The following is a 59,742-nucleotide window of genomic DNA, read 5'->3' on the forward strand; positions in this document are numbered from 1 at the left end:
TGAAAAGAACAAAAGGCAGAGGAAAGAGGAATTTGCCCTTCCCCCTCACCCCCGGTCTCACTGCTTGAGCTGGGACATCTCATCTCATCTTCTCCTGATCTCAGACTAGGATTTATAACCATTGGTTCCTCTGGTTCTCAGGCCTTTGGATTTGGACTGAATTATACCACTGCCTTTCCTGGGTCTCCAGCTTGCATGGCATATTGTGGGATTTCTCAGCTTACATAAACATAAGACAATCTCTCACAATTACAAGAAAATTTGTATCTCCCTCCCTACCAATCTATCTCCTATTGGTTGTTTCTCTGGAAACTCTAATACAGTTGACCTTTGAACAACACAGGTTTGAAATGCATGGGTCCATTTATATGCAGATTTTTTCAATAAGAACATACTACAGTTCCACATAATACAAAGTTATTTGAATCCATGGATTTGGGATCATGAAGGGCCAAATACAAAGATATACTCAGATTTTCAACCACACAAGGGGTGGTACCCCAACCCCTGTGTTTGTTCAAGGGTCAGTTGTAAATGGTCTCACAACTACTGTAGATACCTGAAACTTCCCTCAATATTCCCTATCAAATACCAAAAGAAAACATATATTGTTGAAATATCCATTACTGCCATAATATAAAAAGTTGAAATTTATTGCACATTTCTGAAATCCTTCAAAAATAAACAATTATTTGATTAAACTGGAAATTTTTGTTGGCAAATACAGTTTCTGTACATTAGTATCAGAGCAATTCACATAACTGTATTCAAACAGAAGATCAGTTTAGATTATCTTCAGATCACAATTACATAACTTATTTTCAAAATCTCACCGGTTCCCTCTAAACAGTCTGATAAGAGCTGTACCTGATATACTTCAATGGTAAGTTCTCTAGTTCTGCTAAAAAAATCATGCAAAACTAAATGAAAGTCAAACAGTGGTGTTGTTTTGATATGCACTGCAGCTATTTAACTGTGTTAATCTGAAGATTTATAAATAAATACACTACTAGGGATTAGCACTACAGAAACTATCAGCTATCACTGAACCTTTCCATGAATTTCTCTGGTTAACTAGCATCATTTTGATTCCTTCTTGTTGTCATAGTGGGTAAAGGTAAAGGCATGCTAAGGAAATACAAAGGGAAGTGATTTTTTTGTATAGTATCTCATTTTTTATTACCAATTTCCAATGTTTTCCTCATTATATGAGTAGCTATTAACAGAAGTGTTTTCTCTTTATATTTCCACATAAAGCTTCAATTAAACAACAAAAATATCACCTGTATTCAGTACCTACCTCTCCATGAGAAAAGGCTTACATAAACATTAATTAAAATATTTGGGATCTTCATTACGTCAAGACTTCTGTAACTGAAGTCTTGTAAACGAAGTTTTTTTTTTAATTGTTTTATTTACCTAGGATTCTAAGACATATAAGAAACCAAGAAATCATAGCTTTCCTTCAAATTATACTTTACACACATATTGTAAAAATACTGAAAATTAAATAAAATTAAAAATTGAGTTAAATACATGACTATATATATAATAAGTTTAGGAATTGAAAGCATTGATAGAATACAAAAAAAACTGCTCAAATAAAATTCTAGATTTTTTAAAACAAAGTCTGTTACTTAGCCTCTAAAAGCCTATACACTTACTTCTTTGGTAGCTATTAAAATGGTTATATTTGCAGAGGATTTTTAGGGCAGTGAAAACTACTCTGTATGATACTAGAGTGGCAGATACATGTCATTTGTGCATTTATCAAAACTCATAGAATGTAAAATATCAAAAATGAATCCTAATATAAACTATGGACTTTGGGTGATGATGATGTGTCAAAGAAGGTTCACTGATTTTTAACAAATGTATCCTTAGGGTGCAAGATGTTGATAGTGAGGGAGACTGTGCAAATGTGTGGGTAGAGGGTATGTGGGAACTCTCTGTAACTTCCTTTCAATTTTGCTGTGAACCTAAAACAGCTCTTAAAGTCTATTTTTAAAAAATCTTTAAAAGTAGTTGCCATTTATCTCAAAAATTCAAAACATTACCACACAGGGTGATTTCTCTTAAAAGTCCATGTGAGTACTCACCAATAGGCCATTTTTCACACATCTAAAAAAAAAAAAATTTCAAAATGCACAGTGTCAGAGAGTACCTGTCAACATCACCAGTATACCATAAATTCTAGGCTACAGAAGAAAAGGGTATATAAAATATGTACAATTTGTAGCTTGAGGAGGTGGTACCTAGGCAAAGAGGAATTAGTGTTTTATTGAGAAAATCTTAATGGGATACAGAGAAATTAAGAATTAAAATGAAAAGGGCAGACTTAAGTTACAGCAAAGTATATACTTCTATCCTAAAATATCACCATCTATCTCTTGGCATGTGTGGGACAAGGTAAGAGAAAAAGAAAAATGGAAGACCATGAACACAAAAAACTTAGTCTACCCATCAGCAAAAATAAAGTCATGGTTTCCAAGATCAGGGATGGTGTTATCTGTTTCTCCAAACAACTGTGCTTTTCGGCCATGGCTTGTATAACCAACTAAACTGAAATTATTCTTATATATTGAGTTGTAATAATTACCTGAGAGAAACTGCAACAGAAAATATTTATTTGCTACATAGTGTTATCATGTATGGTTATTTCAAAAATATAGGAAAATATTCTAATGTCCTAATGTTGCAGATTATAGAACAAGTAATTTATATTCTAAGAACTAAAAACAAGGAAGTAATCATAAAACTCTCAATTTGCCACTTAAGCTCATTTAATTCTGCTAATTAGGATGGGCCATATATGGACGATAATCTTATTTCATGTCCAACTAAAACAAAGAGGCCGTGAAGGAGGAAAACATAGCAAAATGTATGTATACTGGGTTTCCAATTTAACTTCAATCTTCTGGTGTTTTCATTTATTCCTGCCAAAATGTAGTTTTCTATGCCTGAAGTTTCTTGGCAATAAATAGCTTACAATGTGATAACTTATGGGTAAGAAATGACAAACACAGCGCACAAACTTTCCCCCAAATACAGAAGAGTTGAAGAGGTTCAATTCAATTTTGCTTTCTGAGAGAAACTATCTAGCAAGAAGCAAACAATGGAGTTAAGACCTAACAACAATGACTAGCACTGAAATAGTGCTAAAAGTCTTCTAAATGCCTAAAGTATAACAAAGACTTGATATACCGGATTTTGACTATCTAGGTAAAGCTTAAAAAACCCCCAAAACATAGCAGTAACTATCTATGGCTGATATTTTCATTGATTTTATAATTTATTTAGTTGCCTTAGTAATACTACCCATTTATTCTATTGTCTATTTCAGCACAGTTTTAAAATATTTCCTTTACTTTGGAAAACTGATATAATTCATCCCATTTTTTCATCAAGTTTAATTTTCTGTTAGATCCATTCATTATATGCTATAATTAAGACCTCCATAAATAAACTGACAAATGTACTGATTTATCTCTTCTCATTGGTAGCAAACTGAAATTATGAGTCTTTTAAAAGAATGTCAGGTTCTTCACCAAATTAATATGCGAGGTCTTCAAGATGGATTTAATTTGTGCCACTTGATAACAACCTTTTCTGGATTTGTAATTGTCTCCTTCCACTGGTTCGCTGCTTCAATGTTATTACTATCTTCACTTATCCAAATCTGTAAAGGAATAGTACAATCATTTAATCTAAAAGAATGATGGTAAATGAGTTCAAACAATTAATTACTCTTATTAATGAAAGACAACTGGAAGTTTGGTTTACACATTTTCAATTAAGCATCTTTCCATTTTCATAAGACCTTGTTTATCTATCTGAAACTCAAATGTTAAAATATTTAATCTATTTAGTCACTCTGAAGACTATTTTATGTGATGCAATTCAATTAAAACATTCAACTTGAGATATTACAAAATCATTTCCTCCAAAATAATTATTAGTATCCTTTCTTATCCACTAAATCTAGGAGCTCAACTTAAACTGATCCTAATCACTCAAAAACATTTTGTAAAGATTAACTAAGATTAATCATGATTTAAGTTGATTGGTAAGGAATGTGTTTTTAAAGTAACTTTTATATTAAATAAAACTGTAATTTAATTGAAATCTAATAAATAGTCATACTTGATCCATAGTAAACAATTTCATAGACTCTATTATTTATGTAACTTTAGATGTGAATGAATCTGGGAAAACTGTAAAGCATTATGCAAATATAAGATATCACAATGGTGACAAACCATGGAGGCAAGGTGAACAAGGAAACAAAAAAAATCTGAATTCTCAACTTAGCTATAGAACTAACAAATGCTGTTATTTTGGGGTTAACTTCTCTGAGACTCAGCTTCTAATTCTTTCAAATAAAGAAATTGGAACAGGCCACTCCAAAAAAGTTTGGTTTTCTAATTTTTTCTCTTAATTTCTTGATCTGAAGAAATTTTTCTTCAAATAAAAAATCTTACCATGAATCCCAATATATAAAACAGATAACACTAGGGTGCTTTGGCTGATATAGAAGTGGGAGACCTTGATTTCACATTTGGCTCCTGAAGCAACCAGAGAAGCCAGAAGGAAGAGATGACCAACAAGAACCTTTCCAGAATTATTACTCTTAACTGAAATCTCAACCAAGAAAGTGATCCTGAAAATCATCTGTCAAGTATATCTCCAATTCCATTCATACATGGCGGGTGAGGCTTGATATGGGAAAACTTTAACTGAATCCATTTCTAAGGCCTCATGACTTTGAAAACTATGTTAGCTTTATGAATTCTTGAGTTCAAACTCTTTTCCAAATAAGAGTAAATGAAGAACAACAAAACTATATTTTTGACAAATATTTTTGGTAAAATATAGGAAGAAAGGAATCAAAGTTAGTATCAATCTTTGAAAATTCACATATAATTTAAGGATGTAGTAGACTGCTAGTAACATCTTGTTTTGAAGTAGAAGTTTTTAAAGCAATAACATAGATTTTGGAATTTAAATGTGACTAAACAATTGTAATTAAGATAAAAAATAATGGACAGTTACTACTAACTCACTAAGAGTAAAGAAAGAAATTACAAAAGGAAACAAGTTACTGTAGAATTGGCAAGCAATAAGCAAATGTTATGTTATGCAAATTACCAAGAATTTTTAAATAGATTAATCCAGACACCATTATTGACAATTGTAACAACCACTTAAAATTGATGTCTTCTAGGAATTCAAATCTAACACAATTCAATTAGCAGCATACAGAGTTAAACATTAAATTTAACATGACACAGAATTTCTTTGTTAACATATAACAATAAACATTTACTGCTTGTATATCTGCAGCCTTAAGAAATATAATTGAAATAGCACTCCCTTATTCACAAGGAACAAGTCAGGAGTACTGAAAACTTGATCTTTCTTATCACTTTAAAAGTTGAAAAGTTCGGAAAAAACTTAAGAAGTCTGATTGCTCAGAAATTCCAACTATTTGTACTAAAGCAAAAAGTCTGACAAGATTCGATTTTTGTGGTAACACTGAATTTTAACTTATGATACTGAAGAATTTTACTCTATTCAACTTTAGTTTTATCCTGTATTCCTAACTGTATAGAAATGCATAGAAAAGTGTAAATAAAGAATTCAAGATAAAAACTCCCTACTAACCTGCCCCACGAAATGTCGTCTTCTTACAGAGCTTCGACTATAAAGTTTAACATGAAAAATAATTTCTTTTTCATTCTGTATAAGTGGAAAAATCATAGTCTCTCCCCACTTTACTCTCCCATTGGAGGCCTTCAGTAAGCGTGTCTTCTTCTTATAAATCAACTCTCCTGCACTCAACATTGCCACCTTCACAAAAAAACCTGAAAAAATAAGAAATTTTTACTATATAAAAAATTTTTAATTCCATATGAAGATATATAACCATATGTTCTAAAAATATACTTTTTTAAAGATCTGATGAGCTATATCATCTAGTAAACTTTATTTTTATCACACTTTCAAATAACTACTGTAACCTCAAATGAATTTTAATCTTTCTCTAACCTGAATGCTATTAAAGACAGAAATCATAGGCATAAATAACAATCAGCAGCACAAGAGAACATATTGAAAAGGATTACAAAAAAGAGAGGTGCCAACTCTTTGGAAAGCTGGAGGAATTCATTCCACAAATCTATATAGGTAAAATTCTTTGCTTGAGACTCCAGAAGTTGAACATAAGCCCACTAGAGAAATCTATTCTTTAAATAAATTTGAGGTGTAGCGCTTCCAGTAATGGTAGAATAGCTTCTACAAAATAACCTTCCCATAGATGTCAATTATAAACTCTGGGGGAAATAGTAAAAACAACTGTTCAAGATACTAAACATTGACCAAAAGCAAGAAGAAACTGGAGGAGAGTCTATTCTTAAAAGATGGAAACTGCACTAAGTAAAATTCAGGTTTGTACAGCTTTTCACCTAAGCCTACTCCCCAGTCTGACACACGGTGCTTATAGCTCAAGGAGAAAGTGCAGTCTGACTAATTTGAGAAGTCATGGTAGAGATGGGGCTACCAGACAGCAAGAAGGTGAGGAGAGACCTTCCAGAAACAAGGCAGCCACAAAGTGAGGACTGAGACTGACCATCGTTTTTAAAATGGAGATCACTGGTAAACCTGATTGGCAGTTTTGATTAAAGGAAGACATCTATTAATCTACATCTGTAAATTTCTACTTTTGTCCTTGTTTCCTGGAATTAACCCTAGATAGTCCTGGTAATTTAATTTATTCTTTTAGTGCCAAGTTGGACTTTATTTGCTTTTTATTTTATGATTATTCCATCTATCCATAGCTACTTTTTGTGTAAGCTATCCTTTCTGCTTTGATATCAAGAATATGCTGACCTCATAAAGTTAACTTTTTCTATTTATTTTTCATATTGTGGAACAGCTTATATAGAATAGGAATTACATGTTCCTTGAAAGTTTGGTAGAATCTGCCAGTAAAATCATCTTGGCCTCTGCTTTTATTAGAGGCAATTCTTCAACTACTTTTACGTGGTTATTGTTCTATTCAGACTTATCACTCTTTTGGAGTGAATTTCAACAATTTTCTTCTTAGAAAATCATTTATTTTATATAGATGTTCAAATGAATTGGCACAGTTATAAATGGATTGTCTTACTTATTTTTGAATCTCTTCTGAATTTGAAATTATATCCTTTTCCGCGTTCATGTTTTTATTCTTTGCTTGATCTAGCTTACTATAGGTTTGCCTACTTTAATATTCTTTTCAAGGAAAAATCTACTGGTTTCATTTTGTGTTTTGCTGTTGTCTCCATATTTGTCAACTTCAACTTTAGCTTTAATTCCTACTTCTACTTCCCTTCGTGTTTGCTGCTAATTTTCTAGCTTCTTGAATTGAGTGCTAAGTTGTATTTATTTTCAGTCTTTACAGTTACAGTGGACATCCATTGCTTCTGCCTGCCTCCAGATATTTTCTCTTTACGTAGTAGGAAAAAGGAACACCCTTACCCAACTCTTACCCTAAAGGTAGGACTGACCTCAAACCTCAGCTCTAGGGGCAGTCTAGACATGTGAACCAGGCCTAGACAATCAAAATATCAGAATCCCTGGCTGGACTCAAAGGCTCAGGGCAGGAAAAGTGTTTCAAGGTTTGTGTTTGATACTTTCAGTGTTTTTAAATTAAGTTTCTAGTTAACAGAGTATACAAAACAGGGCATAGACCTACAGAGAGGATAAATTAACTAGGCTGGTGAAACATAACTGACAATCCTCTGGATATTCAACCTATATTAACTAATGAGCTAAATAAGGAATAGCATCAAATGCAGAGACATCACAATTGGATAAGAATCAAGAGACCGGTGGATTAAGGTAGATACAATGCCTAAATTTGAAACCCAATAAAGTAATTTTAAGCCACAAGGTAAGTGTTTAAGTTAAATAATAAAAGTAACTAAGATTTTTATCTCCATCGTAAGGAATACATACACACACACACACACACACATATATATAAATGGATCACTATGCTGTACACCAGAAATTAACACATTGTAAATCAACCACACTTCAATAAAAAATACATATATAAAATCTCCATTGTAAGAAGTGTAGGAAAAAACTATCTTTTACAAATACTTTCTGAAGATTCTACTTTGAACCATTAACATACTTACTCAAAGCCAGGGGTGTCGATGAGCTTGGAAGGTACTGTGCCTCAAGAATCTGTACCTGAATTCTGCTATTTACCGCTTGAAAACAAGTCCCTAATTCAAGTTCTGCATGGCAAACCTGCATATTTAAAAAGCGTCATTTGTAATCAAGAATGAAGTTTTTGGATATTTCAAAAATACAAAAGTAAAGAGCTAAGGTTAGAAATTTTGAAAGCACTACCTTTTATTGACACGCAAACCTAAGTGTTATAAAAGAAGGTTAAGATAAATGTCATAAATTCTGTCAATATTAGGTACTTATTCACTTTCATGGATTCTGATAATAAAAGTTACATGTACATACTGATCCCTCGAAATCAGGGAGAACAAAAGACAATTCAAATTAAAAATAAATTACATTCCTAAGCAGTTTTACTAGTGAAAATGTCAGTGAAATAAATACCAAAAAAAGCACATTTTCAAAAGATTTAAATGTAGTTGCTTGAATTATTTTCTCAGAATATATGAAATGTGATTTTAAAAATGTTATATATGGAAAGCATCATTATTTTTTCTATTGTAGAAATCAGAAGTGGTGCTCCCAAAATCAGAAGACAAAGGATTACTACATTACTAGATTTGTGGGTTAAGAAGTGACTTACTATGCTAAATGGAAGTAAGCCAAAGTTGAAAGTTGGCAAGGAAGCTAGTGAAAGTGATGAGGCAGTAAATAAAGAAAAGGTCAAAGAAAACCTGAGGCAAACAATAAAATGAAGGAGGCTTAGAAAGGGGGAAAAGTTAAAATGTGCTCTTCAGTACTGCTGACTAACAGCAGAAGAAAATTAATCATTTGTTTTACACAAGCCAATCTACTTACATGGATTCCAGGGTCCTTGGAGTGAAAAATAAAAAAGAGAAACATAAAGTCTTCTAAACACAAAAGCATTACTGCTCATATGTTGAAAAGAGTGTAAGTATGGGATTAAAGAAAGAACATAATGTTAACAGATCTCACCAGGGCGCAGAATAGACAGTGCAGTCTTTGCTGGTATTGATTCCAACACAGCTGAAGAACAGCTGACTGACACTTCATGAAGGGGTTTATACTGGATAATCACCCAGTGTTCTCCAAAACTGGCTCATAGATCATTAAAAAAGAACCTTTCTACATCCATACCATAGACTGAACCTTGGGTATTTTCTTAATACATGATTCTGTGTTTTAAAATTGGTCATGCCGTAAGAAGTCAAAAGAGTGAAAAGTAAACCACCTAAAAGCATAAACTCAACTGCTGAGATTAGACTCCCTTTTGAAAAGTCCAAAATGATAATAAAAGTTGTCTATTTTGGCAATAAACGATGAATTCTAATAAACAGGTCAATGTACTGCTTTTGCTTTTAGTCAGAATAAGAATGGATTAATAAATCTTTTTACATGAACTAATTCAGTAGCCATATATAACACTTTGGCTGATTTAAAAAAAAAAAGCATCCTGTCCATAGCACTTAAAAAATACAGTTACTTATTGCTTACAAAACTCAAAGGAAACCATGGATAAAATTTTTTTTCACTAATTATTTTCAATATGGTTGTAAAGGTGGCAAAACTTCTCCAAGTGTTAAAGAGTTGTGGAGTTCACTCTCATAAAACAGAGCAGCATTTGGCAGTGGGTTTACCATTTCTTACTTGCCAAAGTTATTTCACAAATTCAATTTAGATTACAAGATATTAATTCAGATCATGAAAAACTATTCAAAGTGGTTTTCAATCTCAACCAAAAAATTAAAATTCCAATCAACGAGTAAGTGTATATACAGTGCATTTTTAATGAGCACAAAACTGTGGAATATAAAAATACGATCTCCATTTCTGAATAAGGTATTATTTTTTTAAAGAAAAGGAAACTTTTTTGGCCTTCCTGGAATTGCTGAAAGTGAAATGTTAAGAATAATTAAGAAATCTATCATCTGGTGATACGTGAGAATATCTTCTTAGGGGGAAAATACATGGCTGAAAAAAGATATTTTTACATATGGTATGGGGAAGTCATTCAGGCTTATACATGAGTTAACTTAAATTTTACGCTGACTAAAATAGCCTGTTTGTGGCCTAGCATACATACATTGTACATGTGCTATTGAGGAAAAGGGTGCACTGATCATAAGTAAAGAATGTCCATATGTTAAAAATAAAGATTAAATGCCTCTCTTCCTGGGACACCCATGTCGGTACTCATTCAATGATAATACTCCCTTCCCAGGTGCCAAGGCCATACTGACATACTGTGTACAAGCTGATCTTTTTTTTATTATTATTATTTTGAAAACTTGAAGAAATATAACCCTGACTTGTTTGATGTTCTTTGTTTTCACAAGACATAAAACTATGCTGAAAACTATGCTTCTCTGGAACAGTTCCTCAGTTGTCTAAGGTTGTCTTCCAGCCTACAGTCCTAAGTTTGGCTCAAATAACTCTTTTCTATTTCTATTATAGACTGTTTGTTGATTATTTTCAGGGACATGGTAGAGTTAAGAGAGCTGGCTCTAGAATCAGAATGCCTCCATTCAAATCCTGATTCCCCAACTTCTGGATGCATGAACTCAGGCAAGTGCTTCGAGGTCTTGGTCTCCACAAGAGGAGCAAGCTCTAAGTCTGATGTGAGCATTACATCACTTAGGACCAAGTCAGTTATATGGTAAGTTTCTTTAAATGTCAGCTATTTCTTCAGGCAAAATTTGTCTCTTCCACATTATTCAACACAGAAATGAGTTGTCAAGTAAATATTTACATAACTATTTGTTAAGGTCAAGAACTCTGTACTGAGGAAATTATTAGCTCTACGTGAAAGTTCTGCTGTTCATGATGAAACAGCTGTCAGTGTGAAAGATGGATATGTAAGCCTGGCTCTTTCCATGTCACAATTAGAGTATCAGTTCTCCTCCACAACACAAGAAACAAAGCATATTATTCTTGCTTTTAGCCAATACTATGAAACATTCACACTCAGTAATAGAAATTCACTGGTTAAATATAATACAGCCTGAAAGCCCTTCTTTTAAGCCGTCCATCTTTGTATCCATACCACCTGGCATACAACAGGAAGGTGAATGTTTGTAAGCCCTTTGATATGTAAAATGTAATTTTGTAGAAACTTTGTCATAATCATTCATTCAGATTCTTCAAGGAAGATAAGATTATAACGTCTCAATTCTCAGACAATAACTTGGGGAGTTATCTTCTAATATACTCTACTAATCTTTAAAGTTTTAATCAATGAATTAGCCATTTAAAATAGTAGATACGTGCCTTCTATAAAATATGGTTGCAGATTACTGTCTACTAAGCTAGTTTGAAAGATGTAAATGACAAACTCCTGTCATAGTTACAAAACAAATTTGCTGTTTTTTAAGAGAAAATAATCTAATTTAGCATGCTTTCATTCATCATTTATTCTTTCATATCAGCCTACATACAAATATTCAATGCTAAGAATAAGACAGGCCCTTACTAAGGGCACAGCAAAATATGAAGAAAATAGATGGAAGCTCAAGCCTTGTTTTGTTTTGTTTTAAAACAAGTAACTGAAATAATTCTAAGTTGTAATAAATGCTATAAAGAAAACATATTGGGTATGGAGACAGAAAACAATAAAATAACAAGATGTTTCAGTTCTTCTTCCTTATAGTAATCCTTTGTTCTTTATTTTTTAATCCCTAATTTCCCCTCAGTTCAGTGGTTCTAAGCCAGGCTACACATTAGACCACCGGAGTAGCTTCTGAAAATTATAGATGCCTCTGGCTCACTCCCCTCAAAATTCTGATTTAATGGTTTAATTGTGGGCATTTTTTAAAGCTCCCCAGGTAATTCTAATGTGTAACCAGGTTAAGAACCACTACAAGTCACCTTAAATATTTGTAAAAGTAGGTAAAATATAAATCCTATGTAAATTTTAAATCACATATAGGTTTGAACTTATAAATGGTTATGATTGATTTCTATATATGTTATTCTGACATAGAAACTACATAAAATTATCAGGAATTTCTAAACAACTTAAAAGAGTATTTAGCTAGGCCAACTGAAAGAAGCAAATATCAGGTCTCAAAAATCAATCAGCGCTACAGATAATCAAGTTCTTCACAAAATACACTAACTGTAAGATCCTCAGTTCTACTCAATTTATGGACAGATATAGAACTTACTCATGATTAAAACTTTCCTAATCTATTTCAAGGCAATCTCTGATTGAGTTTGGAGTTTATGATTCTTGCTTTTCCTAAATTATCAGTTACTTAAAAAAAAAAAAGCCAACATAAAAATAATTATTTGAAATTATTCATACTTAGGGTTATTTTCCCCTGAAGTATAAAACATTAAACATGTACTACAAAAAGGCAACCCTAAGATTATTTTCCAATAGAGAAAAAGGGTCTCCATTAGCATTTTATCCATTTTTTAAAAAATTATTCAACAATAACATTACCGCTACTTTTTTACATTATATTTATATTATTATCATTATTGCTCCCTGATCCTTTAATATATTCTGAGTGTTCAAGTTATACTCTGAAAAACAAAAATTCATCCATTAAATAATTCTAAAAGTGTGAAATACTTTAACATTACATATTATATCACTTACAGAAATTTTTGAAGGTGGTGATATATCCAAAGAGTAATCCATTTCCTGCGTGCTAAGAGTTCTGAGTGATAGTGAGCATTCGCCAATGGTTTTCTTCCTAGGGGTTTGGGTTTGAATCTTAAATACAAGTCTTACAGTTTGTAGACTTTGGAGTTTAATAGCAAATACAAAAGTTTCCATAAATTCAATAGTCTAAAATAAAAATCAAGAAAAACATAAAATATGAAAACAGAATAAAAAAGGGTCCATATAGAATAAACAAAAATAACTTTATAATCTAGGAAAGACAAATTAAATATTTTTACAATAATGAAAGATATTTTTTAATGAAAATGAGAATGGCTATGACTTGTTTTCCCAGAATTTATTCTGGATACTGCCCTTCCTAATTTCACAATTCCTTTTAATTACTTAGTCAAGAATTCAGTCAATATCAACAACAAGTTCACCAGAATATAACTTTTTCCCTTTATGAAAATTAGATTTTCTCCATCTTTGGTTCCGGGGCATCATTCCTGCTATTTACCACAGTTCTTCAATGGTTAATGAGAGTGCTTCAAGAATCTCATGTGAGATCTCTCAGTACCCAAAATCTAACTTGTTCCCGTTAAAATACTTGAATTATTTCTCAATAATAAGAAAGATTCTTTGTCTAATGTTCTTTCCATCTAATTTGAGGTTCAATTTCTCCCTTAGTGAAAATGTCTGCTCCACTCTTTCCAATCTGAAAATCAATCTCTTTGATAAGGGCAAAGAGAAATATAAGTTTAAATAAAGTTCTACCTTCTCTCATAATCTTCCACTCCAGGCAGCAAGTCAGTGTTCTCATGCCCAGACTATTTTCAAATGTTCTGTTACTTTTAATATTTTTAAAACATTGGCTTACCATGGGCTAACATCCTTGACACTAGACTATTTTTTTGCTTATAAACCTCCTTCTTTCCATCTTTTGTGCATCCTTTTGAAAAGGAGCTTTTTTTTTTTGCTTTTGAAAAGACAAACTGGGCAACTAATGTCAATATTTTAGATACTATGCCCAAATGTTCACTTTTATTGTAATCATTTATGTCTGTGTAGACAGAATTGTGTTTCTGAGAGCTTCCCAGCCATATGAGCTATCTTTTTCTTCCAGTCTCAAGCCATAGGATCACACTAATAATATAGTATACATACAATGTTTAATTTTTAAACTCAGATGCAATGAGCTTACAAATGAAGCAAGTGTGCTGGTTTACTTCACATTTTGCCATAATAGGGGTCTCCTAAACAACTTGATAAATATTAAATTTTAAAAGATTCCATGCAAGTTTTAATATGAGAACACTTTCCCATAATTTTCCCTAAGTTAACTTAGTCTTATTTGAATATCAAAAAGTGAAATTGTTTAATTCAGGGAGTATTCACCTGTGAATGTCAAAACTATAACTAGAGTTAAGATTTATTTACATCTAGACCATCTACAATGCACATTTTTTCCTAATATTTATATATCAGTTTTGGCTACTGCCTTTTCACTTATTAAGAACATTTTTCCATATCCTTATAAACTTTCCCTAAATAATATTTTTCATGGCTGCCTAGTATTCTATCATATGGTGTTATGGTTTGAAATGTGTCCCCCAAATAAGATGTGTTGAAGTCCTAACCTCCAGTAACTCAGATGTGGCCTTATTTGGAAATTGGGTTATTGAAGATGTAATTTGTGAAGTTAAGAGGAGGTTCAACTGGAGTAGGTAGACCCCTATAATGACTGGCATCCTTATAAGAAGATAGCCATGTGAAGACACAGACACACATTGAGAATGCTATGTGAAGATGAAAGCCAATGAGTAGAGTGAAGCCAAAGAATGCCAAGGATTGCTGGCCATCACCAGAGCTAGGAGAGAAGCCTGGAAGAGATGGAACAGATTCTCCCTCAGAGAAGGAACCAACATTGCTGACACCTTGATTTCAGGCTTCCTCCAAAACTGTGAGAGAGGAATATTAGTTGTTCTAAGCTACCCAGTTTATGGTAGTTTGTTATAGTAATCATAGGAAACAAATACACATGGTATACTATGAGTTTTCGAAACCATTCCCCTATGGGAACCATTTAGATCGTTTCCAACTTTTCCCCTATGAACAAAACTGCTAAGAATACTTGATATATATTTTGTTTGCATTTTAGATTATTTCTACAAAACAGATTCCAAGTAGAAACACTGTGTTAAAAAGTATAAATACTTCAAGGTTTTAACGTGTATTGTCAAAATAATTTCTAGAAAGTTTTATGTGCTAGGGTGCTTATAAAATTTTCCTAATTAAAATAAGCAAAAAAAAAAAGAGAAAGCAATATGTAATTTAAATTTGTATATCTATAAATACTAGTGAGAGTAAATTTTTTCATGTTTATTAGCATTTGAATTACCTTATTTTTTAACCATTTTTATCAAAGTATAGTTAATTTACACTGCTGTGTTAGTTTCAGGTGTACAGCAAAGTGATTCAGTTTTATGTTATGTGCATGTGTGTGTGTGTGTATATATATACATATATGTATGTGTGTGTGTATTCTTTTTCAGATTATTTTCCAATATAGGTTATTATAAGATAATGAATATAGTTCCCTATGCTATACAGTAGGTCTTTGTTGTTTATCTATTTTATATATATTAGTGTACATATGTTAATCCCAAACTCCTAATTTATCCCTCCCCCCTTCTTTCCCCTTTATAAACTGTCTTATTTTTAAATGATACATTCTTGTAGAAGGTATCTTTTATTTGCATGGAAAACTACTAACCTTTTACCCTTATCAGAAGATAAAAGTGAAGATATATTTAAATTAACGTGAAACTATAAAACCAAATTCAGGATCATATGTCTTTCAGTTATAATAATTGAAGGTATTTAAAAGAAGATTGCAATCATGCAATTATTTCTCAAAGCCAAAGTAGGGTGGGAGGAGAGAAGATGAAAATATAGGCACTTACTTTCCTTATACACAAGGAGAGTAAATAGTCTTCTTAAATATTACTCATCTTCTATACATTTCAGTGATTAAGATTTTCTTTTTAAATGTATTTCAATTTTGGACAATGAAATCACAAGTATTTTGAGGCCCAAAATTGTCTTTAAAAAAGCAAAGGGTGCATAATTTGTAGTTTCCCCAAAATAAAACACTATCTTATTCCAATTCTTTATGTGAGTTAAAATGACAAATAAGAGAAAAATATAAAAGATATTCAAACAAAAACACTTACATTCGAGCCTTCCTTGACTGAAGATTTGAAATGCACTGGTTTGGGAAATGTTAGTATTCCTTTTATAGAAATAGTAGGAGTATCTCCACAACTAGAGGGCCAACTTAAATCTTTGCACTAAAAAATTAAAAATACAGTTTGAGTATTACACATAACACTAACAATACAAATATTTGATGTATTTCTTGAGTTATTAACTTAAATAAAAACTATAAAGTAAACTTCAGTCTACTGAGACCTCTTATTTCATTTACATTATAATAATTTGACATTTAATGTTTTAGACATCATACCAATTTCCTTCTTGAGGTTAAAAACAAACATACTTCCATCATACCTACAGATTTATTTTCTTTAGATTCTTTATTAAATACTATGTTCTGCAAAATACTATACAACCCCTAAATTCCAAAGAAGGTACTGGCCCATTCCCCAGAAGAGAGCAGCAGTACTTGTGTATAATTCACAGTCTAAATATTCAATTTTGTAAGAAAAGTTGGTATTAACTATATTAACTTACCTGTAAAACTGTGATCCAGATCTGCTCAACTGAAGAATTATAAAACAATTTCACATTTAATCTCCCAAAATCTCTTTCATCTCCTGATAGAGTAATTGTATCTGAATTGTAGAAGGGCAAAGATGTTTGAGTTAGTATGCAATCCTTCCAACTCAATTGAGCTTTGATACAATCAAAAAGCACAACTGAAAAGTGTTAATTATTTTTTAATGTTGCCAATTTATTAAGACAAAAATCACACTTCAATGCTATTATTAAAATGCTAGGGAATAGATATACTATAAAAAGTACATGACTTAAAAACTTAACCCAATTATAACCTGAGAGATTTAAGTTAAAACTAAGAAAAACTTTGCCAAATAACATTGATATGGCCCTAATATTGAATGCTTCTGGAAATCCCCTCATTAATATATTTTAAAACAAATGAAAGATACATAATTTAAAAGACATATTTGTACCTGAACACTAAAAAATGGACCATCTGATCTGAGTATTCATATGCAGGTAACACTGCCATCATGGATATAATCACCTAGAGTTTTTTTTTTAAACCTTATCATAAATTCATTCAAATTACTATGGTAAGAATGACTCCCTTAAGAATATAAAAGTAAGATACTTCATTCCTTACCTAGGCTTCTGTTACTCCCTTGAGAATTTTTCCTTGAAGAAGAACTACTGGGCACACTGGACAATGAATCATGTCTCTACAAATAAAATTCTTCTTTAGTCATATGTTGCAGATCAGACATTAAGGATTCTGAAACTTATTTCCCAATACCCACCACCCTAGCAAATTGAGTGCTATTCATTCTGAAGTGTTACTGGTCAGAATTTTCCACTTTTAGATAGTAAAGGGGGAAAAAGCTTTTTGTGTGTGTTATTAGGAAAATCTTAAATATCTTACTAGATAATATATGGGAAAGCCTTTGCTGTTTTTGGTTTGGTTTTACAATAAGGAAGAAGAGATTATTACTTATATTTCAAACTTGGAAGTACTAATGAAAATCAGAATATATTTGGAAGTATCCTGTTACCTAAAAATCTGTAAAGCAGCAGTTACCAAAGTGTGGGCCCTGGACCAGCAGTAGCAGTATCACCTGGGAACTTGTTAGAAATACAAACTCAGGTCCCTCCCAACACAGAGCTACTGAATCAAAAGCTCTGGTGGTGAGGCCTGGCAATCTGTATTTTAATGAGCTCTTCAAACAATTCTGATGCACATTAAAAAACTGGTGCTATAAAGAACTAATTCTGCAAAAACTTAACTGAAGATTATTTAGAATACACATCCATTTTAATATATGTATATACATTCACATGGAAAAAAGTCCACAAGTATATATAACAATATTTTCATAGCACTTTTATTCTCAGTTATAGGGATAGAGGTAATTTATCTTTTTACCTTGCTTAATTCTATTTTCTAATTTTTAAATAATAATCACAAAACTCAACAGAAGAACTAATTTTTACTAACTAGGTAGTTACTTTCAATAAGGAAAGTTAAATCAATAAGCACTTTTAAATATACCATTTTAAATTCCAACTGTCTCAAGACTGCCTCAGTGCATGCCAACTGAGAAGATTCATAAAAAAAAAAAAAAAGAAAAGAAAAGAAAAGAAAAATTATTGCCTTCTAATATTCAACTGAAGAGTTTCCTAAAATATTGCACATGGGAAATGCCAAGTGTTTATTCTTTAGATATTAGAATAAATATATCTACAAAAGATACATAACATGTTGTTCCTAAAATAATTCACACATTTCTGAATTTTTAGCTTGAAAATAAATTATTGCATATAATTAAATTTATATGAATAATTTACCTGGATGAACCGCTGAGATGAATTCGTAAGATCAAACATAGACTTGCTTAGCACCGGGGAATTGGGAAGTCTATTGGTCCTTAAATCACAAACTACAAAGGAACATTAAAAAATTACTTAATTTTACAGTAAAGTAGAAGAAACACTGAAATTCTACCTAATTACCATGAACTAAATCTTTATAGGAAACATATCATGACTATTATACACAAATCTGCTTAAGAGATAAAAAGCCTTCTAATGAAGTTAAAAAAACTGCTCTTCAATTATTTTACTTTTGTTTGAAACAGAAATCAAAACAAATCAAACAACATATCTTTCAGGAAAGATATCACATCAAATATCAAGCATCAAATATCAAGCAGGAAAAATTCATTCCCTTTGCTTACATTATCCAATCCTTCATCCTGGAAGAATAATCTAAGAGGATGTATGTCCTCTGTGCTAAACGCAATTCAACTATTTAATGGTCATTTATTACATTAGAAAAATCAATATTGAATTCCATGTGCTGTTATATTTCTAGTCTCCCTCCTAAACTAAAACATACTTTAAAAATGGAATTTTGTATAAGACTTGTGTAGTCTAGCACAGTGCTGATATAAATATTTAAATAAGTACTTCTACTTTATTTTCAGTGCCTCACCCTGAATTCAGTGATTGAGATAATTATATTATCTAGTAAGATAATTTTCACTGAAAAACACTGAAAATTTTGTGAATCAGATATATGTACAAGATAGTCTATAACTGATACAGTCTCAAACATTAAACTAATAAAGTATTTAGGAATTTTCTTTTTTCTCTGTTTACGTTTTAATTTCATCATTTCTAAATTCACCATTTTCACTAAATAGAGTGAAAATAAATAGAATGAGTAAATACCTGTTGTAGAATGTATGAGTGGATAGATGTTAAATAAAGTAGATACAAAATCTAAAACTAAAATTTCTTTCAAAAAAGGTCAAATAAAATGGAACTCGGAACTACCAATATATATAACTCATTAATCTTTCAATTTTTACGTTTGCTATAATACCACAGAGAAGTTATGATGTTTACCACATCACTCTGAAGCCTGCTTCTCTCTTTATTTTTAAATTGTTTTTCATAAGAAGAATCATTACTTTCAGGATCTTAGATTTAATTTGATTTCTAAATTTGTTAAAGCAAAAGACAAAGAAGAAAAACAAATTTTTTCCATACCTGATCCATATAGTCTCGTTGCTTCTGAAGGAGGAGGAATGCGCCGACTCAAATCAGGTGACATGTGCTGATACATATAGAATGGGTTATATACATCATAGCTAGGTCCATGCTGGGATGAACTGGAAAGTTCTACCTTTCGATCTCCAAAAGATGCTCTGGCAGATCCTGAAAGCAAGCATTTCTAAAGTTTTACAACACCCTTTACTTGGAGTCATTAGCCAAAAGCTGGTGCACCCAAGGCAAAGGAAAAAAAAACTGTCTCAGGTAATACTAAATCACATGCAATTGATATCTTAAAAAATCAGCACATGTTTACTGAGCTCCAACTGTGTGGAGTATTCTCCCAGGAATCAGCCATGAACTCCGCTCTCAAGACATTCTAATAAATTTTTGGCATTCTTTGCCCCATAGACAATTCTATATTTTGTGACCTGAGTTTCCTTTTATTTGTCTACTTGCATAAAGAACATCTTTTAAGTAAAAAGATAATCATTTTTTGGGAGATGTACCCTTTTCACAAAGACAGAACATTTATAAAAATTGACTACATGCTGAGATACAAAGAGCAAGTCCCAATAAATTTGAAAGGATGGAAGTTATACAGAGTATGTTCTATAACCACAATGCAGTAATGTCAGAAGTCAAATAACAAAAAGATGATTTAAAAATATTATATGAAAACAAGAAGAATCAAGAATAACCAAAAAAAAATTAAGAAGAACAAGATGGAAAGATTTGCTCTATTTGGTAGTAAGTGTAGAATATTAGCACAATAATAAGATCAATGGAACAGAATTGAAGGCCCAGAAAGAGACACCTATTTTGTGGACACTTGAATTATAATCAATGTGGCACTGCATAACAGTGGGGAAAGAATGGTTTTTCATTAAAACGTGGTAAGACAACTGGATACTGATACAGAAAAAAACCCTTTTCAACCCAACCAAACATACTCAAAACATAAAGTCCATGTGGATTGTAGATCTAAATTAAAATGTTAAAGGCAAACCAGTAAAACTATATTTAAGTAAATTTATAAGAAAATTCTCACAGCCTTTAAGCAGGAAAGCACTTCTTAAATGGAACACAGCATGAATCATAAAAACAATTTTAATAAACTTAACTACATTAAAATTGAAATTTTCCATTTGTCAGAAGACTAAGAGTAAAAAGGCAACCCACAGAGTAGGAAAAGATATGTGCAACAAATATTAACTGACAAAGGGCTCATATCCAGAATATATAAGGAACTTCCATAAATCAGTAAGAAAAAGACAGGCAAACCCAAATATAAACTGGCTTAAGACTTAGCAGGTACTTCAGAAGAGAGGCTATCCAAATAGCCAGAAAATATGACCTGGTAATCAACCTCAATAACAATCAGGGAAATGCAAGTTAAAACTCCAATGAGATACCACTACACACTCAGAGAATGGTTAAAATTTAAAAGCCTAACAACAACAAGTATTGACAAGAAAGTAGAGCAATCTGAACTATTATATTAAACTCTGCTGGTAAGAATGTATAACATCAATACTGTGGAAAAGTTTGGCAATTTCTAATAAAGCTGAACATATTTGTGCTCTATGACCCAACAATTTCATACGGGGACATACACATGACTAAAATGCTTGCATATGTGCACCAAGAGACAAGTACAGGAATGTTCATAAGCATCATTATTTGTAAGAGCCCAAAGGAAGAAAAAATAATTAAATGTTCATCAACAATAAAATAAACTGTAGTGTATACTTACTACATAAAAATAATCTTACAGTATGCTATAAAGAAACACTACTGTATATCATGCCATTTAGAATACAAAAGAATACACATACTGAAAACTAACTGAAGCTACTAACAACAATTTGAGCAAAACTCACAAACACAACGTTGAATGAAAGAACCCATGACTAAAGAATATATATAGGTCAGAACAGAAAAAAATAAATAAATAAACCACAACATTCAGGGATATGTGCTTAAGTGGTAAAAAGAAAGAATAGCAAGAAAGTGATGATTGTAACAACTGAGATTCTGATTAGAGTGACTGAAAACGGGGAAGATGGAAGCTTCTGGTTTGCTGGTAATACTCTCTTTACCTGAGTGGTGACCATACATGTATTTTACTTTGCAATAAATCACTGAGTTGAATATTTCTATTTTGTTCCTTTTTTTCTATGTATATTATACCTCACAATTTTAAATGGGTAAAGCAATAGATCAAATTCCTTTCACAGTTAACAATCACACTGGAAATAATATATAGACAAAGTTTTTTAAATGTTTAAATGATTATCATCTCTCAATTCTTTTTATCCCATTTGAAATAGAAACTACAGTATAAACTAATATTTTCTGAATTAAGGTAAACAATGAAACAGGTAGCTTCACACTGAGTTCAGAAAAGAAAAATAAAATATGTGGTTATGAAGTGAGAGCTTATTCTCACACAATGGTTCAAATACCTATGTGTACAATCTAAACACTGTACATAGGCAGAGAGGTGCCACAAGGGAAGTCTGATGCCAGAGAGCCTTATAAGGAGCCTGTATACCTTATAAGCTAACATTTATATCATTCAGACCATAAACACTGCTACAAAAGTCTGTTTATGGTAACAAGAGTAGTAATGTCAAGCGTAGTAGCATCAAAGATGACTCACTACCTTTATAGGTTATCCCTAAAAAAAGAATATCCCGATTTCATTTTTCCTTTACAAGTAAGCCACCAAAGAATTCCAATTTTCCCCTTAAACAACATACAGTGATATCATTTTTAAAGTTCAAGAGGAATTTCCCTCAATTTACAAAACCACAATCCTATAAAAACTAAATGTAAAGTAGCACAATCGCTTATACCTCTCAGAAGCCCAATTAGATATTTCAATATTTATTCAAAATGCATTCTCTTAATGAATAGGTAGCTAGATATGTGATAAAGGAAGCCCAGTCAAATGTTAATAATACATTCTCTGTTATCAAAGCAGTAAGCTGCAGCTGTAATCAGACCTATCAGCAAGTAAGGAACGGAACATAACAAATTTCAAATACCTGAGACATAACTTTAGTTATTATTGATAGTCTTCTGCCCTATCTTCTCAGAATCTCCATGTCAGCCAATCATTCACACATTCATATGTACATACAACATACACATATTTGACTTCTATAATTAGATACTAAGAATACTTTCTTGACTTTAATGAAATATAGTAATCTTCTCTCCAATTTGCTAAAAATCAGATGGTTTTACCACATCTTCAGTGTGCCTATAACTTAGGTGTAAATCAATCTCTCACTTATTCAACTCAACAAGTACTGTTTCCTAGTGACACAATGAAAAAAAAGAAAAAAAGAAAAATTATCATATATTGCCAGGTAGGTATTTCTTATTTATTTCCTGATAATGAAAATAATACATAAAATATCCTATATGTCTAAGAATAGAGAATTCATTAAATAAATTATGGTGCATCCATATGATTTAGTACCATGGAGCCATTAAAAAGCTCCATATATGATATGAATAAAACAGATTACAAGGTCATTTATATGGTTTAATTCCAATATTGTTAACAAGTACAAAAGAGAAAGATCAGTTGATCAGGGTATCCTGTGAGCCAGAACTTTTAAAAACTGTTTTTGAGAGACATTGCTTATATGTGCAAAACAATGTGGTAAGCCAGGCACAGGATTTATCTTTGTTTCTTAAAAAAAATATATATATATATATCATTCCTACCAGACCCAACTCTCTGGAAGATAACAATAAACCCGAGACCAAAACCAAAACAAACAAACAAAATACCCTGAAGGCACTGGAGAGTGAACAAAAGTAGTGAGGGTTCTGAACAGCACTTGACTCTGGGAAAAAAGGGAATGGCTACCAGTTTTTAATGACTTTTAGCCTGAGGGCTGGCCAAAATTGGCACTGTGCATGATGGATAAAATTCCAATAGAAAATCTACAATCTTTCTGGCCTGAAGAACCAGAGGGCAGAATCAGAGCAACCAGAGCAGCTAGAAAGCAAGGTGGGAATCCTCAATGGGAGAAAACCCCAAAGTTTGTGATAAAAGTCTACTCAAATATCTGGCTGATCCCTGAACCACACATGTATGGGACAACTAAAGATAAAAGAACTAAACTTAGATAGCAGCTGCCACCAAAGATAGAATATGCACGACAGTCCAACCAAGTTAACGTGCCTGGTGAAAGAAGAAAGGAAGAAAGGAAGGAAGGAAGGAAGGAAGGAAGGAAGGAAGGAAGGAAGGAAGGAAGGAAGGAAGGAACCCTCTCAGAGTAATATAACAGATTCCAGAGTCTTCACAACATAACATCCAAAATCCAGAATACAATCCAAAATTACTCCACATACAAAGAAATGGGAAAATGTGACTCATATTCAAAAAAAGGGGTAATCTACAGAGTCCAAATCTGGATGATCCAGACGTTAGAATAGTAGACAAATATGTTAAAACTAAAAGACATAAAAGAAAATAGGCTTATGATAATGGTGGGAAAAAAGAAATCACAGCAAAGAAAAGAAACTATAAAAAAAAAAAACCCAATGTAAATATTACAACTGAAAAAACACACCTGGAATAAAAAACTCACTGGATGGGCTTATAGCTGAATGGAGATAATGGAGGAAAGAGACAGTGAACTTGAAAATAGATCATTATATCCAATCTTAAGAATAGAGAGGAGGAAAAAGTTGAGGGGGAAAAAAAAAGAAGTCTCAGAGACACATAAAACAACATCAAGAGGTCCAACATATGTATAACTGGCATCCCAGAAGACAAGAGAGAGGATGGGCAGAAAAAAATGTTTAAAGAAATATTGTAGATCTTGATAGAAGTTTGGAATACACTATGTTATATCCATTTGTCAAAACTCAACAAACACACACTTAAAACTTGGACAGTTCACTGTGTGTAAAGGTTTATGTCAAAAGAAGAAAACTGTGCACAACTGAACTCTAGTAAATGATACATATATGCTTCAGTATTTACAGGGAAGTGTACTGATGCCTGCAGTTTACTCTGAAATGCGTTCTCATCCTACCCCTAAAAGAATTAAAAATGGTTCGAAGAATGGATAGATATGTGATAAACTATGTATAGTAAAATGTTAATGATAGAATCTATGTGATGGATATACAGGTGTTCACCATTAAGTTCTCTATTATAGTTCAACTATTCTGTACGTCTGAAATTTTTCATAATAAAATTTTGAGGGGAATAAACCATTGTGACTGACAGTGTTTCAATGAACTAAAACAAATTATTTCTAAAATACACAAGTACATGTTATTTCCTCTTATCTTCATTATTCCACTGGCTTCTACAACATCAGCCAAAATTCAGCCAATGAATCTACCTCATTCAAATGGTTACTTAGACTGGGAAGTGTATTTAGACTGAGAAGTAAAACAGTGAAGAAAGAAGGGAAGGAAGAAAAGACAACTTCATTGTTTCCTTATTGCTTTTAACACTAAATTTTAGAAAATAATAAATAAGAATATTTCCTATATTTACTCATCAAATACAGAATAATTCCTCTATTTTTTTCTAGATGTGTAAAAGATAACTGACATACCACAATTATGTTATTTTTTAGAAAGAGGCCAAATCTACACACAAATGTGTTGATTATGATCAGATTTCATAGTGGGACCTTTCAAAAACACTGTACATTAAGTTCCTCTACAGAAAGAGCAAAACACAAAAAAATGAAATGTAAAATTTGTATACAAAATATTTCATGTTTATATATGTAAATGAGCAAAATAAGAGCAATAACAGTATTTAAATACTGCATGTTGATTTTTAAATCCTGCCATCTTACTGTTTACCTTGAAGTTCTTCCAGATGTGAAGGAGTTCCTTGCATCTTGGGCTGAATATATGATAACTTAAACTTGGGCACCACAAATGGTACTTCTTTGCCATCAGATGGTAATTTGGAAAGTAAATAATCCTCAGTACAGCCAACCTGAGGCTTTACAGAAACGGAAGTCAATGGAGGTATACAGATAGTAGTATTTTGACTATTTGATACTTTAAAGTCTCTTTCCGTGTATACTGCATATAAAAGAAGAGAAAAAAGAAAAAGAAAAAATTTCAAATATGCGTGTAGATTTATATATAATAATCTAAACCTAACATGCTTTGGTATTTATTTATTTTAAAAGAAACTGCTAACACATTAACTACTCTTGGGTCCTATTAAGCATTCTGCAATCTACATTAATTCTGTTCAGCCAATATCTGAGAAGTTAATATATTATTGCCAAAGTATATTAACTTATAATGGTAAAAGCCGTTTTTAAAGAGTCTCATTTCCACAAAAGAGTTCACAGATGAAAAACAAGTTTATTTTGTAGTTAATTTCACAATGCTTTTAAGTAATAATCTAGTCATTTAAAAATGTTGTCAACACAGCAATTCTAGTTGTCAATACTAATGGTTAATTTCAGTCTTAAGTATCAAAGCAATTCTGAAAAGAAGCTAAAGGTCTCCAAGTCTACAAAAATCTTCATCAAATCACAAAATAAAATGTACTCTGACCCTAATATAATATCAACTCTCCCTATGCTAGCTTTTATGATCTATTTTGTTCATTATCCTGAATGATACATGATTCCTAAACTGCATGACTTCAGATGGGGAGGTAAGGGACACCCAGAGGGAATCTTTATGTACAATTAGTACCATCTGTAGACTGAATGAAAGTACAACTACTATCGTGTTGGAATTTATGACATGTTTTATTGCAAAAAAAAAAGAAGCCTTCATACTCAAATATCCTAGGAAGCTAATGCTTTAGATTAAGAAATATAAGAAAAAGCCAGAAAAAAAAAAGTTCCAGTCATATCTGTGAAGAGATGCAACAGAAAGGGAAATCTCCAGGTGTCCTTGATAAACGTGGGTCTTGATAAAGTTATAGGTCTCTTCTCCATTGGTCATTCAGTAATTAAAGGCACTTTTTAATGAATTGTTTGTAAATTGGGAATTATCTTTACTTAAACTAAAATATTTGCCAGAATATGTTATCCTCCAAACACACCAAAAACTTCTCTCCCTACTTTTGCTTAGACTATTTCATCCACCTGTAATACTCATGTCCAGTCCTCACCTTCTCTTACTTCCTTCTTCCCACTCAGCTTGCTAAAATCCTTTTCAGACTTCCATACCACATGCCATCTCCTTTGTGGTGATGTGTTAGAGCGTCTCCTGGGTTGAATTAATCTTTCTCCCCTATGCTCCAGGGTACTTTCATACTTACCTACTGTGCCTTATATTTATGTTTCTGCCTCCCCCATGAAGTTAGGAAATATGTCTCATTTATATTTATATTATACAATGCCACAAATAAAGATATTAAATAAATGTTTGCTGAAATCAGAACAAAGCAAAACTCACAGTTGTGCTTTTCTGTTTCACCATAGAAACATCCTCTACAGCAACTCTTTATAAATTCCGTTGCCATTACATTCAATTTCCAATATCCAGTAAAAGATACAAACTTCCAATTTTAATATTAATCTGTTGGTAGAATAGAAAACAAGTTAACATGAACATGTTTAATGTCATTTGGTATTACTAAATAAATCATATTATCTGTCTTTCTAAGACATAATGAGGGCTCCAAAGCAAAAACATTTAGAGGAAGATAGATTTTTGTTCCTTTACATAATTTTATATAACCTAGGCTCCTTATAAGTTATTAAAATTCTTAAATATTACTAAATGAACAATCTCAATGTTAAATCTGAAGAAAAGAAAAATTCCACTCTCAATTTTCTTTCAACTGGTATACCTAAATCAATGTCCAAATAAAATTTACAAGAAAATACAGCACTCATTAAAAATGTGACAAAAATTGCACGTCCTCCAAATCAATTCTTTTGGTAATCCAAAGGCCCTATAATGAGGTCCAATAAACAAATAGCTTCATACTTTATGAATTAGTTTAATGCTGAGAATTACATTAACAGAAAAATATATTTTAAACTCTGTCTCTCTCTCTCTCTCTCACACACACACACATACACACACACACAAAGATACCAGCTAACTAAACCACAAATAAGATATAGCAGAAATAAAGAGTCTGTTTTAAATTTACTAGGAACATAATTGTATAAGAAGCCAACTGTCCACCTTGGCTTCAATGACTTTTTTCCAAATGCACTCTCTTCATTTATGCCTATTTAAACTGTACATTTTTCATGGAAAATTTCAAATGTATACAAAAGAAGAAAGAATAGTGTAACAAAACCCCTATCACCCAAACTAAACAGTGATGAACTCACAGCAAGTCTTAATTCATCTTTACCTCTCTACTTACTCTGTCCTTTGGGTTATTTTGAAAAAAATTCCAACAATTTCACCCATAAATATTTAAGTAATTATCCCTAAAAGATGTAGCAGAAGGACTCTGGAGTTAACTTTAAGGGGTTCTACTGGCTAAACATGGATCAAGTTGAATATAAAGACAAACAGTAACTGTAATGGACTGTAACATATTAAATATTTCTAAAAGGTACTCCACTTTTTTTTAACATAACCATAATATATCTATACAATAGATAAACAAGATGATACTGTATAGTACAGGGAAATATATACAAGATATTGTGGTAGCTCACGGTGAAAAAGTATGTGACAATGACTATATGTATGTTCATGTATAACTGAAAAATTGTGTTCCACACTAGAAATTGACACATTGTAAACTGACTATAACTCAATAAAATAAAATTTAAAAAAACATAACCATAATAGCATTATCACATCTAAAAAATTTAAGATAATTAACTACACAATGTTCAAACTTCCTCTGAAAATATGGTGAAATTTCTTACAGTTGTTTTCTTCAAATCAAGATCAAAGTTTGGATTGTTTCCAGTCTTCTATTATTAGAAATAGTGACACAATAACTTTGTGCACACATATTTTCAGATATTTCCAGTATATATCTGTAAGACAGATTCCTAGGATGTTGATTCTTCCTATCCAGAATATTTGTTTAAGTTTATGTTTGTATCTTGGGGAGTTTTTTTTATAGTTTTCCTCATAAATTTTGAATTTTCTTGTTAAGTGTATGCCTATAAAATTTGTTTGGCTAAATGGCAACTTTTCTTCCATTATATTTTGCAATTAATTTGTTTTTTTTAATTTATACCTTTAAAAAAGCCCTTTTCAGTCTCAGTTTAGAGGATCTATTCCCTGACCACCCAGATCACACTAATTTCTCACATTTCTAAATATCTAGTGAATTAAAAAAAAAGTTTTTCACTTTTCTTGACATTTCATGACCCCTGTTCTATCTCTCCTGCTACAATTTTTCAGAAACAATATTTTACTCACTTTCTACTGAACACTCAGCACCCTGTATGATGCTGGGACTATAGCAGGAGCTCAGCAAATATGGAGTTGATAGATAAGGAAGCAAAGTACAATAACTACCTTATATAAAAACTCCTAACATACTCATCAAACCGCTTTTCTGACCCTAGTCAGCTTGCAAATACTTTATATTAATCATGAGGGGAATGTGAGAGAACTGGTTAAAAATTTTCTGGGGGAAAAGTCTTCAAAGTTGATGGCCTTGGGTCATCAAAAATGAACTGGAAAAGATAGGAGAGGGACACAGAAAAGGAAAACAGTTCATATGAATAAGAATAGGCAGCTAGAGTTTGTATGACAGACTATTGGAGAGTAGAGAGGTGTACACACAGAGAAGCACAGACATCAGCAGAGGCTCCCACTCAAGTATTAAGCAGAGTATTGATGAGAGCATGCTTGTGAGGAAACTACACAAGACTAGGGGGAAGACCACCAGAAAAGGTTACAGAAACCATAACCAACACTCATCAAGGTTAGTAACAATGCCTGCCCCCACCAACCAAACTGGGAAAACCTCACATATGTTATTGAGTAGAGTACTCAGAGGGTCTTGCCTCAGTGATGGAGAATAAATAACCCCAAACTGAACACTAGTCCATTGCCTAACAAACCTTAAGAGCAAGACTGAAGAGGATAAAGCTATTTCCAAGAAACCTATGCCCCAAAGCAAAATAATAATCATAAAAATATAAAAATATATATCATACAAGGTAAAATTCACAATGACTGGTAGCATCTAATAAAAAATTATCAGACATGCAAAGAAGAGGAAAAAAATAATGAAGAGAAAAATCAATCAATTGGAACCAACACAAATGAAATGGACAATTAAGGCCATCAAACAGTTATAAGCGATTCTATGTGTTCAAAAAGTTAAGCAGAAACAACTTTTGTATCTTGGAAGATACAAGAAAAAAGACACATACCCAACTTCTAAAGATGAAACTGTAATATCAGAGATGGAAAATACACTACATGGGATTAATAACAGATTAGATATTGCAAAAGAAACAATAAAGGACATTAACAAGAGAAGCTATCCCAAATGAAACACAGAGAGAAAAAAGAAAAAAAAAAAACGAAAAGAGCATCTGTGAACCATGGGACAATTTCAAGCAGCCTAACATATATGTAATTGAAGTCCATGAAGAAGATGGGGGGAGGCAGAAAAAATATTTGAAGAAATAATAATAACATTTTCCAAATATGATACCTACAAATTTCAGGTCTAAGAACCTCCACAAACACTAAACTCAGGAAATAGGAAGAAAACCATGCCAAGGCACATCATATTAACATGGCTCAAAATCATGATGAAGAGGAAATTTTAAAAGCAGCTGGAAAAAAAAAAGGCATGTTATATACATAGGAACAATGATAACAGCAGCAGCATGGTTCTCACTGGGAACAATACAGGTAGGAAAAGGATGGAACAAAATCTTCAAAGCAGTAAAAGAAAAAAAACCTGTCAACATTGAATCTGACACCTGCAGAAAATCCTTCAAAAACGGAAGCAATAAAAAGACTTTTTCAGACATAAAAAAACTAAAAAAAGTACCACCATCAGATACACATTACAAGAAGTATTCAAGGACATCCTTCAGATAGAAGAGTGATACCAGATGAATTACAAATCTACACACAAGAAATTAAGAGTACCATTGATATAAATACATAAGATTTATTATAAGAGATTGTTGATGCTTAGACAAAAATAACAACATGGTGATATGGGGTTTATAGCATTACAGCAATAGCACAAAGGCCAGCAGGGAGAAATAGAGTATTCTATTGTAAGGTCCTTGTAGTAGATGTGATGTGGTATATATGTAACACCATTTGAAGGTAGACTATGCAAAGTTAAAAATATGTACTATAAACCCTAAAGTAATCACTAAAATAAGAAAACAGAGGTACAGTTAATAAGCCAATAAAGGAGATCAAATGGAATCACATCCAAAAATACTCAATTAATATAAAAGCATAAAAAGAAGAAAGAGAAAACAAAGAACAGATGGGATGAATAAAAAACAAATAACAAGATGGCAGACAAGGAGGAACAAAGAAGTGGGATGAATAGAAAAGAGCAAGATGATTGATTTAAACCTAACCGTATCAATAACCACATTAATTGGAAATGCTCTACCCATGCCAACTAAAAGGCAGAGATTGTGAGACTGGATGAAAAAGCATGACCCAAGTATATACAGCTTAGAAGAAACATACTTTAAATATAAAGATACAAATAAGTTAAAAGTAAAACGATGAATATCCCTCATGGATATAGATACAAAAATCTTCAACAAAATAAGAGCAAACTGAATCCAGCAAATTATAAAAAGAATTATAAATCATATTCAAGTGAGATTTATCCCAGGATTGCAAGGTTGGTTTAACATCAGAAAATCAATTCACATTATATCATACAATAAAGTACGAAAACTACATAACATAATGAAGAGTATCTATGAAAAATCTACTGTTAACATCATAACAGCTAAAAGACCTGAAAAAATGCACATAAAAACATGTTCAGTACCATTATTTGTTAAGGAAATGCAAATTAAAACTACAATGACATAATACTATACACTCATTAGAAAAGATGAAATTGCAAAGACTGACCATTCCAAGTATTTATAAGCATATGGAACAAGTAAAACTCTCATATTCATCTGGTGGGAAAATAGTTTGGCAATTTAAGTTGAACATGTATCTGCATATGATCCAGACATTTCATTCTGAGTATTTACTCAAGGAAAAAGGAATCTTACGTTCATACAAAGCATGGTGCACCAGTATTCATAGCATCTCTATTTGAAACAGACAAAAACCAGAAACTATCAACTGTCCATCAACAAGCAGATGAACAAATTTTGGTATACCTGTACAATAAGATACTAATCAGCAATAAAGGAATAAGTAATCTATGGATTGGTGTCTTCCCATCACTACTGGCAGATTTTCCGGTATGAAAAATTCTCATTATTTCTTCTAATTGTTTATTGCTTCTGCTGATTCTCGTTCAGGTGGTCTTATTTCCTTGTGCACTTGGTTTTCTTTGACAAATTAACCACTGACCTCAAAACTTTACTAGTTGGACTTTTTTAGGCCAAAGATTAAAGTATATTTCTACAGAGAATATTTACATTTTTTCACTGTATCACTTTAAATTCGTGCCTTGACATATAACCCAATTTTAAAATGAGCAAAGAATATGAACAGACATCTCTCCAAAGAAAATAGACAAATGGCCAATAAACACACAAAAAGGTACTCAACACCATCAGTTATTAGGGAAATGCAAATCAAAATCTCAATGAGATACCACTTCACACACACTAGGATAGCTATAATCAAAGACAGACAAGTGTTGGTGAGGATGTAGAGAAACTAGAGCCCTCAAACATCGTTGGTAGGAATGAAAACTGGTGCAACTGCTTTGGAAAACAGTATGGTAGTTCCTCAAAACCTTAAACAGAGAATGCAGGACCCAGGAATTCCACTCCTAGGTAAATGAAGAATGGAAATATATTTCCTATGAGAATGGAAAATACATTTCTACAAAAAAACTTGCACACAAATGTTCATAGCAGCATTATTCATAATAGCCAAAAAAGTGGATCATCAACTAATGAACAGGAAAACAAAACATGATATTATCCATACAACGGATTATTATTCATCATTAAAAGGAATGAAGTCCTAATTCATGCTACAGCATGAATAATTCTTGAAAAGATTATGCTAAATGAAAGAAGCAAGACACAAAAGACTTATTGTCTGATTTCATTCACATGAAATGCCCAGAATAAGCAAATCATAGAGACAAAAAGTAGATTAGGGATTGCCAGGGGTTGAGAGAAAAGGCGAAAATGAGGAATGACTGCTAATGGGTATAAGGCTTTTTTCTGGGGGTAATAAGAATGTTCTGGAATTAGTGATGGTGGTTGCAAAACTTTGTAAATATATGAAAATTCACTGAATTATTCACTTTGAAGGATGAATTTTATAGTATGTAAATTATATCTAAAGAAAAAAAAGATTTAAAAAATTAACATCTTGAAATTTTTTTAGATCACCAAGGTGATGTGTACTTCCCCCATGATCTGGTAGTTACGACTGCCCAAGGACAGGTTTCTTTCCCTTCCGTTTTACTTGGCATCAAGACAGCTTTCCTTGCAGATCCTTGAAGGAGGCAGAGTGAGTTTTCATCCTTTCCATGACATCACAGGCCTCTGGGATCCCAGAATAATGGGCAGAAAGCCTCTTGTTAGCTAACCTTGAATGAACCCTGGGCTGACTTCTAACTATGCCTTCTGTTCTGCAAATCTACCAAGTTCTTATTCAAATCTAATCAAGTTTCCCCAGTTTAGCAAATACCTTCAAAACAAATAAGGCTTAGAGGCTTCTACAGTCTCTCAGATTTTCAGCTTTCTCTTAGATTTTGGCATATTAAATCCTAAGTACCTTAAATTTTTTTTAATATAGCTATTCTTAGCTATTTTCAGTGGGAAGGTTTTTCCAAATGTCTTAACTATATTCCCAAAATGAAAATCCAATATTTATTTGTCAAGTTAAAATTAACTCTAGTGAGTTAGGACAGGATTTGCAAAAAACTAAGACAGCCTAAAAAAGTCTACAACAAAGTAGCTTCAGTAGTACTTGTGACCTCAGGTGACTACAGTAGATATTTAAGACATATATTTCTGTATACTCCAACAAAAAGTTTACTTTAGGAAAAAAAACATTAATTTGAGTTTTAAAAGAAGCATATATGCGTGACCTGTCTCTCAGATATAGAGACTCTTTATACAAGTAAAGTAAGACAGTAACAAGGATACACAAAGAGACCAACGAAAGGATAGCCCAGAAACATTTGAACATCTGTATGTAAACTTGATATATGATACTTATAGATCACTGAGAGGAAAAACAGAATATTCAATAAATGATGTGAGGAAAAACTGATTACCCATATGGAAAAAGAATGAAACTGGAACCCCACTTCATACCACACAAAAGTCAATTTCACATGGACTAAGGACACAAATATGAAAAGAAACATTTTAAAGCTTTTAGAAGAAAATATCAGGCTATATCTTTATGACTTCAGGGAAGGGAAGAATTTGTTAAACAAGATGCCAAAAGAAAAGCTGACGTATTCAACTATATCAGACTATCGACACTATAGAATGTGTCTATCAAAAACCACTATAAAGAAAGTAAAAGGCAATCTATTTACTGGGAGAAAGATATTTGCCGCATGCATAACTGACAAGGGATTAGTATGCAGAATGTATATATATTCTAAAAATCAATTTTTAAAAAGACAAAAAGTTAAAAACAGACCAAAATATAGAAGAGGAGCTATAAAAGGTTCAACATCGTCAGTAATTAAGGAAATGTAAATTAAACCCCAGTGAGGGTACCATTACTCACCCACCAGACTGCTGAAAAGAAAACAATCAGATAATTACAAATGTATAAATATCTCAAATGTTGAGAAAGGGAACAAAGTGAACACTTAACATGCTGTTTGTGAGAGTATAGACTGGTACAACCTCTTTATAAAGCAATTCAGTATTATATAGCAAAACTGAAGATCCACTACTCTACCCTTAAGCAAAAAGCCTAGGAAATTCTTGCACACAGACACAGAGAAGCATGGATTTTGAACAGTAATAGCAAAACAGCTTTTAACGGCAAAAAGTAAAATTAAATTTAAAAAAGAAGACTGAAAACACCCCAAATATCCTTTAACAGGAGGATGGATAAACAGTGGTAAAGTCATGTAATGGAATGCTATACAGCAGTAAAAAGTAAATGAACTATAACATAGCAACATAGATGAATCTCATAAATATAACTTGGTGCCCCAAAAAAGTCATGGAATAGACAAAACTAAACAATAGATTACTTATGTATACCTATGTTTATAGTAAAACTATACAGAAAATCAAGGAGCATGGAAAGAGAAAGACAAAATCAGGAAAAAAGACACAATCAGGGCTTCAAATACAATGTATTATTTCTAAAGCATGATAGAGGTACAGAGGCATTTATTTTATTTGTATTCTCTAAATCTGTAGATGTATCAAAAGTACTATTTCACACATACGAAATGATTTCTCATTTAAAAATTAAGTAAATACACAGCTGTGGCAGAAAATATGAAAAATACATAAAACTATGTGAAGAAAATTAATCAATAACCCCATCATCCTGAGACAACTACAGTACTTAAAAGAAATAAATATACTTAAATGGTATGTTTCCTTCTACTCTATTTTTATTTACTTTTTTTTTTACAGCTTTATTGAGGAACTGACTTACAGTAAACTGCATATATCTCAAATATACAATTACATGAGTCAGACATGTGTATACACTGGTGAAAGCATCTTCACAATCAAGAAAATTAATACACCCACGAACATAGCCGCCATCCCCAAAGTTTCCTCATAACCCCTTTTAATCCATTCCCTTTTCTTTCCTTCCCCTCTTTCCCACCCTCAAGTAACCTTATCTGTTTTCTGTTACTTTAGACTAGTTTGCATTTTCTAGAATTTTTTCAGGTATTGTTTGTGCATAATTTATGCATATGTTTCACTTTAGTAGATATTGCCAAAAAGCTTTAGAAAATGATTTACACTTCTACCAGGAGAGTATGAGAGTTCCAGCTGTTCTACATCCTTATCAACACTTGATTGTTTGCCTTTTCCATTTTTAGCCATTCTTTCCATATCCTAAGGAAAATACACATAAAACTAGTGCCTGAACCACAACAAAAAAATTAAATTCTCAATGAAGACTGAAGTGAAACTCCTAAAGAAATTTTCATCTAAGAGCATTTGCCCTTAAATGCATGATAGCTGAAGCAAAGGCCCTAACCGGTGTATGCCTCGTGAATTCTGATTTAGCCCAAATGTCTAATTTCTACGTAAGATTTTTAGAAAAGCCGTTGAGATACACATGAAAAAAAAAATCACATGACTTAAAAAGTCAGGAGTATAAAAGTACTGGAACTCAGGTGAAACAATCCAACACAGTTTGTTAAAGTGTAACTTTAACACTGATAACAATACCTGAACGCAACAGACCAAAATACCACTAAAACAGTGCTGATAATTTGAATTGGGAGATGAAATACTTTCCTATAACAGTTCTATTCAATATGCTCAGCTACTTGCTCTCAGCTTCTGCTACTTAAAATGGAGAGAACTATGCTGTGAGATGCACTTTAACATAAAGATTATTCTATTGGCCTTATATTCTCTCTGATCCAACTATCAATTCCCCTCTACCACTCTGTCACTTTACTTCCAAATCTCTGTTTCTCAAAATAAGGATTCTACACTCACTATCTTTATTTCTTCATCCTCTATTTACTCCTCAAAGTCATTCAAATTTGGCTTCCATCCTTATCATTTTACTTAAATTACGTTTGCTGAGATCAGTGACCCCCTCCTAACTACCAAAGCCAATAGACACTTTATCAGCTCCTATCTTCCTGATTCCTCTGACTCATCTGACTCTAAAATAGATTTCTATCCTCATTAAAACCTTTTCCTCTTCTGGCTACTAGGACACCAGTCTTTTTGCTTCCTCCTTGCCTGAATGCTCCTCCTTGGTCTCCTTGGCTGTCTCCACCTATCACTTAATTATTGGTGTTTTCCATCCTTGGTCTTTCTCTCTCCTTACTTAAATGATTTCTTCCACTCTCACAAGATTAACTATCACAAATCTATGGATGCTTACAACATTCACAACTCTGATCCTGACTTCAGAAAATCCTGACACCAATATATCTAACTGCCAACTAGACAACTCTGTCAGATGTCCTAGAAGAATCACAAACTCATTTTCTCTCAACCTGAATTAGTCTCTCAATTTGTTAGTTTCATTCGTGAATACACAATTATAATTCAAGTAAAGCCAATAAAATACAAGAGGAGCTTAATTTTTTTCCTTTTAAGGTTAAAAAAGAGTAACTTCTAATAAAGGTTTTCTCCCTCCAGTTATGAAGATACTAACTCATTAGCAAAACTACAATACAAAACATATGATAGAAGCAAATCCCCTCGAATCCCAGCTCTCAAAGGCAAGCAATATCAGTATTTCCTTCCAGAAAGAGCAATTTTTAAACTATGATAAAGTTAGGTATCAAAATATTAAATTGTTAAACGGGTGGAGGTGTTAACTCCCAGTATTTCCAGGCTATTTATAACAGTACTATCGGGAAAAACAACTCTATTAACTGCCTATCTGCAGTGAGAATCAGTATAATATTTTAAATACGAAAGCAATCCTTTTACATGCTGTATTTTAAATATTCTAAAGGAATCAAAGTTTTTGGCTTGGCATCTATCGTGCCTATACTTGTACGTCCATCTGTGTGCAATATACCAACCGTTCACGCACAGAATTTTCTTTATTTAAAGAAAATCATACCAAAGAAAGAAGAAAAACTGTAAGATCTAGAATCTCAATCTAAAATTAAGCTAGGTAGATGAAATTCAAGTTTTGCAAAAACCAAAGCGAAGTAACATTTACCAGTCCTTCGCCGCTTCAAAAAGTTTCAGGAACACCACAGATAAAGCAATCCGCTAACATGTTCTCATCAGACCCTCCTGGCAAAGGAAGTTCGTTCGCTTCCCTCTTAGCCCAGAGCCCACCTGGGGCGGGTAGTCGGAAGCGCGCGCCCAGGCAGGGAGCCGGGCGAGCGGCCGGCGCCGAGCGGGCGGGGGTCTCCCCTCTGCCGGGCCCGGGGATCCCACCGAGCGGGCTCGGCGGACCCACAGCCCACCTTGCTCCACAGGACGAGTCCCTGCCCTCCAGGCCACGGTGACCGCGGCTGTCGAGGGGCCCAAAATCTCCCTCAGGCCTCCGGGGAGCATGCGTCGCTGAGGAGACTCACGAACAGCCCGCTGGGGCCCTAACAGAGGCGACTTTTTTTTTTTTTAAGTTAAAGGAGACGAAAACCATACAAAACAGTCGCTCCACACCCAGCGCCGCGAGTCTGGGTGCGAGGGGCTACTTTGCCGCCCGCGCCGGGCAGCGACAGCTCGGGGCTCGCCACGCTGCGCGCCCGGGAAAGCGCCCCTGGCCGCACACCTGAGCACCCCACGCCGGCTCACTTCCCCGCCGCGGCCCCGGCGGTCTCCGCGCGCGGCTCTGGGGGAAGGCCCGCCTCACACCGAGCTGAGGAGGCGCGGCGCGGCCGCGGCCGGTTACCTGCTCCAGGCAGTGGGCTCTCTGGCGTCGCCGGCCAGCGGGAACCGTGATTCCCGTCACCTCGCGCGGCCGCGTCTTGAGGCCCCGCCCCATCCCCAGATCCGCCCCGCCCTTTCCCCAGGTCCGCCCCGCCCTCTTCCCAGGTCTACCCTGCGCGTCAGGAGGTAGAAGTCAAGGCGCGGGACGGGGCGGGGCGGGGCCTCCCGCGCGTGTACCTGAGCGCTGTGCGCGTGCGCACTCGACTCCTCCCCTCTCCTTTCCCACCGCAGCTCTCAGCTGGTCGCTCTGAAAGGGTCTTAAATGAAGGCAGGTTGAGTTTGGAGTGTGTTGGGGGATCGAAGGGAAATAGAAGAGGGGTATAGAGGGAAAGCCATTGGCCTGATGAACCTCTGAGTAGGGAAGAAAGGAGCAGTCTCTCTTGCCAGAAGATATTTCTGCTCCCTCTTCTTGGAAACAGAGGACCTTTTCTTAGATGTGTTACTGGTCTTTAGTGTTTATATCCTAATTATAAAGTCTGAGAATCAGCTCACAACGCTTCACTTTTGTGTCCTTACTACTGCCTTGCCAGCAGCAGGTATACTGGAAAGAGTCCCAAAGGTATCCACTACAACTCCTCACCCCCATCTTTCCTGGAATTCCCTCTAGCACTCTGGCAAGGAGGTGGCTGGCCCTTTGCTTTTGTGCCTTCCATGCTGGAAATCTCAACACTGTACCTGGAAAGTTGTTGATGAATTCCTAGATTATCTGTTGATGAATGGCTCAGCTTTAGAAAGGCTGGATTGTAAACTGAAGTAAAAGTAATACTTTTCTTCCTGGAGAGCAGTCTTTCCCAAAGTGGATTCTTTTCATCTCCAGGCCCTAGAGATGCTGGAGTGGGAGTAGAGGGTGGGAGTAGACCCCCAAAACAAATTATTCTGGGAAAAGAGACACAATATAGTTGCTCTCCTTGAGTTTACAAGGCATTTAAGTTCTAAGAACGGTGTTTTACTTTGTATCATTCTGTATTTCTCAAATTTATTTGACCTGAAAAATGGCAGAATATCTCACCCCAAAATATGCCACGCTTTGGCATGAAGATTATTTTGAGTTTGCACTTGAAAAACAGCAGATGTAAGACGCACAATCTGAACTTCCTTTTTCTTCCTGAAAGCAGGCAATAAAACTCCCAGGTGAAAGGTGTCCTCCCTGTACCATGAGAAAAGAAACATCCTTATCACCAGAGATGGGAGTCAAGGATGAGGGAAATCTATCAAACAAACCTTGTTAAACTAACCCTTATCTTTATGGCCGCTTCTCCACTGTTAATGGCCCTAGCTTAAGCCCCTTTGTCTTGTCCCATTTTCACTATTTACTACTCTTTGTCCAAATTAGTATATAAGTGCAGCTCTAACTGCTTCTTTGAGTCTTCATTTTCCTGTGGGTGCTCCTATATACACGTAAAAAAATCTGTATGCTTTGCTCCTGTTACTGAATTTAATTCTCAGTTCCAGGCAGAAACCCTAAGAGGATCAAGTTTTGCCTCCCCTCTGGATCATACAGCTCTCTCCTTGAGAAACGCCACTTACCAGTCTGGGGCATTAATGTTTCATGAAACACACTTTGATAAACACTGCTTTAAAGTCCTAGTACATTCACCTTCAATAATTTTTCACTCTATTACAAATGTTTGCAAAGTTCTGTACTGTTTACACAAAGCTCTCACGTGAGTCATTTCATTTAATCCCAACAATTGTGATATAACTGTTATTATCCTCGTTTTACAGTTGAAAATATTGAGGGTCAAACAAACAGTGGTTGCCCAAGTGTAGAATCAAGATTGACTCTGGACTTCAGACTCCAAGGCTTTTAAAATATATATTATATAAAATATATAGAGGAGATGCTCTATTTAAGGGTCAGATGACTCTGTGTGTGTGTGTGTGTGTGTCTGTGTGTGAGACATATATATGTGTGTATATGTATATGTATGTGTGTGTGTGTGTGTGTGTATATATACACACACATACATACTGTCTTTCTATTTCTCTCATTTGACCCTTAAGTAGAACACACCCTTGGTTGGAAACCTCTAGATTCATGAGTTACTTCCCCAGGGCAAGAACCTTTACCTATCTTTTACTCCCTGCAGCACTTGACATCATAGTGTAGGGCACAAAAGTGTCATTCAAGTGTGCTGGATAAACAAAAAGTGAATAAAGTTTCAATGGTACTCAGTGAACTGGACTGAGTGCTTTGTTCCCTGACTGAACAACCTTAACAACCTCCTCACTGATGCAGAAGTCCCTAGAACAAGAATTCCCTGAATTGTTCCTAATTTTCTTCCATCTTCCATCTAAAAAGTCTTCCATAGAAGAATCTACTCGGCTAATAGATATGCTTCTTTGAGAACAATGAAACCACTTCCTATGTTTTCTTTGAAATGAGCCTCCTTCCTGTTCCACTTTCACAGACAAGGCTGCATTAATATGAATGTAGGATACCGTATACCTTTCTCTGTGCTCTTGTGTTCAACCTTCTCTCATAGAATGATGGTGGTTGCAACATTCTGAGTGGGTTTTTTGTTTGTTTCTTAATGTTAAACATTCATGTTTTTAACGTTTAATGTGATATTATTGGAGGCAGATCTAAGGAGAAAGAAAGATTTGGGTTGATGTGGATAACACTGCTGCTTAGATTTTGCTGTACATATTATTTCACTTGGTAGAGACAAATTACTTAATCCCCGTCCTAATCCCTTTCCATTCTTCCTTCATTTAGTGCCATTTATAAATGCTTTGTGACTCAGTCCAGCCCTGCCTCTCCAACCTCACCTCCAGCTACCTCCCACCACACACTTTTGACCTTATGAATTAATTGCAATTCCTTAAGTTGCCAAATTTGCACTATTGTTCCCTTTACCTCCATCTTATGGGTATCAACTGGCAAATTCATGTCATCAGCTGCAGTATCACCTCTTCTGGAGGATGAAACTCCACAACATCCTTCCCAGATTAGGTCCCCTTGCTCAGCACTCCCACCATAATCCATCCATGTCTCTATCAAGGCAACTACATAATAACTGTGAGTACTGGCTTTTTTTTTTTACCCCCTCTTCCTACTAAACTCATTCCATGTGAGTTACCAATAAATTCTACCTGTTTCCCGAACACATACCAGAGCACCTGACACATAGCAGCACTCAGATATTTGTTGAATGAATGAAAAACCAATCTTTAAAAGAATATGAATTCCTAGAGTGCTTGTGAAATAATTTCACAAATATAAATGGCCCTATGAACACAGTAGGGGTGGCATACAGATTTTTCTGCTTCCCTCCAAATTATTTTCTTCTCATTTTCTGTCTTAGAAAAACATAACAGCAGAAACCTATACATGGTCATTCATTCATTCATTTATTCACTGTTCAGCAAACATTTTTGAATGCCTATGGTATATCAGGTACAGCCCTAAGCACCTGCTTCAAGGAGAAAGTGGCATTTCAGCAGAATCTTGGATGTTCACCAAACATTAATTCCTTTTCCTGGCCTCAAAGCTAAACTACTTTGTTTATTCCCCTTGCAACTAGGTAAGGCCACGTGACCAGTTCTCATCAATGGAATCTGAGCATAAGTAGAGTTTCACTTCCGGACCTATACAGTTAAAAACTGAGAGCCTCTCTCCCTCTTCCCATCCCTTGACCATTTTGGACCACTGCTAAATCATTGCTAACCATTGCTAAAGCTAATGCTGCAACCAGATGGAAGGGGTCCTGGTTCCTGATTGATTTCATGGAACAAAGCTTCACTCACCACCTACTAATATTGATTGGATTGTGATGTAGGTGAAAAACAAACTTTTTTGTGTGTAAACTACTGATATTGGGGGATTTTTTTCCCCCAGCAGCTAGCTTTACTTACCCTGATTAACATTGTTATAAGTGATAACATATAGACTACATAAAACACTAGAAAAACGTATTATCCTGTTCTAGGCACTGCATGGGAAACATGGAAACATGAAAAGTAATCAAAGAAAATATTAGGGTCATAGAGACTTCAAGTTTATCTTTATGGATACACAGCTCTTTTTTTCTCTCACTCAGTTGGCCACCTGCTCTGAATGCTGACACCTTGACCTGAAAACAAGCATAGAGTCACCATCACATCATCTTCATCACCTTTATCAGCCCTTGTCAGCCTCATTCATACCCTTGGAAGGGTTCCTCTGTGAGCCTCAGAAGGTCCAGAGTGACTCAAAGTACTGAGGAGTGGTGGAAGAAGGGAGGACAAAGACAGGCTGTGAATATCTTGAATATCTTACCAAGGAGTTTGTAGATTAATCTACAGGACATATAGTTGAATAAACTAGGGACTGTGTGTGGTGGGATGAGTTTTTTCTTTTTTTTTTTTCCTCCTTCTCCCATCCTCTTCTTTCCTGGGTAACTGGTACCTACTAAGGCTAAGGTAACAGTGGGAAAATGGCTGGTCATAGATGCTTCACCAAGAGACCTAATGATGATGATGTGCCCCACCCCACAACACTTCCCTTCTCCAACCCCATCAATCAATGAAACTTCATCTCACCAAAAGGCTGACAGTTTCATGAAGGCCTAAACGAAAAATATTCAGCCCCCAAGGTGGGAGGCAATAGCACTGGTGGAATTAAAGGAAGATTATAAAAGAAGAAAGAAAAAAAAGAGAGGATTCAGCAGGAAGAAAAAAAGAGGGTGTTCTCCCAACTGCAAGATCAATTCACCCAGGCTGGGAAGCTCATCCAAAGAGGATGAGAGACACTTGGAGCACATCGTGTGAAATTGCCTTAGGATTCCAAAACAAAGCCCCCCCAGACTCACTGAATAAAGCACAGAAACATCTAAATCCCTACTTCCTGTGAATTCTGTGCAGATTGGAATGACTCAAATCTGAAGTAAATAACTCTGCATTCTTCTAGGGTCCATGTGCAAGGGTTTAAACTGTATCAACTTGCTTGAGCTACAAGCACAGGAACTACATTTCCCAAAACTCCTTTCCCTCTATGGTTCAATGCTAGATTGATCAAAATTTGGGGCAAGATTTGGAAGGTAGAAGCGAAGTAGCTATTACTCTCTGAAGATCCTCATGATTGCCAGTAGAATGAGATGGAAGGAACAGTGTTCAATTTCTGAGCTTAGGCCTGAAGAGGCCTCATGTTTCTGCTTCCCCTCTTGTGCTTCTGCCTCTGCCATGAGAAGATTTTGTCTGGGCCAGCCAGCTGGTCCAAGGAAGATGAGGGACATGCAGCAGAGCCATCCCAGATAAGCTCAGACTAGATGAGCTAATCCCTAGCTAACCAGCAGACAGGTGAGAAATAATAGATAATTGTCATTTTATGCCATGGCATTTGAGGACTATTTGTTACACAGTAATAACTGTCTGACATACCCTCCAACCATGATTTTGTGGGATAGGGTGGAGGAGGTGTTCTTACCCCACATGGCCCCAGAGTTCCAGACCAGTGTGCCCAGGATTTCCCCTTTAAGTCACCAGGGGTCACCAACTGGGCCAATGGTAAGTTAGAGGATTCAGCTTCCCACACTCGGTAAGATCCTGTTTGACTTTTTCTGTCCTTTTGGTTAGATGTAAAAATCTAAATATTTGTCACAGCAGAGGAGAGAAAAAATTTTAAACTCTTCTGAAGACTACTTCTGAATATTAGTGGTTGTTTACAAATATCAACTCAAAATCACTATGTGAAATAAAATTGAAAACTATCGTTTGTGATTTTTCTTTCACCAGAGTTTTAGGAAAACTCACACGCCCAGCAAAATCCCCAGGCAGCTCAGGATGCCAAGGCTTTCTTCCCTTCTCTTTAAATCTGCTCCAAGTCCATAAGGAGAATTCATGAATAAATGTGCTTGGCAGATGAGCCAAAAAAAGCAAAGACATATTTTTATGACAATTTCATCTTAATTTGTTAGTTTGAAGTCTTTAAATGAATTCGAAGCATGGTGGGGGTGGGGGTGGGGGTGGGGGTCTCAAAACACTTTACAATCCCATTTTTTTCCGACATTCCTTCTTTCCCCACCACTCCCTGCCTCTCACTAGCCTCCCCCACCCTAGTTTATGAGGGGACTGATGATGTTGGGAGATTTTTTTCTGAGGAAATGTGGGAGGTCTGCAATCCATTTCCTACTTGATGTGGGCTTCATTTACCAGAAGGAAAAACAACAACAATGCAAACATCCTTCCAGCACAGCTGGACAGCCGCTCCACACACTGGCTTGTAAAAAGCTAGCATATCACAAGGTCTGTGAAGACCAGTGAAGCCTGCCCTTCCATTCCTGAAAAACATCCCCTCAGGAAACAATTTGGTGTTCCCTGCAAAACATGAACTTGCTTGGCAGTCTGACCAAATCATCACCTCTGTTCATCTCATATCACTTGTCTGATTAATAACAATAAGTAATCCAAGAGCAGAGTGAATACTATTTTGATAGGAAAGGAGGCAGGGAGAGATAAACAGTGCCCTCACCCAGCAAACACATGTGCACACACGCCCACCCTGCCCCCACCCCCAAACATAGAAAGCCACTTTAAAAATGTTGAGAAATATAAAGTGCCTCAATCAAAACCACTCTACATTACTGGGAACAGGGTTGGAAATTACTTCCCTTCTCCCATCCAAATATGTTTGGAATGATAATAGCTGCCATTCTTCATTGACCTGTCACGTGCCAAGAACTGCCTTAATGGTTCAAATACATTTACTTATTTTAATTCTTGCAGAAACCCTGCAGAGAAGGTATCTAAACTTTACACAAAAGTAACATTTCCAAAATTACAAAGAAGTGAACAAGGAGCCAGGATTTGAAACCAAGGTTGTGTGTGATGCTAAAAATCAAGCTTATTATATTAAATCACAGGCTTGGGTAGTAAAGTGTGAAGCCCAGACGTAGGAGTTGTTTTTACGTGAACGCAAGTCATTACTCAAGGCCCATTGAAACTGCCATCTCATCTAACAGTTCTTGACTTATTCTAGACAAAGTTCTGATGGTTACAAGTTACAGAAACCCACTCAAACTCATTCCAGGGAAAGACGGAGGATGGTATTCTAGTCCTGGCCCTAACCTGGGAACATAAAGGAATTCTGATTTGAACAGGCAGGGCTCAGAAAAGGCAGGACCTGAGGCAGCCCAGGCCAGCGTCAGCCTCTCACCTTAAAGAGACAACTTCTCTCTCACACCTGCACATCCCACCCAGCCTCTCTGAGTCTCCAGTCTGTCAAAGCTGCAGTCTACACTCCGTTCCACGATGGCTTCCTTGATGGCACATCCCCTAGGCCTTTGAGCTCCCGACCTACCACCTATGACGAGTAACTGCTCCTCCTCGTACAGGTTCCTAAGAGAGGAATCTGTGAGCTCAGCTCATGTTTTGCAGCCAGTCTACACACAAGGCACAGGTTGTTGGCTGGTCTATGTTGGGCACCCCTGGGTCAAATGTTCACCTGGTCCAGTCAGAGGTGACTGGGGAAGGGAGGACCAAGTGCTTTGGGGCTGCACCTCCTGGGTGGGAGCTGTGCCCTGAAATCCAGTAAATGCTCAGCTCACCTTCACTCCCTTTTTCTTTAAAATGCTGCTTTACATACCTGGCTTAGCATTTAATTTTAGGCAGCCTCCTGCTGTCCTTTAGCCTTTCCAATCGTCTTCTAGAGCCTTCTATTTATTTTCTAGGTTTCTGGAGAACCACATCTTACCGTCATTATATCTGCGATGCCTAGCCAAGTGCTAAGTGGACACTTAAAAATGACTCATTACATTAGAATTCATTGTGGGGCAGAGCAATGTAGTGGATCAGGAAGAATTTCTTTATTCCTTCCTTTGCCCACAAAAAGACGATCAGAACTAGAAAGAGAATATCACATGTGACCCCAAGTCTTTAACCTCACTGGCTTAGCTGCAGCATATGTGGACAAGGAAAATAATTTGACCCTTTAACACACAAACTCAAAATTCCTCCCAAATCTTACTAAGAGAGGCATCCAGGCCAATAGCTCTCAACCTGGAGTAATGTTCCCACAGACTATAACCTTGCTCTGAATCCATCCTTTTGTCCATTTAAAGAAGTCTGCTAGAATTAAAATAAACGACTCTCATGCTATTATAATGGTAAGCCTGCTCTGGATTGTAAAAGAAAAAAAGTGATCAAAAATCTAGGTATTAAATTACTAGTAACTAATTACTAGTAAACACATTAAAATCCTCATTGTGATTGAGAGTTGTTAATCTATGACATTCTGCTGCCCGCAGCTGAGATGACACTAACGGTATCAACCAGGATGTTTTCTGCCATTAACAACAGAAACCTCAACTCAAATAGTCACAAAAATAAGGAAACATGTTAACTGGTGAGGTGGCTTAAATCATGCTTACAATTCTCTGAAATTCTTCTCATCAAGGTAGGGAGTCTATGTTCTCTCTCCTGTGGCTAGGGTAACCATAGTGACTGGTTGACCAAGAGAGACTGTGGAAATGACAGAATGTGGAAATAACAGAATGTAACATCCAAGGCTGGGTCATAAAATGCATTACAATTTCTGCTTGGTTCTCACTGGTTTCTTACTCTTGGAATCCAGCCACCATACTCTGTGGAAGCCCACGCAGTTTGTGGAGAGACTCACATGGAGAGGCCCACATGAAAAGGAACCAAGGGCCATGACTCTCAACTCTGACTGAGCCAGCCCCAACTCTCCAGCTATGTGGGTGAGCCATCTTGGAAGGGGACCCTCCAGCCCCTAGTGGAGCTGCCCCAGCTAACACCTCCAGGAGCAGAGACAAGCCTTCCCCACTGGGCCCAGTCCATACTGCAGATCCATGAACTGAATAATAATAACATGTTATTGTTTTAAGTCACTAAGTTTGGGGAAGTTTTGTTATACAACAATAGCTTAAAAAGGAAGCCCAAAGGTCAACCAGATTTCAGAGTCATTGATTCAGGAATTCAATCATTTATCATTGAATGTTTTTCTTTCCTTTGCTCTGTTCTAAATTATGTGAGCTTCATCCTAAATCTAGTGGTGTCATGTTTCTAGAATGGCAGCTGGGGACAATTAGACCTTCCTCTTTCAATTCAGGTGAGGGGGATACAATGGATTTCCCTGGACTATTCTTGAGAGAGAAACTTTTCCAGAAGCTGGCAAACCTATCCTCACATCTCTTCATCAGGACTGAGTCACATGCTCACTCATGAACCAATAACTGGCAGAGAGGATGAGATAATTTTGACTAATCAGGACTGCCCCTTAAGCTGAGATGAATTCCCCAAATCACATTGCTGCCATTTATGTGATAGACTGGATGTTGGGAAAGCCACTTCTAAGACATTTGAAAAGAGGGCCAGGAAAATGGGAAAACCCCAGGTTGTGAGCAGCCTGGGGTTACGACTAGAAGGGTCACAGGATTGAGACTGTTCTGAGTAAGCTATACAGGATCTAGCTTTGTACAGGCTATGAAGGAGATAAAGGCTATTTTCAAAACCCTTGACTCTGGTCCTTTCTCTTACCCCCTTCTCTGGTATCTCCCATTTTAATCAGCTGTCTCATCTTCATCAGCCGCCTGCATGTTACACTTGCTCTCTGGCAAATGTCAGCCAAGTGGGGGAAAAATGCACTATACAACTTCTGATAATTTTATTCTATTTTCTCTATGAAAAATAACCCTCTGACATGGGCAAGAGTTGGTATCATTTTTCCCATTTTTGCTGATGAAAATTAAGGCTTTACGGTGTGGGCAGGTGACTTCTCCCTGGATCTGTCTGCTCACATGAAAGATGACTGGAGTAGACTAGAAGATTAATATCCTTTCTAGCTCCAGAGTTTCTGCATCCTGCCTCCTTTTGTCCTCAAGATGACTACAGCCATTTCCGAAAATTGGGGCAGTTTTCACAATCATGCTCTATGCTTTGTTCTTCTTCTTAGTCACCGTATCCCCATCCTTCACTAGTTTGCTTTCACTGCTCTGGGTCATTGCCAAATTCTGCCTTCCTTCTTCACTTCCAAGACTGGCCAAAAGTCAGGAGGATTCAACTTTTCTACAGTTTTCCCGCTCATACCTTTTGAAATTGTGCCGACTCCTTTTAAACACAGCCCAGCATTGTGAAGGAGTTAAGCAAATATTTCAGTTCCCAAAATTGAATAGGATAGTTCTGGAAAAAAATAATTTGTGGATTAAGTTTAGCATGTGCAGAGCAGACATCTGTTCATAATACGATCACAAGAACCATTGTTCTTCATGAGGACCACTTCAAATTTGTACTTCTAAAAGATGCTGCTATATCTTCCCATGATTTCACTCCCCTAATCAGAGTTGATTGGTTCACAAGAAGGCATCTGACCCAAGAAGCGTCAATCAGAATCCTTCTCTAGAATTTTTTCCCCAAAGTATAGTTATAAAAGAATAGTCAGTCTTCCTTTTAGCATTAGAAGAACTTTTGGTGGCCATGTCTACTAGGTAGACGAAGTCAGTAAATAATAAAGGAGAGTGAAGTCGATATGCTAAGAGCAGAAAAGATAAGAGATGGTGAAAGAGGTTCCAAAGGCATTAGATTTCTCAGTTCCATTTGGTCCTGAGGGACGATGCACTCTGTTGTTCCCATTGTATTAGTACCTAAGCCATACCAGCTATAAACCCATAAATTGCATCTTTTGCCTAACTTAATACATGTTTAATTTCTGTCACTTGAACACGAGAGATCCGATATGAGTTCTGAAAAAAAAACTAGGTCCTTATAAGATTCTTTGGAATTGGATCTTTGGCATTTCCATTCCATTGTGATTTGCATACATTTTCATTTGCTTTAAGTGCTTGCCTCTTAGTATCTGTTTATGGCACGGAATACTGGAAAAAATCTGGTGTTTGGAGACAGAAAATCTGAGTTTAAATTCTGGCTTTAATACTTTTTTTGTGACAGTGGAAGGGCCTCCCTGAGCCTCAATCTCTTTTCTAGAAAGTGAGGGTAATAATAATCTTTGCCCTAGCAACCTCTTGGGGTCATTATGATGATCAAAATAAGAAAATGGGGAGAGACAGGGCCATACTCATCTTTGCCCTCCTAAAGTCCACCACAAGGCGAGGAGCAGTGTGTGGATACTGAGCAAATATTTGATGAATGAAAGAAAGAAATGAAAGCATTTTAAACACTTCAAAGCACTATTTAAACGTGAATTAATATGACTAAGACCACTTCACAACACCAGAGTGTATATATAAATATTTTTGTTGGCAAACTGAGTTGATCTTGGGCTGAATGACAATTTCAGTGTAATGAACAAAGCTTCCTATAAACAAGATGTGAAGTGAATGGAACTTTTGTCCACCACCCCTCCGTTCTCTCTTTGATTATGCTCCTTCTGTTTGGTCCAGACAATGTGTCAGAGTGTCTCTAGTCCCAGATTCTAAAAGTAGCCAATGCTCTGCAGCTGCTGGCTGCTGTTGCAGAAGCATCAAGTTGAGGTGAAAAGAGGTTATTAACATGATCTAAGGCCCTTTCACTTACAATTAGCACATAAACTTACTTCTCCCTCTAAAAGCATCAATACAGCTAAGGCTCCCACAAAACTCTCAGGATGCAACTGCCCACTTGTGATCCTTTTTTCCCTTCCCAAGTGCCAATGTTAAAACTATACAAAGAAGACACAAGGACTCAAGAAGCACAGTTGCCCAGGGCCATTCAGTGTAGGGATGAACAGATCTGCACATTGTATTATAATACAGCAAAGTACAGCCGCCAAAGTTTATAACAGTAATTCTGAATCATTATCAAGTAAAACTTTACACGTGGCATAGGCAGGCTACCGAGACAAGAAACTGGTCAATACTTCACTTTTAAAATCCACCAAAATGACTAAAATTATTCTAAAGTTTTAATGCTTCAAAAAGTATGTTCTGAACGATCTGAAACATATTTTCCAAAATGAGTCATTTTCCAACTATTTAAAAGAGTCTTAGTTTTCAGGTATCACTGCTCCTTCGAAGGTATTGTAAGTTAACTGTAGGTACTAGGTGCCCATAACATAAAGATCTCAACCCTTAACAATGTGCAGTAGGTGAAAATGGACAATCTTCCAATAGTAAGAAGTATCTTCATTTGAGATAAAAATGCTTCGCCTCACTAACCTTGACTTTTTTAATTTATAAGGGCAATTGTCTTTGACAAAATTTTCTACAGCAAAGGTGGTTGAAAAAAAAGAATTATCATGGGCTTTGGGCTTTTTTTTTATCCCCACCAGTAGATCACTGACTTGTTAATTGTTTGAAACAAATTGTCTCCCACTTTCTTACCTTAATAGATATAATATGTAAGCCATACAGAAGAAACACACATTTGCAGAAGTGAGAGGGCCAGAAGGACTGGGTGAAAGAAGGGAGGAAGAAGGGTAGAAATTGAGCACAGAGGAGTATAGGGTGGGGTTACGGGGTAAAGGAGATAGTGTGGGCCATTGTAAAGACATTCCCTTTTACTCTGAATAGACTGAGAAGCCATTGGAGAATTTGGAGTAGAGGAATGATATGAACTGACTTAATGTTTATATACATCTCTCCAGTTGTTGGGTTGAGGACAGACTGTAGGGGGCAGGAGGAAAGCTGGAAACTGAGAAACTGCTAGTTGATAGACAAGATACAGATAAGGAGGAGGGTAGCTGGGACAGGGTGGTCATATGGTAGTGGTGAAGGTGTGAGAATTCAATGGTGTAACACATGCACAGAAAACAACATAATGATGGGCACAGTTGGTCCCCAGTAAATGCTGGCTGGTATTAAGCAAGAATTAGTATTACAATATTCTGAACCTGAAAACTCATCCATAAATGGTTGGTTGATTGACTGACAGAGCCAGGTGAGTGATTACAAATCAAAGAGTCAATATCAGGCTTAGAAAAGGAAACTTTTAAAACATTTCTGGATAGATCAACCAAAATGAACTGGAATTGAATCTAACCTAAAGAGTTCATGCTCCCCCTGATTAAACTGTCTACTTGGATTGTTTTTTTAAAATTACACACACACACACAATCTGTGGTCAAAAGGGTTGTTGAATTGTTGCAATTGCCCAGAATCCAGCCTGACCTTGCAGCACTCCTAGATATTAAAAATCCTTTCCATGGTCTTATATTTTTTGGTTTAACAAGCACAAGAGGCCATGAACTCCAATATCTGAAGCAAACGTGTTAAACATCTGGGATCTGGCGCAAGTTTTTCCTGTGGGATGCATTGTTTGTGCAAACTTTTATTGAATTAAGAAAAAAAAAAGTAAGGACTGAGTTTCAAAATATTCGTGTAACCTAGTAAGACTATTTCTCTGAAGCCCGAGTCAAAATACAGCGTTCTTCAAACGCTGTAATAAACTTAATTTAAAATCAGGCTAGAAACCAGTTCTTGAAACACAGAGCAGTGACCGTAGGGAATCTAGCTGACGTAGCCAGAGCTCTCGCTCCAGCAAGAAGATGGCTAGTCTAAATTAAGTGGATTTTTCCAGGCTAAAGGCTGCAGCTCACAACCACTCAAAGAAAGGCCATGGCATTTGCAGGAAGGGCACTGGTCTGCGGTTTCGGGCAAGCTCTGTCACTTAAACACAGATGATCTTAGGCAATTTACTTTACCTCTAGGTTTGATTTTCCTTATTTCCTATAAAAAGTAGAAAGAACAGCTGCCCCACGGGTATTGGAAATTTACAAGTGGAAAAAAGTAGAATAATAAGGGTGACAGAATGTTTAAAAGCACTATCCATATAGACACATGGGAGAAGAAGGAATACAAAGAGGGAGGAGGAGGAAATAGGATGTAAGAGATGATTATTAAATTATGGGAGAAATCAAACAAGCTACACAAAGCTTTTCAAGAAGGAAAGCCAAGGCTGGTCTTCTGGAGTGTTCTTTAGGACAGACTTGTATTCTTTTAGTAACTCCCCAAAGTGCCCAGGGCAGCATCCACTGACTGAGAGGGACACACCCCTCTCAAATTTCACAATCCATTCCCTGAGCGTTCAAAGGAGTCAGGTGAGGGGAAAGGCCGACAGTCTAGCCGTTGTAAGGAAGCAGAGAAGTTTGTTTTCTCAAAAGGGGACAGGAAGAGTTTTTAAAATTCACATCTCCTTCCTAAGAGGGGCTGCTAGTCCCTGCAAAGTGTTTTTGTGCAGCTGAGCATCTGGCGGGGTCTTGGCCTGAATGGTGGACCAGAAGCTGAGTGTGAGAGTAGGAGCCCTGCATCAGAGAGCGAGCTGAATTCGGAGTTTGTGGACTTCATAGGCAGGAGGGGTGGGGAGGCCAGTTGAGCACAGAAGAGGAAGGATGGGGAGTGGCGGAAGGAGCCAGTGAAACAGCAAGAATGGAGAGCCGAAATGTAAATTCCTCTCTGCCCCACCCTCCACTCTCAAAGCCTCAGTGAAGTTGACTATATACTGAAATGAAGATGGTGTTTGTGTTAGTTTCCCAGGACCTCTGTAACAAAGTACCACAAACTGGGTGGCTTAGAACAGCAGAAATGTATTCTCTCCCAATTCTGGAGGCTAGAATTCCAAAATCAAGGTGTCCGCAGGAGCATGCCCTCTCGGGAGGCTCTAGGGAAGAATGCTTCCTTGCCTCCCTCCGAGCTTCTGGTGACTCCTGGAAATCTTTGGCATTTCTTGGCTTCTATCTACATCACTCCAACTCTGCTTCCATCTTCACAGGGCCTTTTTCTCTCTGTATATATTTGATATGCCCTCTCCTCTTCCTGTAAGCACATCAGTCATTGGATTCGGGGCTCACCCTATTGCAGTATGACCTCATCTTAATTTGACTGAGCACATATGCAAAGACCCTATTTCCAAGTAAGTTCAACTCTGATATTCTGGGCAGGCGTGAATATGAGGGGTGGAGGGCACTATTTAATCTACTACAGTGTCATTTCATCTTGTTTCTGTGGAAATCAAGAGAAAGGCAGAGTTTCATATTAGAATCAACTGACAAAGGACTGAAGGTGGCAGTGGCCATGTTGGTGGTGAAATGGCCTATGAGCCAAACGAATTCAAAAGAAGTTCAAAGTTTGGGGTCAGAAGTGACCACCTCCCATGGGAATATTCAGAAATCTGGAAAGGTTTTAGAATTCCACAGGGCAAGGAATGAGGCGTTCAAGGCAGTACTATCTGGATCTCATGGGCCAAGAGACCACAGCTGACTTTTGGGTTTTCAATAAAAGAAAGACACCTGGGAGAGGGGAAAACAGAGAGGTGGAAGAGAAGGAAGAATAAAAGGAGAAAAGGTAAGAAGATGAATAGGAAACACAGATGGGATTTTCAAAGGACACCAAGGAAAAAGAAAGCAGGGTTGAGAATCTAATGGCATACCTGGTATATTCAAAGTGCCCAAGATGAGTCTGGGGAAGAAAGAGAAGAAGAAAAGGAGGGAGGGAGGGAGACACGTGTGTGGTAGGCCTCACGCAGTGTCACTGAAAATTGCCTCCAGTGTCACCCAGAGCTGTCCATACTGTAGCTGCTTGCTCGTGACCCTGATCAACTTCAAAGTCTACATGGGAACAGTTACTGCCTCTCTCTCTGTATCACAGTTCTGTAGACTAAAGAGACTGCAGTCCATTTTCCACCCAAGGCCTCTGAAGTCTTTTCTTTTCCAATGATGCATATTCTATCTCAACCCTAATTTGAATTACCACATACTTGTGGCCTCTTTGCGGTTTTTGCTGTCCCTCATTGTGCCGGAGCTTACCTTACTGGATTTCCACGAAAGGACACAAAAGAGGTCTAAATTAGTGAGTGTCCTTCAACACAGAAGAGCAAAGAGAATCCTTGTGGACTGAGCAAATAGCTTTCAGATCACTTGAGATACAAGCAGTTAAAATAGCCTAAGATTGGAAAGATTCTGTGGTTTAGGAGAAGGAGAATTAGATCAGGAATCAGGAGACCTGTGTGTCAATCTACCACCAGGTTACCTGGAGCAAGTCAATCCCCTATTCTCAGCCCCAGATTCCTGATTATAAACAAGGCAACTGGACTTCATGGCACGATTTCTAGATCCTTTCAACTGTCAGGGTCTCTATGGAGGTGTTATCAGTAAAATGCAATTAAAATGACCTACCTAGGATATTAACAGCATCATGGAAGAGTGAAAATGTTGCCAGAAAACACATTCCTAATTTGTAGAAAGTGGAGGTGAAATGGATCTGATTTCAAGTCATGAAATGAAATGAGAAGAAAGCTGCTGAGAATATACTGAGGGAAGAGGGGCCAGTTTGGTTCTCCAAGTTCCAGGAACTGTTTATAAACTGAGTTGTTGCTCGGGTGAATGGCTTGGATATTTGGAATATTTGAAGTGAAGAAAGACCTGGGACAATTGCTGCTTGCTGGGATAATAAGAAAGAAAATCACCAAGCATTTCCACACACGTCATCTTATTTCTCAAAACAGCAGGAGGTGAGTATCATTATCCCCACTTCACAGATGAGGAAACTAAGGCTCAGAGAACCCAGGTCACAAACTAGTAAGTGACAAATCTGGGACCCAAATCCACGTCTATCCTACCCCAATCCCAGCGTTCCCCTTGCCTCCCCAGATTGGTGCTATTATACCCAGTTGTCTGAGCCAGAACATAATTCCTATAAAGAGCCTGAGTGGCACACACCTCACTTTTTTGCCCTCTAGTGTAAAGAACACAGGTATGCTTTCGAATTGAGAGTGATGGCTATCTGGCCAGGGGCCAGAGCACAGACCTGTTAGAGCAGGGATTCTGAAGCAGGTCAGAGCCAAGAACAGCACAGAAACTTGAAAAAATATTTATTGAGGAGTTAAGTAAATACAGGATTCAGGGTTAAATTTTTCTGCCGTTTTCGAAAGAAAAATCTGAGGCTCAGAGAGGCCAGGTGACTTGCCCTAGGTCAAGAGAGGCCTAGGAAAGTTCTCTCTTTTTTCAGAGAGAGCTGGAAAAAGAACCAAAGATGTTTAGACTTCCAGACTAGAGGTTTCCCCACCACATCACCATCACTCCTAAGGCCGATGGAATTGTTCCGATACATTTGATTAAATGCAGTATACTTTAGGAGGAAATGGATGCTAACCTCCAACCTAGAACACTTATTTGCTTAATAGGTTGCTTTGAAAAAAAAAAAAAAGACTCTGCTATTTCAGGAAGCTAATAGATGGCGTGGTTAATGTAATTTTCAGTTTTGATATCAGATGATGAATCATTTTTGTTTATCTTAGCATTCTTTCCTCATGTGTGGTATGTGTCAATCATAATTACTGGGCTGGGGATAGGAGCACTGTCACTCACTCAGGAAAGTAATTGCCTCGCAGTGAATGGACGAGTGCTTCCATGAGTGTATTTGGTCATTTAGATTTTTAAAAATGGGTCTACAGTTTTCTTATCCCCAAGGAGACACCTCATCTACATCCCCAGGACCACTTTTCAAGGGACCCCCAGGGCTCAATATCTAGCACCAAGCTCTATCCTCCAACACATACTTCTGACCATCTTCAGAATACCTCCACCTGGATGTGTTGCAGTCATCTCAAATCCAGCAGATTCTATCCATCCAAGGGTATCTAGCTGTGGAATTAAGATCTATGCACTTCGCTGTATGTAAATTATACCTCCACAAAAATAAAAATAAAGAAGCAAATTTAAAATGGAATTCATCTTCCTCCACTTCCAAAACTCCTCCTCCCGAAGAGTTCTTTAGCTCAGTTCAGGGTGTGCCTTAGCTCCCAAGCCTCCACACCCAATAAATCACCAAGAACTACTGATTCCACCTACTATAGTTCTCTCAAATCTTTCCCCTTCTCTCCATTTTCTCTTGTCAATTGCTGTGATAATATTCACTTGAATGACACTGACCCCTGCTTTGCTCCAGGCACTGTGCCAGCCCTTCTGTCTATATGCATGAGCAACACATAAATGGAGTCTTGAAAGCATTTGCACTGTCAATCCATGTGTTCATCACAACCAACAAAACACAGGTAATATGGAAGGAGCGGTTCACTCTACATGGGAATCAGGGGCAGGGTGGGCAGTGCAGCTGTAGGATTTCAGGGGTGGGTCTGGAAAGCTCAGAGAGGAGCTGACCTCTAAGAGGAATAGTCAGAGATGAGCAGGCTTCTGGCAAGTGGATAGAGAGATGCACTGCCGATGAGAAGAGCTCTAGCAAGAGCAGCTGGAGGGAACATAGAAGCCCTTCTGTCTTGGCGGGGAGGGGCCTTGTTTGTTTGTTTGAGAACTTGTTATAAAGGAGGGGGAAGTGGTAGGAGATGGAGCTGGAGAAGGAGGCAGGAGCCACATCACAGAAGGCTGTGTTAGTCTTGTTCAGGGGTTTGAATTTTATACCATGGGTGGTGGTGGGGTCAGTAAAGACCTTTAAGCAAGGAACTAGTCAGCCTTCTCTTTAAGATCAGTTTATAGATAATGATCTCCTGTGTGAACAACCACAATACTTTTCTTGACTCCCATTTCTCCTATCTCCGTATACCACTTCCAAAGTGCTCTTCCTAAAAATAAGACCTTGTCCCTTTCCTAATTAAAAAGCAAGACAAAATAAAATAAAGACCCTACCATAGCTCCTCAGAGCAGACAGCAGCAATTCCCAAACTCCAAGGAAAATTATTACTGGAGATGTTGATAGTTGTTCTGGGGAAAAAAAAATTCCCTTGCAAATTAGTTTGATTAACCTTTATACAAAATTAAACAGGTTTCCTTTTCATTGCAGGACTTCTCAGAGACTTTAATTTTCTAATGTCAATTATGACTCTTTCAAAAAGGGGTTCAGAATTCAGATTCCCCGATCTAATAAACAAGTGAATTCTTCAGTCTTAGAGCACTGGTTAGCATCTCCACAGGCTAGTGATCTGGGAAATGCCGGCCTCTACAACAAAGTCTGAACTCAGTTATATGAACAGGGCCATACATAATGGGAAAAATTCCATCGCTCCCTGCCGTATACACACTCCTGCACCCTCTGCTCCAACCACCTTGGTCTTCTCACTGTCCTTCCCTTCCTATGCTTGAGGGTTTCTTGGTCATCCTTTAAGTCATAGCCAAAACTCAACTCCACGGTGGAAAAGTTGTGTATGGCTGAAGATTACAAAGATATAAGTTGACCTGAGTAAAGGCTCTGGTCCATGATACCACAGTGTGTTCTATTTGGGAATAGTGTGGATAAATAATTCTATAATCTGTGAATCCATGAAAAGTACTAGACTATATTTTACAAAAAAAATTAAGGGTTATTTATTCCTGGTAAAGAGACCTTGGTCTTCAGAAACTGCACTGTCCTATGTTTAAAGGGTTAGGGTTATTATCTGCAGTCTCTCCATTCTAGGGTCAACTTTCTTCATTCCAACACCCCTTGTCCTAGAGACAGGCTACCTCCACTCATTCCCAGAAAGTGCTGGATAATAAAGGACCCTCAGAGCGAATCCTCATCACAGGGAAGACCCAGGGTCCGATCAGTGGATATAGATACTTTCTTTTTTGAGCAAGGATAACAGGAGAAAAATGAGAGCAGGGAAGCCATGGCTTTGCTTAGGAAGGGATGTTTCAGAGACTGGGGGGAGGTTCTGTGTGTTTGGGAGGGAAGAAGAGGTGGAAGGAGAAGAGGTCACGATACATCAGTAGCTTTGGACTCTGCCCCTCAGATTCAGTGGTGCTTTCACTGTTCAGGACCTGACCACTGACTTCCAACTTTGGGATGGAGATCAGATGGTATGTGTGAGGGGACAGTGCAGAAAGGAAGAGAGAGAAGAGAAGACAGGGAAGAAACGAGAAGAGGAAAAGGAAGGGAAGGAAGGATTCTCCCAACCCCAAGCCCCTGACCTTACTCAGAAGTAAAGCAAGGAAATGGAGTTCAAATTTGGGAGAAGGAAAAAGAGAAGCTCCATCTCCACCCTTGTCCTTTTCTTTCCCACCTCAGCCTGCAGCAGGTTGTTGAAGAATCAGCAAAGGAGTGGAGTGGGGCTGAGGGAAATCCGGTGAAAATTAAGCATAAGAGCAGCCTTGAGGCAGTCTCCCAAGATGGAAGCTTGCAGCTGGAGGGAATGATTGTGAAGGGCAAAATATTTATTAGCTGAGTATTAGTGGAGGATTGGCTCAGTCTGAGCTGGAAGAAGCAACTTCCTTTCCTTCCAGAGCCTGACCCCTTCTCTGCAGTTGCTCCAAAGGAGGTTTGCTCCTTTTCCATCTGCCTTATTATCACAAAATTCTTGCAGTACACCTGGGAGCTCTTTACCACCTGCTTGTGAAAAGTCCTGGCTTTTATGACGAAAAGTGATGCCATGAGTTTTTTTAAAAATGGTACTGAGGGCCCTAAAAGATAATACATTCCAAGATTCCAACTGGAAAAAAAAAAAAGCAAGAAGCAAGAAGCTAGCTCTACCTCCTGTGCTGAGCCCCATAAATTCTGAGCTGAAAGGATCCTCTTGACTACCCATGGTTTTACTTTAAAAAGTAGATTATGATTTCAGTAGTGTCTCTGCACATGAAAATGCTGCCTTTGCAACAGTATTATTGGCTGTGGGCCAATAATAAGCACAGGTCTGCTTTTCAGAAAGACTGGGAAGATGCTGTGTGGCAATGCCAATTTTGGGGTGGGAATCTCTGTGGGGTCTTTTTCGGTGTGGCACTAGAAGAAAACAAAACAAAATAAGACAATGCAAAAATGCAAGACTACAGCATTACTGTAAAAGAGCTAAGTTATTTGCCAAAACCATGGCTTGGTTTCCATGATGACTTTTTTTAGTAAAATTTTGAAGGGCAGGTGATGGAGAGCATTCAAAAATATAACTGCAATCCATGCTCCTCTTTAAGGATAAATTACACGTGGTTTGCACATTAAAGCTCAGAAGCACCCAAGGCACATGTTTGAAAGTAAAGCAGCTGTGTTGTGACGGAAGCCAGCTCTACAACATCAAATGTATTCTCGGTAGGAAGTTGGATAGCAAGAACTAGTAAAAGGCTCGAATGAAACCAAAACAATCCTCCCCAAACAAAAACTACTTTTAAATGGCATCCAGCTATCCAGTGATCCTCTGGCCCTAACTCAGTATTAAGATATTAATAATTCATCAAATCTTGATGAATAGGTATCGTAAGGACCTTGGTGTTTGCATCTATGTACAATTTACTTCTATCTTCATCTTACATTATTGCTCAAGGATATTCCAAATTTCTGAAAAAATTGTTGTCAGTCCCTGCTTGTCAACATGTCATCCCTTCTGTGAGAGGACATCAACAGTGATGACTCAATAGACCATTCCTGTGTTGACACCCATTTTTCACTCTAATGGTCTCGTTCACGGATGGATATTGGTGAAGATTCTGTAAGATTTGTTATGAGGAAGCATCAGAAAGTCAAAGATTCTAACCGGATGCTGTCACCACGCCTCTCCCCAACCTTCCACCAAAGAAAGATACCAAAGTGATGAATCTTGCCTCAGTATACTTCCTTTTGTTCTGAAGATTCTTGGTTACTATTTTTTTAATCTTTCAGTCAA

The 59,742-nt window shown here is 36.2% G+C and overlaps 1 protein-coding gene across 8 annotated transcripts; it reads right to left on the bottom strand.

The window, feature by feature from the left end:
• Positions 1–610: 610 nt before the first annotated feature.
• TC2N (tandem C2 domains, nuclear) lies at positions 611–38,344 on the bottom strand. 8 transcript variants are annotated; one of them, XM_072963612.1, is made up of 12 exons: positions 38,261–38,344; positions 27,035–27,157; positions 25,466–25,610; positions 19,607–19,774; positions 18,401–18,492; positions 17,202–17,277; positions 16,568–16,668; positions 16,048–16,164; positions 12,806–12,997; positions 8,187–8,301; positions 5,665–5,864; positions 611–3,679 (listed from the first exon to the last, which is right to left on the bottom strand). In XM_072963612.1, the coding sequence occupies exons 2-12, from the start codon at positions 27,056–27,058 to the stop codon at positions 3,569–3,571; spliced, it is 1,341 nt and encodes a 446-aa protein (XP_072819713.1). In that variant the 5' UTR covers positions 27,059–27,157; positions 38,261–38,344; the 3' UTR covers positions 611–3,568. The 8 variants fall into 8 exon arrangements, with proteins under 8 accessions (XP_072819713.1, XP_072819714.1, XP_072819710.1 ...); XM_072963613.1 differs by having other exon boundaries at positions 38,141–38,271; XM_072963609.1 differs by having other exon boundaries at positions 25,466–25,693; positions 38,141–38,271.
• Between the last annotated feature and the right edge of the window lie 21,398 nt (positions 38,345–59,742).

The sequence above is a fragment of the Vicugna pacos genome, chromosome 6, assembly GCF_048564905.1.
Source record: "Vicugna pacos chromosome 6, VicPac4, whole genome shotgun sequence".
Lineage (NCBI taxonomy): Eukaryota > Metazoa > Chordata > Mammalia > Artiodactyla > Camelidae > Vicugna > Vicugna pacos.

Bases quoted from the DNA above. Each gene is read 5' to 3' on its own strand.
- TC2N (XM_072963609.1), bottom strand. From the start codon at position 27,101: ATGGCAACGGAATTTATAAAGAGTTGCTGTAGAGGATGTTTCTATGGT. The intron at 19,775-25,465 runs GTAAACAGTAAG...GCTTGCTTTCAG, and splicing joins ACATCTGGAAGAACTTCAAG to GATCTGCCAGAGCATCTTTT. The intron at 18,493-19,606 runs GTATGGAAAAAA...GTTCCTTTGTAG, and splicing joins AACGAGACTATATGGATCAG to TTTGTGATTTAAGGACCAAT.